At 38.6% G+C, this 51,241-nt stretch overlaps 2 protein-coding genes across 9 annotated transcripts; one reads left to right on the top strand and one right to left on the bottom strand.

Moving 5' to 3' along the window:
- Positions 1-11,329: 11,329 nt before the first annotated feature.
- NUCB2 (nucleobindin 2) lies at positions 11,330-37,438 on the bottom strand. Of its 2 annotated transcripts, XM_085548606.1 has the most exons (14): positions 37,321-37,438; positions 36,631-36,758; positions 30,192-30,335; positions 28,710-28,817; positions 27,323-27,449; positions 24,566-24,669; positions 22,745-22,930; positions 22,049-22,139; positions 20,468-20,526; positions 18,889-18,981; positions 17,792-17,881; positions 17,085-17,255; positions 16,676-16,757; positions 11,330-14,951 (listed from the first exon to the last, which is right to left on the bottom strand). In XM_085548606.1, exons 3-14 carry the CDS (start codon positions 30,333-30,335, stop codon positions 14,839-14,841), a joined length of 1,368 nt encoding a protein of 455 aa, XP_085404732.1. In that variant the 5' UTR covers positions 36,631-36,758; positions 37,321-37,438; the 3' UTR covers positions 11,330-14,838. The 2 variants fall into 2 exon arrangements, with proteins under 2 accessions (XP_085404732.1, XP_015719612.1); XM_015864126.3 differs by lacking the exon at positions 36,631-36,758.
- Positions 37,412-50,799, top strand: LOC146760701 (uncharacterized). Of its 7 annotated transcripts, none has more exons than XM_085548611.1 (4): positions 37,412-37,661; positions 41,925-42,006; positions 48,300-48,552; positions 48,830-50,799. In XM_085548611.1, exons 1-2 carry the CDS (start codon positions 37,412-37,414, stop codon positions 41,939-41,941), a joined length of 267 nt encoding a protein of 88 aa, XP_085404737.1. In that variant the 3' UTR covers positions 41,942-42,006; positions 48,300-48,552; positions 48,830-50,799. The 7 variants fall into 7 exon arrangements, with proteins under 7 accessions (XP_085404737.1, XP_085404733.1, XP_085404734.1 ...); XM_085548607.1 differs by having other exon boundaries at positions 37,412-37,753; XM_085548608.1 differs by having other exon boundaries at positions 37,412-37,850.
- The last annotated feature ends 442 nt before the right edge of the window (positions 50,800-51,241 follow it).

Raw genomic sequence — 51,241 nt, 5'->3', positions numbered from 1 at the left:
CCTCTGCACAGCCGGTGCCTGCCGAGGGTTCAGCTGAACTCAAGAGCAGCGGAGCCATGTTCACCCTGTCAGCCCCACCGTGACAGCAGGAGTGGTTCCTCTCTGCAGCTCCTTTGTGTGGGGATGGCAGCAATAGCAGCAGGTTTGTTCCTGCATTACTAGTGGATATCAGTAGCATTAACTGCAGTACGCTATTAACAGAACAAACTGCCACTCAATTAAAAAAAGATAATATTCTGTAAATAAAACCTAAATAAGCTTTATGGGACTGACCTGACGCCTGACGACAGAGTTGTTTTCACAGAGATGGCAGCAAATCCACTCTGACGGGCTTTAATTGAAGGAGTTCCCTGATCAGGTCCATGTGTGCTCAGTGATCCATCTATCTGAGCAATAACAGCCACGTTTTTGACAGCTGGTCAGTGGAACAGCAGGACAAATGTTCCAGAGAGTCACAGAACTTCCCTTCTGGCTATAGAACACCTTCAGGAATCTACAGTAAAATGAAATCACAGTTTGATTTAGAATGATAACATTGTATCTATGTTTTCAATACATTTCTATTTCAGAGCCATGAATGTCTGTATCAGTGTTATCAGACTGCGGTTAGGTGAATAAGTATCCATTCAATTTCCAAATGCCCAATACACCAACACTGTTCTGTTTCACAATGAAAAGGCAGCGAAACCAGCATTAACAAGTAGTTAGCAAAGAAAACAGGGAAAGGCATATTTTATATTTGTAGTAGTAAAACAATCCTTTTTTTTTTTTTTTTCATCAAATTGGCAATGATGCAGTGTTTTGTGTACTACATTTATTCTGAGTCCAATTGACATTTTGTTCCAGCTTTCCCTCTTTCTGCACCAGTTCCATCACTCATCAGAGAGGCACTTGCAGCAAAGCCAATTGCTTTTCCTCAGCACCTTTGTTCCTGTGAAAATTCACTGCTTTTATCCCTGTTCTGTTTTTACAATGCTCACAGATACAATTTTAGCATTAGCTTTCCATGGACTTAAACCATTGGATTCTCCACTGTTTCCAGAGTGCCTTGCATTAACATGTTAGATACATTCAATGTTGTCACATAAAACCTCTTCAGATGGAGAAGTATTTGACCTAAATGTGAAGCAATCTCCGCAGCACTACATGCAACTATTTTCAGGTCCTGATGCAAGACTTCTTTTCCCTCAGGGAGATCTCTGCTACAAAGAGGTAGAAAATTCTCTTTGTGAGATAGGGAGGGGAAGGGTGGAAGGAAAGAGCTTGCCTCTGTTGGGATACTTTCAGAACCAGCTCTTATGTCACTCCCTTTACAACAACCTGCTCTATTTTCTGAAGTTTGGACATAAAAAGGCAGTATAATATTAAGAGGAAGGCAGGATTTCTTCTATTAAAATCATCAGCTAATTGTTTCAGTCCATTTGTTGGTGACTTTGAATCTCAGAAATCTTGTGATTTAAAATTATTCTTTCCTCACTTCCAACACTCAGCAGTATTTCAGGGGCAGAGCAAGGGAGAAAAAGGGGTATTGCTGATTTTGGAGGACCATTTCGCTTTGCCATGTACTAAGTACTTGAGAACAGAAATTCCTGAGGATTTTCATGAAGTTGCACTTATGTTGACCACACACATCCTCTGTATGATGCGTTCTGAAGAACAGGTCAGTGCTGTCTTTTGCGGTAGAAAAGACCTCAATCTCAGCAATGAGCAAACACTGCATTTTTTGTAGCTGAGGTTCAACATGAGCATGCTTTTTAACTTGCTACTCTTTTCTGATAGGTGGCATCCTGGGGTCCTGCTGAGAGATCAGTTTGGGGCGGTGTGTTGCAGGTCCTACTGCTGCTCCCTGCACACTTCCTCTGCACTGAAACCAGTGGGAGTGAAACTGCAAATGACGTGCTCAGGGGTTGACCTGACTGGGAGAGAGAACATGGACAGAGACAATGGGAAGCTTTGAGTTTTGTAGCAACCCACTGCTACAACCCACTCAAGGGTGTGGTGGTGCCAGTTGTGTCCATGCAAATTGCATTTCATGTGCTGTGGAATCTAGAGTCCATTACCAGCTTATACACACAGTTCACATTGTTTAGTGCACTTAGATTAGAGGTCGATAAGACGGACAGAAGAATCATGGGGATTATTAATCAGAAAGAGAAGCTGAAGAACACTTAAGTTATTTGTCATCGTTCTAAAATACTTGCAGTGACAGCACAGCCATGGGGCATATCTGTTTTATGTTGCTTTTCCTAATGAAATCAAGAGGCATACGTGTAAGAAATTAGAGGACAACAAGGTTTGATTTGGTCTCTTTATTCCCCAAGGCATACAATAAATATAGCACCGTGGCAGTGTATTTCAGCAGGAAAACCTCCCTGTGAAACAGATCAAAACCAGAAGTGAACTCAGCAAGCTGAGTATTAGGGCAAAGGGGGGTCAGGGACACAAATTTTATATCCACCAGTGACATGATGGGAAGATGTCAAGAAGCAAAAAACTGTTTTCATTTGAAGCAATTCACACCAGCAAAGGTGCGAAGATGTTGAAATGAAAGAGCAGAGATGTTAAAGTAGATGTGAGAGCCTCACGAAAATGTGTTTAACCAGACCAGTGCTTACATATTAGGATAGATTAGCAGAAGGGTCAGTGCCCTGTAAGGTGAGTGCAGGCCAGCCATGATCTGCATTGCTCAATCTGGACGGTGGGTAAATACTGCTGTGTGCTGAGCAAGGTACCGGTCACAAGAGAGCCCTTCTAGAGGCAGCATTTGTGGTGACAGATTCTTGTGGCTAGTTACTTATTAATAGTTAATGATACAAAACGAATGAAAAATTAATAGTCCTCTGAAAGCTGAATTGGTTTCATCGTGTTTTCTTTCCTCTTCCACTCTTTCTCTTATGTCAGTTGCCCCCGCTAGATAATTAGTGCAGGCCAGATGGTATAGCTTACTTTCAATGTGGGATAAGGAAAGAGTGCTTAGAGAAATAAAATATAGAAATAAAGTAGATCTCAGAGAACAATCTGTGAAATTGCCAAGCTTGCAACTGACACAGTTATTTCTTGTACAAAGCATGGAAAAAAATCTACCACACATTATTTCCTGTTCATTATACAGGCTGCTGCAGAAGGAAAAGTGATTTAGTTCTTCAGGTACTGGTTGTGGGGGAAGGTCCAGAAATGCTGCATTTTAGGCTTCCTGGTTATTACTGGCACCCCTTTCTCTCTTCCTGTACACAAAGTCATGGAGGTGTTGCCACTACAAATGGGAAGGATCGATGTTCTTTGTAGCTCATGTTCCTGCACTGCTCTGCATTCATCCAAGGGCAGATGCCCCATCCCAAGGCAGATACCTCAAAACCAACAGATCTGACCCAGAAGGCAGTAAAAGAATTCCCACCTTTTTCAATGCATTTTTGTATCAAAGGATCTGCTGAAAGCCTGCACTGCAGCATTCAGATGGATTCAGTCAGCACAACAGATGTCATTCAAGCAAAGCTGCTGTTTTGAGGTGGGAAGACCCTTATGGGAAGGAGGCCCTGGGGAATGCAGACCTGGGACATGTGCTCAGTGTGGCTGGTGACTGTCTAGCTGCCTATAACAAATGACTCAGCATACTATTTTTGATTCAGCAACAGGAGAAAGATATGTGATACAAACCTTCACCTCCCCCTCTCCCCCACCCAAGTAGAACTATTAAAAGTGCAGAAGACATTCTTGAGAGGCTGTAGATACCACTGCCTCAGTCTTGCTTGTAGCACTGCTAAGAGCCTATGGAAGACAGCACAGCACACTGGGGTTTTTTTGCTTACACTGCTATTTTGATGCATAATGTGACATTAAAGAATCATGACAGGAAAATGACTCATTAAAAAAAAAATCTTTAAAAAAAAGAATTAAAACTGTGTAGCCCCTCTTTGCCACTTTCAGCTTTTGTACCTTGCTTACTGAGTTTAAATGCAGATGGCATATCCACAGGAGGCTACCTTAACTGGTAAAGCTGAGCAGCTCTAAGTCAGCAACCCTCTGTGACCTGCTGTGGAGTCAGAGATGTCATGGTGGTGGCCCCACAGAGGTATGTCCCCTCTTTGCTGGAGCATGCCCTGGCTGGAGGCATTGAGTATCCTGACCCATCCCAGTGCTAAGCAGAAGTGGGGGGTGAAGTCACTTTTTTCCTTCCCTGGATGTTCTTTGCATGCCTGCTATTTAAGCAGTATTTGTTTCCTCTATCCAGGACACAGTAGACAAAATGTATAAACAGTGTTATTGTTATTATTAGTTATAAAAGTTATTCCTGAACAGAGCTGAGGCACAGAGGAATGTCACTGCAGATCAGGAGCAGCAGTAGGAGTCCTTAACTTTAGCAAGTTTCAAATCAGGCCTGCATGTGAAATCCTAGGCCTTTAAATCCAAGAGAGTTTGCCAGGTTTGTTAGCACCAGGATTTTTCTCTTAGGGCTGACTCCTATTAAGATGATGGGAGTGGGCAGCTGACCCAAATAGTTCCTGATTGTGCCTTTGTCAATATATGTTGTTCCCTCTACTTTATGCTGAAAGTCTTAGTCTTCTCTGGTAGTCTATGGGAGCTTTCTGCTGTGTCTTGTAAGTAAAAGTTTTAACTTTTTTCTCTGATATGAGGAATTATGGCTATTGTGCATTTTGTATGTGCCTATTGATTGAGGAACTTGAATGTTCATGACTTGGTTGGAGGCCTGTTGTTTGAGCTCCTGCTGTTTCCCAGGATGTGTACCAGTATTCTCAATATCCAGCTTATTCCCCAGATGTGATTTTCCAGCGTTGGTAGTTGTACTTTTGCTTTAAGCTTCCAGGAAAAGTCCTGGTAAAATAACATGTATTTCACAGGGCTGGGGGAAATGAGGATTAGGGAAATGAGGACTGGGGAAATGAGTAGGATGATTAGTGTGTTCCTCTAGGAAAACATATGGGTTTTATGAAAGCAAGATGTGCCTAACAGCAGTTTCTTTATAGAACTTTGTAGTAAATTCAGATCTTGAAGAAGCTAAGGAAATAAAGAAGTTGCCTTCCATAGCCAGTTCTAATGATGATTTTGTAGGATGGCAGTATTCTGTAGGCATGCTGATTGCTGAAGTGCATAATGGTGATTTGATTTGGAGGGCCTAATGGTTGGCTTCACCAAGTGTGAGAACAGCTTACACTTGCTGAGTATTCATCTAGAACTACAGGCAGTAAGAAGATATTTTTCCAAAGACAGTTTGTACTTTTAGAAATGTCTCTGTAAGAAGTGGTCACTATCTTTTTACACATTCTCATCTATTGAAAGTTGTCTGAACATCCTAGGCTGAAGTATTTAGACTCAGAATCTGTGTGTAATGCATTCTTAAATGAATTATTTATATATCTCTACAAACTTGTGTAAATGTGATCGTTCTGTTGGTAATATCATTGTTTTTTATTCCTGCTAAGTTGTTAGTCCTGCACTTAATTTTTCTATTTGGTTCATTGCTATATAGAGTCAAAAAAGTTTTTGCTGTGTTCTTGGACAGTATCTGTTTAAGGAAAGATGTAAAATAACTGCTTTGTAATTGGCCTGTGATTTGCAGCCAGAACTCTTACAATGTCACCATTACAAGTATTTTCTGTGGTATTGGCTCTTTCTGCAGTTATGTGTGCATCTGCCTTCACTGAAGAGAGTCTGTTTCCTTTGTTAAATGGAAATCAATTAAGTTTTAAAACGTAGATTTCATCTCAAATTTGATCTTTGGTAGTAATGTCACATGTGATTCTATGGTTTTTTGCCTTGCTTTTCTACTGTTACATAGGAAATGACTATAAGGATGGTCTGATTTCTGTTTTTACTTTGTTGTATGTTATGAAATACTTCACTTTCTAAGGAGTAGCTTTTTCTTGGCTAGAAGAACCAGAGGTACTTTCTTTCTCTCTCTCTCTCTCTTTTTTTTTTTTTTTTTTTTTTTTTAGAGAATCTTAAATAAATAAATGCTATTCTGCTTTAAAACAAATACTTTTCAGAGGTTCTGTGTAGCTCTAATTTGCAGCCAGTGATTGGCTTATTAGCAGCTTGTCAAGAGCCCACTAGGTTCTCCCACCAAGTAGGAAGAATTACCATGATTTAAAATAGCAGTATCTTTTTACTGACTCATCATAAAGGGAATGAATGTATCTATAGGCAAATCCATAGTGCTGCATTAGGAAGTACTGCCAAATTAACATCAGTCCAAAGATACGTAATAGTATGTTCTCATTACCATATATTCAGTGATTGTTGGTTTTCACATTAATTCATAGAAAAACTACTCCAAAATGTTCTAAATTCAGCAGATGCTTTTTTACTCTCTCTAAAAATGTGGATGCAGTTCAGATCATGTCTGATTAAAATGGTCTGCTGGAACATATATTTAATTCATTTTCTGAAAGAATTTAAATAAAACTACCACTGATCAGCGTCAGTTGACAGGTTTGATTTGATCCTTCAGGAGTTATGAGGAAAAGTTGTGTTCATGTTTCAAGTTTAAGGAATGGCTATTCAGTGCCTAACTATGGGATGGGAAGTTCAGTGATTTCTATATGATTAGGATACATAGGAATACATAAAAGGTAATCTCTTTTAGATAAGGCTCCAATATCTTTAATAACTCTGCGGAATGTCTCATCCAACTGCTCTAAAATAAATTTGAGTACTTGCAAACCAGAATTCAGATTTAAACTTCCCTCTGAAAGATAAATGATAAAACATTTTACCTGCAAATTTGAGTTGAAAAGCTTTTTTCGCATACTGTTGTGCTGCTGGATTAATATCCTCTGATCCTAGTATATGCAAACTTCAAGACTGTCTTACTAGGTGTACTTTGTATAAGAATTTCTCCTTTGAGACAACAAGGGACTGCTGAAGTAAGAGAGAAAAGGCTCCATTAGAATGCTGCTGGAATAAGATACTCCTGAGATACCAAGCTAAGAGTGTTTTTTAGGATTCACCTGCTACTCTTGAGTCTTCAATAACTCTTCTCAATAAGGTCCTGTACATACCTACATGCATGCGTGGTCATTACTGCATATAGTTAAGAGAAATTTTGCTCTTTGTTAGAGGATGGTTGTTTCTCCTAAGGTATGTGTGTATCCCTCCATCATCTCAGCAGCAGGAATAAAACTGAGGGTAGGAATTATGTATAAACATAAGCTCTTACCTTGAGCAGGCTATTTCCAGCCTGTTCATCATTACTTCTACCAAATAAAATAGCCTGTTACTTTGCTAAAAACAAACAGTGAAGAGAAAGCACTGTAATTTGACATCAAACTAGTTAAGGCACCTTAACACTGTACCCTTGTCCTGGGCTTGCTTCTTAAGTAAAAAATCTAAAATCAATATCATTTTCTCCATATTAGAATATTATGGTATGAAATCAATCTTGGACTTGAGAGGGTCAAGTGAAATTGTTTCTGTCAGATGGGATATGTCTCAGAAAGCAAACTAGTGCTAGAGTGGCTGAATTAGAGATAATGGTGTTAAACTGGACTTCTTTATTAACCAACAACTTTACACAAATTCTGTAGTAGGGAGTAAAACATTTTTCTCTCATTTGAAATAAAACTAAGGTAAATCTGTTTCAAATTATGTTTATACTGGTTTGTTGGAACCGCTGCAAAGAGTCTGTGGCAAAGTGACGTGCCAGCTTGAGCACTCTGTGGACTAATTCAACAGCAAATTGGGGCTGAATCTTTCTTGCTCAGTGACTCCTAGGTTACACTTTCCTGTCCCAAATGGTTCTGTACATCTGAAACAAAATTATTTCCCTTCAAGTTAAATCCAATAGTGTCCTATAATTCCTTTACAGGGAAAGGGCCCAAAAATGTACTATGCATTCCTGGAAGTCATAAAAACATTGATTTTTTTGTGATGAGTTTCCCCAGGGCCTTCTGCATTACTTTGGAAGCAAATTCTCTTTTGTCAAACATGAAAGCTGTAGGAATTACCTGAATCACAGCTTTTACATGGAAACAATCATTTCAGTTGCCCAGAAACTCCTGGGTAATGTTATCCTTGATTGTGTCTTCCTTCAGAAACCACTGGGTTTGAATCACTTCAGAGACAGGCATGCTGTGTACTCTTGCTCACAGGCCAAGAACAGTATCTGTGGGTTTTAGCAAACTTATATAAACAAAAAGTCCAGATGATACAGTATTTTCTAATGCCAGATAAGCAGATAAGAATGCGAAATGGAGGTCAAAGACGCTCAATTATATAGAGCTCTTCCCAGCCTTGGTGTTTATATATTTGGATATTTATACAGAAAGCAAGAAGGTGCTGCCCAGTCTTACTCAGGAATGCAATAACCATGAGACACAGTGTTCTTTTGACAGCCTAAATACAACATACCTCCAGTTCTCTATATAAGAAAATGAACATATAACAGTGTAATAATTGTTCGGGTGCAGGGCTTCTGTAACAAAATATGTAACTACATGCTACATTTTCATTGGAAATTAATCTGACTCATGAAGTTCTTTCACTAATGCTTCTCACAGCCCACAGAACAGCTGCACCAGCACAATTTACAAGGTGGTGAGTTATGGAGTATAAGCACTTTCTGTGCTGCAGGAGGAACAATTTCTGTTTCTGGTAAAGCAGCAGTTTTCTAATAACTTTCAAGGTTCAAGCAGCAGTGTCATACTACTCACAGATATCTTCATATGTGTCTTTAAAAATATACTTCAAAAACTCAGATAACTGCGCATACGTTTGTTTAGTTTTGGAAACATTCTTAAAAACTCTAAACATTTCAAGTCTGCTCAAGGGACATGGTTCCCAGATTTCCAGAGGTAGGAACACAGATGTTGTGGACCCTGAAATTCTCGAAGTAATGTTGAAGCTTAACTTAGATTTCAAGTTAAATTTAAATTTGTATCTGGTATATTATTATATACCAGAGCAGAAGAAAATATGTTCTGCTCCCTCAAAGTGCACCTGCAGCATCTGTTCTCCGTTCTCTGGTCTGCCTGGAATTAATACCTTTAAGATCCAGGCCAACATATGACAGCACTTAAATTGTTCAGCTTCCTAACAGATGTGTTGGGTGTTGAAGGAGCATAAGTCGTGGATGGTAGCAATTGAGAGCCCACATATTTGTGACTTTTAAGGTAGCACTCAGAAGTATGTTATCTAAGTATGTTATATTCAGTTCTCACCTTCCTATCTTACTATGCCGCCGGGCTGCTTCTCGACATGCTTTAGAGAGTGCTCAGTAATCCTAATCTCAGGCTCCCTCTAGTGGAAAAAAATGGTACGTGACTATAAATGATTAGAAATCACTTGGTTTTATAACCGATGTTGCATCACTTCCCCGTGGTATTAAATGCACTGGCAAGGTCTGAATCATTTCTGGAAGAGATGCAGACTCAGGAATTTCACTCGTTGCTACTTAAGTATATGGAGTCTTTTTGTGAAATTTCCATGCAGACAAGTTTGCACAGAATACCCAAGTCATGGCTGAATAATACTTCCTCTCCTACTATGTAGGCTTTGAATTCATGAAGCAGGGTAGCTTGGTATGATATAGAAGATGGAGGGCTGCCTGTGCCTCCGTCCTGTTTTTTCCAGGGTCACCTGTTGTAGGGAACATAGAGACTGATGCCCTCTTTGTATGCTGTTGATAGTGATTATAGGCTAGTGGGAAAGTGTAAAATAATGTATTAGAAGGGAAACTGTACATTCTGTCCTTCTACAACATGGAAATGGCTCTATGTGACGTTGCCCAGAAGATAGCTCTTGTGAATTATTATGTATTAAAATAATGCAAATCTGAATGAACATAAGCTGTTCAAAATGGCAGCTGAACAGCAGTACAGCAGTCACAATGCAGTATTCAGACTGAAAGTCCCCTGATATCATGGAAAAGGTGCGGTGAGTGGAGAGATCAGCATTGGAATGCTGCTCTATCTCTGTATTTGTCAATGGTAACGTACCAGGTTTAGAAACTTTTTTTCTGGGGAAAAACAATTAAAAAAAGAAAACCTCTCTTTCGTATTTTGCTTTACTGTATAAGCAAGTATGCAGATTGTTGTTTAACACATATTTTAAGTGCAGCTTTTAAGGTATTAAAAACATGAATATTAGGGCATTAGTAAATTGTTTGGTACTTGCTATCTGCAGTTGTGTAAATTAGGGGACTCAAACTTAATCTCCTACTGTGTAGCCAAATTTTTTTTATTTTTATTTTTTTAAAAAAAAGCTACCTTTTAGGAATGTAACCTAGGTCTGATGAGTGACGCTGTGTTTCCAGATGGGACTCATACTCATCTTTAAATGCTGTGATATGACTACCTCTTAACTGTAGTAACAGATATTTGGAGATGCAAACAAGAAAGGACTTCTAGGGTAAACCATAATGACAGCTCCTGGCATTTGCTACCTACTTTGCTTACATTACAAAAGGACAGTCCATATACCTCAGAGCTTCATTTCCTTGAAGAATGTCACCATACGTTGTATTTTTTTCTTATTCAGCATGTGCTTATAAACACTATGCTTACATACTGTACACAGTGGAAGTTCCACGAGCCATCATGTCCCATGCATCTCCCTCAAAATACACACTGTCACAGCAATTCTGACATCCTGAAATGGCTGACACCTGGCTTTGAAGGCAAAATCTGTAAATAAAGAGAAAACAACCTATAGCAAAATCTGCTACTGAAACTCATGGGTATTTCAACTTTTCTGGGATTTCTCTTTTGAACTGAAACACATCAGGGAGATATGTGGTATTAATGTCTAGGGTTTCTCATGGTGGTGCAATTTCATTAGTGGGTGTTTTCGTTGTGTGTTGTTTTTTTGGTTTTTTTGTTTTTGGTTTTTTTTATGAATACAGAAAATTTAGCATTCAAATGCTGATTTAGTGAGTGAATAGCTATTGTGGTGATGCAGCCAGTGTCAGGAAGAATGAAAGATGTCTATTTGTTTATGAAATATTTTTACCTTTTTCCAGAAAACACACAACAAATAGGAAGGCAAAAATGAGCTTATGCACAAGACCTAAGCCATGAAAGACTTTATATGCTTGTGCACAGCCCAAATCCTGCCCAGCCATACCTGGCCATATATGCTCACCTCCCATGCAGGCCCCAAAACAGTGCAGTTTCAGCACTTTGAAATATCACCTGTTCTCCCTTAGGAGCAGACTTGGGGCTGTCCTGGGTCATGCCCTAGCACAGCCCCGCTCTGGCCCACAAGCCCTCTTATCCCAGAGGAAGCAGAAGTGAATGCTCCTTGGCTGTGGTGCTGCCTGCTGGCAGCAGCTGCCTCATTCTCAACCACTTAAAATAAAACACTGTAAGTCTGTGACTGCACTGAGATTCAGTTTAATCCAGTTAAAAACTAATCAATACAAACTATGGACTGGGCCTTTTTTTCTTACATATATTGCACTGGAAGATAAAAATTTATACACCACTGACCAAATCTTACCCCTTCATCCTCCTACTGAAATCCCAGCCAAGTACAAAACAAAACATCTGTATCTTTGTCTTGGAATTGATGCCTCTATGAGGTTACATTCAATTTTCCTGTAAATCACCTCCTAAAGGAAAAGCAGAGTACAGGTCAAAGTCCTGGTGCCCATGATATTCCAGTCCCTTGTTTAACTTCAATTATAGAGTTCTATTTCCTGACATAGCTGCAAGTTTTTTTTTAATCTTTTAAAAAGCTCCTGAGAAATCCATACCATAGAAGAAAACAGGCAGTGAGTGGATAATGTAATACTTTCAGTCTCTGTTGTGGAAGAGAGAACCTAATGAAAGATGTCATTATTGAAAAAAAGCTGTGTTAAAGAAGGGTTAAACCAGTTACATGTTCCATGTGTAGGTGTGACTTTAGCATGTTGCATAACATCTATGGCAGATATTCCTTACAGTGAATTACACGTTTATCTCAGAATTAATCCTCAAAAATAATTGGACTAGATTATGCTCAGATTGAGACCTCATTAGCTTGGGTCTGAAGAATAAAGTCCTTTCCATAAAGAATGACAAGATGGACAGCATCAGGTCAGGACTGTTTGCTGTTTGTTGAGACTGGACCTGACTGCCCATCTTCCAGGAAAATACCCATTTAGGCCTCTCTATGCAGACATGTGGAACAGATAATGACTCGTATGAGATTCTGAATTGGACAGATGAGTATGAATCTCTAATTTGTCTCAAAAACTTTTAGGCAGCAAAGTTAGGGTCTGCTCAGTAGGAGTTAAATAACTTAAATGTTACTGTGAACTAAGGCATTGACTTCCTCACAATTCAGCACAAACATCTGACAGCTGGACTACAACTTACATTACTGTTAAGAGAGAAATCTGATCAGTAATTCTAGAATTTAGAAAATTGCCTGTTTTTACCTCTAAGAAGTGAACCTAAGTATATTGTTAAAATGCAAACCTATCACTAAAATTAACACTGACAAGAACATTTCAGTATCAGACAGCAGTTGAGGAAAGATACGCGTTGTTTTATGCCGAATGTGGCTCAAGTTAGTTGAAATGTAAAATTGGGAACTCTTGTTAACTTTGCAATGAAAACAAAGCTTGAGCTGTGGCAAGTGCTTGAGAGCATATACTATACTACCTATAATAACATTTGTGATGAGGCAGATAGGAAGGAAGAATGATTTGTATGGTAGAAATGCATTCAGATTAAAGGTTTCAGTCCTTGATTCTCTGGAAACATCTCCAGCTGTATCATTCTTTCTTTGCAAAATTTCATGTGGTACAAGGAGAAGGAAAAATGTCCCCTCCTCTTTTTTGTGGTGTTAGAATAACTCACCTTTGTTTTCCTCTTTCCTCACTCTGCTCCTGATTATCATGCTTACAGCCCTAAAGCCAAGACTCTGCACTGGGAAATGATGTTACTCTGCTTGTAGCTGTAACTACGTCTAGTTCTCTTAGCAAAAAGTTGTAGAAATAAGCTTCAGCCTCCTGACAAAGACATAAACTGATGTTAGAATTACATGGAAGTAACAAACAGTGGCTTTTGAAACTAATTTTAGAAACATATTAAGATACTAACAACTTGGAGAGAGAACAACAACAAAGTAAATCTAATTGCTGGAGTGGTATAAATGAATGAAATGTGACATCACAATTAACAAGATGAAACAGATAAAGAAACCTAATCTATTCCAGCAATGAGTTTTGTTACATTGTGTGAAGAATGTGAATATGCTCAATTCATCTGAAAGAAGCATTAAGCATGTAAGGAATATGACCAGCCTCTATCAATCAGAATACTTTAGTGAGAGACTTAAATATCAAATATCAATACAAAACATTAGTAACTGCCAAAGGTCTTTGAGTTTGCCTAAAATATTTGAGTATTATCCTGTAAGAAACATCTTTTGGTAGGAGAGGCCTGCCTGTTTCTTTGCTCAAAACCCAAATGATCTCTTTGAATGAGAATGCAGTTAGCCACAGAAGTGGAAGAAAATACAAAGGATGCTTGCCAAGGTGCGTGTATATCAGTTCAGAGCCAATGTTATACAATCAGAGCAATCCATATTTCTTCTTAACAGCAACAAACAAACAAACACAAAGCTAGAAAGAGGGTTTACGCTCAGTCTGAAGTGGATGAGAAGCAAGGACAATCACACAGCTTTTTGACGTTATAGCAAAACCCACAGGAAAGACAACTTTTGCTGCTCAGTTTTTGTTTTGTTGTTTTTTTGTTTGGTTTTTAAAAATCTTGGCTTACAGTATGAGAGAGCTATCCTGGTTCTATTCCAAAATAATACAATCAAGTAGCACCCTTGTTTTAGATATTTCATATGCCTACATCAACTAACTGCTGAAAGACAAATGTGTATTAACAGTGAGACTCTTAACAAGTCAAAGATTCATGTCTGAGAAGAGCTTTCAGAATCACATGGTGCATTTTGAAAAAATCTGGTTTTACCGCAAGAGGTAGGAAAATCTGTACAGAAAAAGACAGTGAGCCTTGTTCTGTTTTGTACATTTCCATCAACATAAAAAGCTTATTTAACTGCATGCAAAATTTTGAGATCACTTGGCACCTGATGAAAGAAACAGGGACAAAAGTACTATCCCTGGAGCCAAATGAGTGAGCCAGCTGCTACACAGAATTAATCTTAACAAGGACGGTTCAGACCAATCCACTAGAAGTACAGTAGTCCTTCTGAAGGCTCATAGTGAAATTCTTAGGCTTCTGTAAACATGAAAAGTATTCACTATTCCATGCAATTGTTTGTGGTGGCTAAATTTTAGAAAGTGCAAATTTTCTAAAAGTTAAGCGTAAGAATTTTCATTTTTATTTGGTCTCAGAAGAAGAAAGTGTTTGGTAGTACTGGAAATGGTAGGCCTTTATCTATGGTCTATTTCCCTGTACTTTGCTTCTCAGCATTTCTGGAAAGAGTTTCTACATAAAACAAGATCTAACTTGATATTCAGGCCAGTTCATTGCTTCTTCTCTGAAAAGCTTGCAATTCGTGCCTAAACACGCAATGGCAGTCATCTCCCTCTTTTTATAGGAGAAGAGTCCAAGAGCTAAGTCCCTTGGCCATAAAAACCTTTAATAATAAGTTTCCTTAATATTTTTCCTCCGTTATAGCTGCTAAATGATCCTCCTGTTGCCTTTCTTACTGATGTATTGGAGAGAAAATTAATTTATGATTCAAGCCTGATTGATATTTAATCTCTAATGCTCCCAGTGATTTTTACAATCTGGGAAAGAAAGTGGAGAGTTCATTACCCTTTTTGTTGTTTGTTTTTTGTTTTTTTTGTCCCTCTCCCTTTTCTGCCTTTTACCCTCCCCCCAAAATAATAAAGATGCTATAAAGTTGAGGCACAAGTGGCTAAGGGTGAACTTGATCAGTTCCAGCAGCTGGTTCTTGGATGTGTCCTGGTGGTAGAGGCTGATCACCTCCTGCAGGTTGTTTTGGTGCTTCTTCAATTTTGTGCTCGCCAGCTGTAAAACAGGAATAAAACTGCTTAAAATTTCTCTATTAAATGAGCTCCACATGTGAAAAGTCCCTAAAGTAATGTTTCTAGTGTACAGACAATCAAACTGAACCACCTGTTTTTGTTTTGTAATTGGAAGCTGGAATTTACATGGCCAACAATGAAATCAGATTGAGTTTACCCAGGAGGCTGCAAAATGATAATATTCAGAATTTCTTCTTAGATTACTAGTTGCTTCTGTTTTCAGCAAAAAATGTTTTTATTTATATAGTCTCTTTCTGGATATTAATCTGTTCTTTCTAAAACATACTGCATGTTTATGAAACCTCTAATCCTAACACTACAACAATAGTGTATATTTCATATATATATGTATAATCAGTTATTGCCAGTGTTAAAAGATGTATCACTAAACCAAGCCCAAGGTATCTGTGATTACAAACGGTGTTTTTACTGAAGAGTAAGAGAGGCTATCATAACCAAGGTTTATAAATTGGTATTAGCCCCAAGCAGCTTTGAAGCAAATGAAAGATAAAATGAAACTCATGTTCAAATTCCATTTTTTCTTGCTTTGGTCATAAAACAGAATAGTTTGAGGATAGAACTCCAGAATACTCAAAGTGAGCTGTAATCACTGAAAATGGTATTTCAGGTTTGAAATCTCACTGTTGGCCCCACAAGTGCTGTTAAATCCTTCCAATATTCAAAAGTCTGACTGGATATAGCCCAAAGCTTTATATTAAAGTTGTTAAAAATTCCTGAGCTGTACTGACAATGTTAGCACATAAACATGGAAGCCAATAAAAGCCATATTAGTTCTAGATGGGGAGGAAAATGTTTGGATGTATGGAAGGGCAGAGGTAAGAAGTGTTAAAATACAGCTGACCACTTTGTTTTTACCAATAATCATATGGAATGATTTATTGTGATTTTATTGTCTGTTCGTGTTGAAGCCATTGGTTGCTCATGTTGTCTAAAGCTTGTCACATCATGTTGTGCTCAGATGCAGGTAAACTGACCAGAGAGGACAGACATGTCGAAAGCATTTCAATGTTTTGATTTGTTCCCCAGTCAGAGACTGAGACCACAATTTTGGATTACAATCTGGAATTCCAAGATACAGCTAAGAGAGTAACAAACAGCTTTCATCTAGCTGCATAACTAGTGATAACCATTGAATGATAGGTGAACCAACATTAGAGCTTGTGCAGACATCTTGGCATCAGGAGCATGGTTGTACAACAAGCAATGCTGCTTGAATTACTGTCATTTCACATTCTTGCTATTCAAATCAGGTATATTACAACATGTTTGCACAACACAAGCTACACTGAATGCACCTATCTCTGCACTGGTAATGCAGCCATAGGACATTAGACAGGTGTGGTCGTTTGTATGCCCCTACTCTTTTCTGAATACTCAGACTTATCCTAGATCTCACTATTTTTAGACTGACATACAAAACGCTCCAACAAACTGCAATATTTTCTCTGTCCATCTAGTGCTGTAAGTTAGAACTCTTTTTATTTTCCTACAGATATAAAATTGGTGAGATTTCATCGACATTTTAGAAATCTTCCATACTTCTGTCTTGAAGACAGTTTAGTGAGCCTCCCTACAGAGATCATTAAAACCACATTATATTTAAGAGTTTGAACAGAAAATGTATTTTTAATGACTGTCATGTTGGGAATCTTAAAGTTTGTGTTTTCTACATAGAAAGATACATACGGGGCTGGAATTTCAGTTCTCCAGCTGGTCCTGCAGGTGGATTTGCTTGTTGTAGTTTCTTTTGTTCCATCTGTTTTACAACCTGGTGAAAAATGAAGTAACGCAGTTGAAAAACTTCACTCTGTCAACTTTCTCTGACATGAGTGAATAAGCACAGGAAACGTATGCACATCATTATGCTGAGTCTTGGTTAGCAGGAAAACTACTGAGTTGAGATGCTTTCACTGTTTGCTGTAATCTGAAGTAATGGATTATGACGTGCTGCAGTACTGCTGTTGTTTAGAATTCAACTGAGATTCCTATCAGAAATTAAGATGAAAGATGTTCCAGAGCTGGGGACTGTCATAAGCCTTCACATGCATAAGAATACAGGAGAGAGAGAAAAAAAATCCTGTTGTCATAAGCGTACCTGCTGAAGCTCTTGTTTCTGAGCCTGAAGCTGGTCATGCTGCCTCTGTAGCTCTTCCTTCTGTTTCTGAAGTTCTTCTGCCTTCTTTCTGAGCTCATCTTCCTGCTGAGAAATATGACTTTCAAATTCCTTCAGTTCATCCTCAGTGAAGAGCTGCTGTTGATCTAGCGTCTGCAAGAAAGAACAAACATGAATACTTGAGTAGGAATGCGTATCTATTTTTCATTATGTTTCCACTGAAATAATTATATGAATTGCACAGTTTACTAGATGTGAATGATAATGTTATGAATTAGTATGTTCATTTAAACAGTAAAATAGCTATTTCTTAGCAAGATTCTATGACAAGTTTAGAGTTAGGAGGAAAAAAAAAATCCTCTTGTTTTCAACTGAGATTGTATCTCTGCTTTAAAGTGATTCATAAATGAAATGTCCACTTCATGTTTGAAAAACATGTGGATAAACATCTTCTAAATCCATGTGGTGGCAGTGCAAGACCATTTCTGTTTGTGTGCAGACCATAAAGATTACATCTGTACTGTATTAGTCTGTCACGTTTTGTATATTACATTTAGCTAGTGCGTTTAACCACACATATACCAAAACAAGACAGAAAAATGGCAAAGGTCAGACACATGCCATTTGGTTTCCTGGTTAGAGTGATGGTAATAGTACAGTATGTTGCACTTGGAACACATTTTCTTTACCTCCCAACTATCTGGCTCCAAAAATTCTTTTTTTTCTGTAGCTCGCAGGAACTCTTCCAAAGTTACTAGTCTGTCCTTGTTGATGTCAACCTGTTTGAAGCAAAAAAAAAAAATTAAACTCTGCCTAAAGGATGGGTTTTGGTAGAGAAAACATTAACTTTGTTACATAAGTATCTTCAAATACAACCATTTTATTTTTAAATTGTCCCATTTTTCAAATGAATGCCTGCAACATCCTCTAAAAACTTCTCATCCAAGCCATCATCTAGCTTAGTAAAAATGGAAATAAAAAGTAAATCCTCACATTTCACTTGGGAAGTAATTGCAAAAACGTGTGGCTGCAGGCCCAGTGCTTATAGGAGCATGCCTGATGTTTCCCAGGAAAAACAAATTGTAGCTTTTTGATAATAACATTGTAATTCTGAGTCAGAACAATCTCTACTGTTGGATAGGGAGATTTTAAAACAAAGCAAAGATGAACTGTGTCAGAAACCTTTAAAGGGAAGAGAGGAAATTCCTCCCTTCATGAGTAAAAGAAGTCCAGGCTTGCTCAGATCCTCAAGCTTAAGAAAAAAAGTTGAATAGAGAAAAAATATGTGAAAAAGAGTGATTCAAAATACCCTCTTCCCTTTCCTCTGTTTCCCGAACAGAAAAAAAAAACCACAAAACAGTGAGAACCAGTAATGGTAATCACTGTTGTAAGTAATGCCTTGAACTCACACATCTCTTCTGAATGGACAAAAACCAGAAGACAGTACTTTCCTTAATCTTTCCACAGAATCTCACCCTACTGTCAAGTGTAAGAGGACATTCATAGTCTTCCCTGTTTAACAAAATTCACTGGGCATTTGTATTAAATCCGAGTACCTGCAAATGACATGAGGCTATTGCCAAGTCCTCCTCTGGAATTTATTTAATAAGTTTAGTCTTCAGGCATTTACATCAACCTAAGATAGGGCCTGATAACTGTGGCTTTCTGAATCTCAGCACTAATAACATTGTGCCCTTCTATTGTATTTAGGCAATCCTTAGTATTAGAACTATTCTTTTTTTAATGTAGCAGGAAAACATCAGCTTTATTAAACATTAGTCCATACCTCATTCATTACATGTTCTCTCATTCTCAGCCTCTCTTCTTCCATTTCAACCATGTCATCCTCTTCATTTTTTGGATCATATACTTTTTCTAGCTGAAATTTAAATTTAGGAAATGTTATTTTGGAGAAAGGACTGCTCATTCAAGTGAAAGATTTGGAACAGTAGTTTCAGACAGCTAAAAACATGAGTTCATCATTTTTCCAAGCATGTGTATAGGTGTAAATCTCTTTTACCATAGTATTTACTCAACAAATGAGTATGTCATCATTGCTAAGGATAAAGTTCTCAGTTAATTCATGTGGTCTGTTGTAATTCAGTGCTTTAAACATTGATCTCAGCATGCTGTCTGCGTTCCTGTTTGATTTGAAGTAAGCTGAGTTTCCAAAGTTTCTTGAACAGGAAAGAGTAATTCTGAGCATGCTGTCCACAGTGTAAGCATTCAGGATATCACAAGAAAAACTGAGTGCTAAGCTTAATTGCCCACTTCTCTTCTTAAACAGTGCTTTCTAGTGAGTTCATGTTTATCTGCTTCTCCTTAGCTTTCTAAGCAACTTAGCTTTCTTTCTCATAGGTAATTTTACAGTCCCAGATTATTAATTTTTAAATTACAACACTGTAAAATACTGGGACTTACTTGTCAAAAAAGACTGTTGTACATTTTTGTAGGACATAAAGGGATTGCAACAATTATACTGTTAAATCTTCTACAGTTTATAGTAATTGAGAATTATAAGCTTACATATGTAGCATATCTCATACATTCTGAAGCTCATTAGTGCCAGCTATAATATTGGAACTTTGCATGGGAAGCTTGTTTTCTTTGTTACAAGACAGAACCTCCCAAAAAAAGAAGGCCAAGCCTTTTTGTTTACTCACTGTTTCTGTAGTATCGGTATCTTGCTGCAGCTCAGGGAGGCAAAGTAGTACTAATATTTCTGCTTTTTCTAATGAAGCTTAAAGAAACTAAGGGGTTGCCTGCTTTACCAAATGTACTTGTGCTCCAAACTAGCTAGATGCAAATAATGTGAAATCCCTGCTGCCGCTTCTACAGTGTTGTCCTTCATTGTAGAGCACTTAGATTTGATGAGGCAAATTAATCCATTGTGACTCTTTGTCAAGAAATGCAGCCTAAGTATTTTCAAATGAGTGTGACCTTTTTTCTTTCTGTAAGGTTTATAACTGGCACTGAATGTGTACAGCTGTTCAGATTCAAAACCTACACTAGACTGCACTGAGCCAAAGCAGATTTGCAGCTCTCCACTGCAAATTATACAGGTATACTGCTCAGAGGACTAATAATGAAATCTGAACTGAACATCTGGCAGAAAAGTACATAATAAATACATGTCTACTGTCTGAGTCCTAAGACTGAAATACTTTTTTTTCCTAGTTTTTGTATATGCTTACAGCTGTGCTTAAATATTAAGGGTGCATAAATAACAAAATAAATTATAAAATAATATATATAAAATAATAGTAGTCCAAAACCTACATTTGCTTTTGAAAAAAAAAACCAGACATTCCTGCAATTTTTTTTTTTTTTTGAGTAAGTGAACCTTTGGATTTTTTTTTTTTTACCTCTTTTGTAAATAGGGCTTCCAATTCTTGCTCATCCAGGAAATGATCATTATTGACATCTAAAATAGGAAGCATTGAAAATGTATGTTAATTATGGACAGAAAGTCTCCATGAATTAAGCAGCAGCGCATACACCCTATGTGGATTAAAAATATAATTTAAGGAGATGCTGGTTCCATAGGTCAGCTTTTCTGTTCTGTTTTTTATCAAGAATCAGCTGATCCATATCACCACCTTTCACTACCCAACTGTTAACAAGTGATTGAATAAGTCTGAAGTATTCCCCCTTCTTCTTAGCAAGCTGAAATAGGTCACAACAAGACTGTATTCAGTGCAACTGCCAAAAAACATAGCTGAGAACAACTTGTCCCAATTTAACAACTACATTTGTAAAGAGACTGAAGAATAACAGAATTGAATAGAAAAATATTGTTAGCCAACAGTACAACTCCAAAATAACAACAGAATTTTGTAAAAATCTATATAAACATACAATGCTTAAGAAAATAGCAGTACAAAACTAGTTTTGATGACCAGTGCAAACAAGAGAATACTATCTACTTTGCATGTTACATTCAATTCTGAAGAATGTTATAAAACTTCTGAAATAGAAAGGGGATGGCTACATCTAATGAGTACTATGATGCATTATCTTTGTTTAATTCAGAGTTTTTGATGCCCTAAGCTCTCAGGGAAAAGGTCATTTTAGCTACTGCTGTTTTGGTATGACATGCATAAAATAACTACTAAAAATTTCCAGATAATTGTTTTTTAAGATCTCTTTCTAGAAACAAGAAACATGGCTTTCTTTCTATATAATACATATTTATAAACCAAAACAAAAAGTTAGGATCAATCTATAACATATCAATTAAATTATCATCATTAGTTGAATTGTTTGTGCCACCTAACCCTTAATAGCCCACTGAGGGGAAGGTTCTGCTTAAGGGTACTTGATTATGAAGCATTTATCAACATCAGACAGTTATGAATTTAAATAACCTTATTCAAAGCAAAATGCCTACTGAGATGCATCTTTTTCCCAGCTACTATTGCACTGTTCCTGATTGCAGACTGCTCAGAAATGCGTTGAGAAGCGCTCTGGACTTTGTTTTTTTAAGGCAGTGTTAGAAGTGTCAAGCATTTTCAGAAGTTCCAAGACCACTTCAAACATAAGGGGTGCTTCTCTTATGGTACTTCTCTGCAAAGATGTGAAGAAAGCAGGTTTTCCTCAACACACCCTTAAGGACTTATCCTTGTCTTACAGTGCATGAGCAAAGTTGTGGTTGTGGACAGACCTGTAAATACTCTTACTTCCCTGAGCAACTACTTCTGGTTACTTGCTGTTTCATTTTTTGAGCATTTAAATTTCTGTTTTCAAATTTCGGCCCTATCTGGCTCCACAGTAGACATGCAAAAAACAATATAGATATTTTCTCCTATACCTTTTGGATTCACACAACTCACTTGAGTTCTAAGTCCTCTTCCTAGCATAATGCAAACTTGCTGAACATATGTTCTCAGCAAAAGATTAAAGAAAGTCATAGCATTTGCTAATTAATGTTAAACCAAACCTCTTACCATGTAATTTGAAGAATGTTTTGGGGTCAAACTCATTTGGATCTAGCCCATCTGCTTCTTCCCACACCTCTTTCAATTGATCTTTGCTTCCCTGTATATTGGTTACAAAGAAAAATATTCAAAAAGATGATTAAGTGTACTTTTACAACCTTCCTTTGCATTCCTGTATTACGGTTTCTCTGACAGGCTTTTTTTTAATTAGTAATGTTCAAAACATAATCATTATGATTTCCTTTAATTCAGGTCACATACTTTTTCTAGATAGAAAGGCCCAAGGAAAGAGAGAGTGGCAAAAAAATGTATATTCTCAGGAAAGGAATGTATATTCTCAGGAAAGTCATGGCCACACAGACTCACCTAGAAACAACAGATTAACTAAATTCAACCAGTTGCTGCTCCTGCAGCAAACTGTTCTGTGATGCAGTTCCCTGCAGGAATCCCTATGTTTTCAAATACCCATCTTTCCTCTTTTTGTGACTTTTAGCTAGTTCGTAAATAATAATTCTGCCAGCAAATAGAATACAGAAAAAAAGGAAAGTATATGTGGTGGGTTTTCTAAAGCTCTAAGCACTGCTCCTGCTCTCTGCTTCTATGTCAACAAGACAAATCATGAGAAGAAACATAATACTTCCTTCTCATTATCAACTGGAAAGGAAACCCTCCTTCTAAATGCCTAAGAATAGACTGTAGCCTTACAGGATGGTGAACTTTAGGGTGATCTCCATGTTTCTTTTTCATCTCTTCAAATTTGGATTCTTCACGCTGCCTCTTTTCTTCATCCAATGTTTTTAAATACTCTCTTCTCTCATGTTCTTTCATCATTTCGTATTTCTTAAATTCCTCATGGCGGGTTTTATCGTAATTCTCCAGGTCACTTGTAGCCTATAAGCACAGATAATATATATGCACAATTATGCCACATGATTATGTTAATGCATGTGATACATTATCATGTAAAATACCACTGTTCAGCTATGTGGGTGAGGCTGACTATATTGCCGTTCCCCTCTTAAACATGAAGTAAACTGGTTGGTGGTCCTCCTTCACTTGACAGCGATACAAAAGTATCTTACCTCCTTTCTCCTGTTACTTTCAATGAACTTAATTTGCAAAGGTTTGACTGCTTAGAAATCTTTTGCAGAAACAGTTCTATAAGAGAGCATTGAGGTATTTTTTCTCATTAATTAGCCCAAGAAGTATTTTATTATTAACTAAGCACAGCATCAAGTAGTATAGTAAATTCTTATTCATTTCAGTGTAAGAGCATTTCTAGTTTACCCTTCCATTAATAATGCAGTATTACAACACTACTATACAGCAGCTTCTTACAGATTAAATCAATGAAACTATTTAAGTGGAGAGAAAAGTGTGAGAATTTCTGACATGTACTTATATAAGATTTAAAGCTGTATCAATTTTCAGGTCAAGTTATTAAAGGATATAGTCTTCTAGTGCTTTTTGAAGTTCACATTCATACCTGATAAAGTCTTCCCATTATTTATAATTTTTTGATTAATCAGACCTCTTCATAAATGATTTTAACACGTCCCCTATCCCTCAATACCCATTAAAATAGGTCAATATCTCAGCTGAAAAGAGAAGAAAAATGATGTAATAAGAGAAAGAACTGCCCTGCTGAGGATATGCTTCTCCTAACCAACTAGAATTTTTTCAGCAGCGATGCTCTCAGAAACAGCAAGGAACTTTAATATATATGTAAGTATATAGAGAGAATAATTTTTCACAAAACTGATGTTAAAATTTCCAAAGGTAGATATACCTATGAGAAATGAACAAAGCTTAAAATAGATTTTATTTTTTAAAAAAGAGTCTTCCCATTTACTTTGACAATATGAAATGCCTTCTCAGACATGCAGTATTGTCACATCGTGAGACTTAAGTCCTCTTTTTTTTTCCCCTCAGGGAAATATATTATTTTAAAGCAGTTGAAAAACACAATTCTGTGCTTAGCTTAACTGCATTGTCTTAAACACTGACTGGAATGGGAAAAAAAAAAGTGTCCCTTATTGATGCTATTTAGACATCAAACTCCATGCTCAGTATATGCAGCTTCTGATACTGGTATCTTAATTCTGCTCTCCTTCAGATGTATATATAACAGATTCCCAAATTCAAATAGCTGGTTTAGGGATGATTATTTATGTCACTCTGTGAGACAATTATATCGCTTTGAAATAGGTTTGAGAAGGATGTGCTTCTCTCGATACTGTGCTTAATTCAAATGCTTTCAGAAAGTTGTGTTTTATTCCCAAAGTTGGCTGTACTGGCACATGAATGCAAATCCTGTTAAGATGCCATGCCAAAATGTATGGTCTCTTTGGCAACAAAGATTTCAAGTGTGCTATGCAGACAAGTGATTTTCTCTGAAACAGAGGACTTCAAGTCATTCCTTTAAAAAGGGAAAAAAAGTATATATAAGTGTTCATCTCTACCAGATGAAAAAATGTAATTAATACAAATAAAACATAACCCCAGTTCTCTGTATTTAGCACTCACCGCTTTGATCAACATATCTAAGTCCTTCGGCTCAAACGTGTCAGGATTCTGATGGTTCAGGTGCTCAAACTGTTTAAGGAGAGCCTGATGGTCTATGCCAGTATCTGAAAGAAGGAGGTACAGGTACAAACATAAAACATTAAAATAAGTTTGAAAGCAAGAAAGATCAGGAATTTCAGTGCTTTCACAAGGTGTTTGTGCCTTGAGTGTCTTAACTACCTTAACACTCATAAAGCAGATTTACCTGAAGGAGATCAAGCATACTTGATAGCAATTTGCACTGTACTCCTTCCAGTGTGTCAGGTGTTGCACTGCACACAATAATTTAATATACTGAAGTTTGCCTCTCAGCAAGGAAATGTACAATCAGTTGAGCTCTATAAACCAAAACATTTTATTCTTCTTTTCTTTATATAAATGAGATATAACTTCAGCTATTACAGCTAACAACTTGCATCAGAGAATTCTAACTCTTCTAACTTGCCCAGTATATTCTGTGAATGAACCATTAATTGTGCATATATATATAATGCAAGACATATGGTTGAAAATCATATCCAATAACCAGAATTTCTAATTTCATTTGTGCAAAACAAGAAGTGTAGGACAGTGGAGAGTCAAGTCCTTTATCTAAAAGTTGCAAACGTTTCTCCTTTTTTAAGACTTGGACTGTACCCAGTAATATAAATATACAATGCACTAACAACAAAATACATTTCTACAATTACAAGCTTTTCTATCTGTTCTGATTTCTCACTGTCAATGCTAAATAATAATGCTGTCTTAGCAGGATGTGCTTTGGTATGTTATAGGTAACAATTCTGAACAGCTTTTACTAGATTGGTTAGTAAAAATATTTCATTTGGCTAAAAAATAAATTAAGCAAAGGAAAACAATTCTGAACTTGTTATCCTATGGTAAACTGTTACTCTCACATTCAGTGTTGTATTCATATTATCACAAAGCAGCAAATGTTGCCTAGGGCACATTTATCCCTGATGAGATCATAATTTTTTCTGAAATATACATTCCTTAGTCTGTTTATGGAATGTTTTTTGGAAGGGTAGTATCAGAGTATTTAAAAAACAAACAAAACAATAAAATCCCCTCAAATCTATTTATGAAGAAACAGCTAATTCAATTTGACAGTATTTACTTGTCACATTATTGCATTGTCTGAGACTTGACCCTGGAGAAAGTCATCCAGCTCCTAACATTCTTGTCCTGTACTAGTCAGTCTAGCAGGATCTTGGTACAAATGTTCAATAATACATCTGCATCAGTACCGAATATATGAAGAACATATGTCCATGTCTGTTGGACCTGATCTATTTGAGTGCAAATAAAGCAGGACTTAATCAGATAAAGGACCAAGATATTAATTTGAACTATATGGAAAATATTAAAAGAACAAACACAAGGAAATCAAACTGCTCTACCTGCTGTTACTACAGAATGCATTTTTGCACATGCTCCAAGATGCTGCTTAAGTGTGCAGATGCAGCTGTGCTTCATAGATAATCTGATTGTACAAGTGATGTGAAATATTCAATGGCAGGACCCACTATAAACTTTACAAAATATTTTCTGAATCACACTGTTTCACATTAATTGTCGTCTGAATATTTTGAAAGGGTATAATCTGCTTTGATTGTTTCCAGATATAGCATCTCACACAGTGACAGAATGTGTATGCATGCTTGATCTGTTGTGGCTGTGGAGTGCTTGCTTGCAATACAAGCATGAGATTATAGGCTTTTGGCAGCTAAAAACCATGTAAGAAAAAAGAACCACAGGGTCTGACAGGTATGCGAGGCAATACACTAACTTCCTGTGGAGGTCTGGTATGCACCATCCAGATACTGGTGGTTTGTACTCACTGAACTAAAACTTTCAGAAAATGAAAGCAAAGGATAAAAAGGTTATATTGAAATTCTCAGAGAACTCTATGTTCTTCATTCGCTACGTGATGATACCATCTAAAGTGTTCATTGGGAACGTACTATACTAAAAATACCTCCTTGCCCAAATTAAACTGTTTTGTTTTTTTTTTTCCTGACTCCAGTAATATCCCCTAGGCATATTTGCATATACATGCTTCTTCGGCCTACTTGCTACCTCTAAATTTGGCTTAACGGGATTAGGATCCATCTTGGAGTATTTCAATTGATTTAATTAACAATTAGAAAATGTTATGGATAAGTTTTCGCACCCTAAATGTTCCTCTTTACTTAGGACCTTAGAATTACCTCAAAAATAAGAAAAATCATCTTCTGAACTGAAATGTTTAATATCTGATATAAATCTGTAAAACAGCCCCTTTCCACCAGAAAGAACTTAAAAAGAAAAAATGAAAACATAATGTTAAGTGACTATTAATTAAAAAAAACAAACCTACCCCAAATAAATGAGACATTGTTTTGTGTTCTAAAATAATCCAATACGTGGCTATTTCTCAGTGAGTTATTTGTAGACTGTTGAACTACAAAAATATCTCAAAAAGCTCAGAAAGGATTAGAAGCATCTGCAAAATCCACTGTCAAAATCAAATTTAGCTATTTACGAAATAAATGGCTTTTATTTTCTTCTCAGTTTCCTATAAAGATGTATGTTTGTTGCCAACAGACTAAATCAAAAAGGACGGTTACTTTCAGATTATAGTTTTTACTATTGACAACAAGGACAGTGCAACTTAGATTTTGTCTAGCTTGTATTGGACAGGTACCCAGTTCACCTTGTTAAATTTTGTATTCTTACCTTGAACAGAATCCATTTTGGCTTTAATTAACATTCTTAATCTTGCCACCTCTTGTCGTTTGAGTTCATCCAGCCGTGTTCTCACATGGTGGCTTACTAAGTCAAGCTCTCTGCTTAGCTTTCCACTCTGTCAAAAAACAAAACTGATCTATAAAAACATAAAAGAAAGTAGTCTTTACTATTCCCATTGCATATGAGCTGCAAGACAGCAGACCAGTTGTAGTCCTTCTCATAATGTAGCTCATACGTATAAGAATCTCAGAAGTCTTTCAATGAACGTTTTCAAAAATTTTAGGTTATAGAAACAGAGCAGAATACAGAAAGGTGTACAAATTCTCTTCAGAAATATTTGCTCCTTTAAAGAGCATAAGCTTGGCCTTGCAGCAGAAATACCTTGTGAGGTTTCAGAAGTGATAAATTTCTTGATCAAACATTCTCAAATTAATTTGAAATAGCTGCAAGATGAACACACAGTACTATTTTCTTCAGCCACTGTAATACTTGAGAGAAGATACAAGCACAGTAACAGCCATTAACATGGCAAGAATATTTATCAGGCTCTGGAAATTCATAGTAATCTTCAAGAGCAACCCGAGCTATAGTACAGAAGAAAGAGGAATCAAATCTGTCAATGACAACATGAAGGATTTTAAAAAATGCAAAAGGCAGGATCTCCTCTCTGTCACATTGGGCTGTTTCCTACCTGTGTCATGCAAAGTTTCTAACTCATAAAAGGAGAACATAGAACAGCTACCACATAGAGCCACTGGAGTACAAAAGACAGAAACACAATGAGACTTTGGGAGAGTGTTCTATTTGGAATGGTGCTCAAGAAAGGACAGCAGCGGAGAATGTCAAAATTCTCTGATGCCTCATTTAAGCACATTGACACTTCTTCCAGAACAGCTTGTGAATTTCCTCAGATTAGAAAACCTGACTTTCTTATAATTCTCTTCCATGTCTTCGTATCAATAAATGATACACCATCTTCACTTCTGTTTGAACACTGTTTGAAACAGTGTTCCAAACCACCCAGCAGGCAAAACTGAGTGAGAACTAGGCTTGTGGCTCTTCTGTGGAATACAAGGATGTATCTATCTGTGTTGAATCTAAAACAGCCTTTTAAATAGATGGGCAAAAGGCAGAAACCACGCATGAGTGCTTTTTTTTAATTTTTACTATTCTATGGGATATTCTTTAACAGAAAACTTGCTGTCCCTTAATTAAAGACAAAGCTCTAGCAAGAGTTAAATACCTAGGTAAACAAAAAACAAGTATCACAAAAAAATAAGAGGGGTACGAAGATTTTAAAATATATATGTAACATCCATCTTGCAGGGTTCATTATTATGGACGTAATTAGCTTCACTTAACATCTTGAACTTACCTTTATTTCTTCTATGTCTGCAGTCTGGAGTTTCTCCCTGAAATGCTTATCTGTTTCCAAGACATCAATTACTTGCCTGAGATATTCATCATAATAAAGCCCTGTATCCTTCAAAAAAGAACAATAACTTTAGAGAAGAATATACTGCCAAACAATATATTGCGTGTAATTATGTAACTATAATTGCGTGTTATTATATAACTGAAATCCAATTCTCAGCAATACAAGTATTGTAGCTCTTTTACATATCTTCTACTTTTGTGATTCTGCATTTTCATCTTGCAGGAACTTATGATTAATTTGTTTCAGCAACAGATGACAAAGAGGATAAAGGCATTTAGGAAACCACATTGTATGCAAGCATCTATCATGTTAACATAGTGGGCTTTCCAAACAGTGCAAATCATTAATTACAAGAATTTAAGAGTGGTTCAGAAACTGCCTGTTTCTCCCAGATGCAAAACAACATTGAAACTATTTGCTGCATTTCCTAGAAAACTTCCTTTAAAGGCAGCTACCTTCAGTCTGCCAGAAGCAACAGCCAGAAGTTTTACTTGGCTTTAATCAGCATATCTTTCAAAAAGCAGATAGTCTGCTTGGGAAACATTTAATGCAAATATGAGATTAGTGAAACTGCACTGGTTTATCTGCCCTCAGAGCAGATTATTCTGTCTAACACAGTTGTATTTGCTCTGGATTGGTCCCTCAGAGCATATGAACCAGAGCTACATCCAGGACTTAGCCTACTAGATCAGCTAAGGTTCCTGTGGTATATGCTATGCTCTTGTGGTAGTGTGGTACAAATGAAACACACTCCAGAAGACCAATCCAGAGCAAATACAACTGTGTTAGACAGAATAATTCCATTCTGGAAAGAAAAAAAACTCTGCTTCAACGAAAGAATTGATTTGGCTCTCCCAGAACAACATTATTGTTCAGCTATTAAAAGCTGATACTGCAGATTTGTTTCTTGGCAAAAACACTTGTCACTTCAGCGTATTTGAGATCTCAAACACATCTTTATTTGATGTGCATTCAGAAACATAGTGTGATAGTATGGCTGCAGCTGAAAAAACCCTACTATTTCTGATATGTAGTTGAATTCCCCTAATCAAACATTTTCCTGTTTGACTGGAAGCAATGAAATGGAAACACTGAATGGAATTTCCTAAGCCACCACTCAGTCAGTCACTTCAAAGAAGTCTCTGTGGAAAAATAAGCAGTTCTTTCCATTGTATACTGGGGAATTCAATTCAGTTTGCTATCTCACCTTTAACAGCTCGGGGAAAGTAACGAAGAAAAGAGAACATATGTAAATGGAACCCCACCTCAGCAGAAAGTAGTGTGTTTGATAATCCCATTTCTTCCCTGAATACTGCTCCAGTAAAAGACATCTAAATTTCATGACAGCAACTTGCTATAACTGGATTATTAATAATTAAAACAAACTATTTCATTGAAGATTTATTTCATTACACTTACCGGATTTTCTATCTTCTCTCCTTCTACGTGACCTTCTCCTTTGACTTTTGTCTTATCTATGTCTATAGGTACTGCTTCCAAAGCCATTAGGAGAAATGGTATCAGCAAAATACACTGCCGAGGCAAGAGAGATCGCCACTTCATCTGAAATGAGATCAAGTCACCAAAATTAACGTGAGTGATGTTATCATAGAGTTTGATTAGAATAATTTGATGTTCCTAAATAGACACCTGGAATAACCTACTTTCTGTGTGTTCCACTATTCTCAAGGAACACTACAACTCAAAGAATTAAATACAGTATTAATTTTTAAAGGCTTTTATGACACAAGCAGATTAGTTGACAGTTGTGCACACAACTATGTTGCACTGCAAATAGGAAGAGGATTTTAGTATCTTGTAGTATTGTTAATGACTCTGTTGGACAGGTAGGAACACTCAGTGTTCGTGTGCTTGTTTAGGATGGTCAAGCCTTAAATAATATCAGAGTTTGTACTCTGATTTGTCTCCTGCTTAGTGAAAGTTGTTGGTTAATGCTGCCTATGGTTAGCTCAGATACGTGAAAGATACAATATGCAGCCAAATCTAACGTATGCCTGTTGCAAGAATAATTCCTGTACAAATGCTTTAACTCGTCATGTAAGTAATTCCAGCAAAAAGTATCCAGATCCGATAGCAGAGATTTTATTTGAGGGGTGGTAAGGTGGGAGACAAATCAGTGCCAGTTTTCCTAACTACATGTGCTGGTAACCAACAGTGGAGCATTACCCTTGCTTGGATTAAGCGGCCCCCTCACTAAGGCAATAAATGTACATAATGACAGCTTCCTCATTTAAAATATTGTTAACATCCTTTATCCATATACGCATTATATAAAAGAATGCACTCTTACTAAGAACAAAAAGGGAAATGCAGAATTATTATTCTCTCTCTTGTTCAGGAACCAGGGAACAGCTGAAGGTAAAAATACAGCCATTTTTCTGTATTTTCTTTTATATATCAAAGACTTGAGAATTACGAGGACCCTCTGAAACTCCTTAGCAAAAAGGATGTAAGAAGATTCTGCTCAGTCATAGCAAATATCTCTTATTTTTAAAATTACTAACATCTGACCATTGCCAGATGGGACAGCAAGAGCTATTGCTGCTGTCACATTGAGAGCACTAGATTCAACATCAGCACTACTGTCAGTTCCCCATTAGAAACTCAGATTGACTTTGCCATTCATTTAAAACAAACAAAACCCAAACAACCAACAGTAAAAATAAAAAGCCCTCGAACTCTGTTCTGAATGGTGCCAGAGCTATCTGCTAGGCTTGTAACCATTAATGGCATACATATTAATGTATGTTATGCGGGAGATCAGTACCCTTAGCAGGCAGACAACCATTAACCTACCATCCCCTATTGTCACCTGTCTAGCACAGCTAAGGTCATCTCATCTCGTCCTCTTTTTCTCCACAAGTAGGTTGCCATGTCTGGTGTTAAAGCCACACTCTGAACACTGTTGCCTGTTTATTTATTTGTACGGTGGTTCATTTCCAAAGCAGACTGAGGTGCAGTTATGAGTAAGTCACATTTTGCATTTTATTGTCTTTTCAGATGAAAAAGTAAGGCAAACACTTAACTTGGTATCTGTCAAGTGGGTGTATATGAAAAATAAGTAGGAGAAACCTGAACCTTTGAAAGTTTCTGGACAAAAACCAGGACAATAACTTCTCTAAACAGAAAGTATTATAGTATTATACATTTCTGCTCACGGGTAATTTAGTTTCCTCTGAAAGTACCAGCCTCTGTAATTACGTGCTGCTATATGTAATGGAAAACAATGGAAGACAATATTGATCAAAACTATCTCTTATAAGAGCAGATGTCTAAGATGTGTCAGCCTTCAGACAGAGTGACAGCCCAAAGTGACAGTCACAACTGAGTCACACATTCTACTCTGATGTGTATTAGGAGAGACAGGTCACTCCCACTGTGAAGTCTGACATTAATCAGCTGCCAGAGACAACTCAGCATGAGTTGCAAATTCAGCAACTAGAGGGAAGTGAGGAGAGGCAGGATGAGAAGAAAAGAGGTGTTACGGTTTTTTGTTCCTCTTAACACTTCACTATTAAGAGTTCAACTCATCTTCAGCAGCTATCAGCTACTTTGAGCACTTCCTGACACTTGGGAAATCCATTTAGAGATGGATGGTCATCCATCCCAGGCATTTGACAAGGCTGACTAAAGGATCCTGTTTACTCTGTAAGGACTAGGAGTCACCAAACTAATAGGCAGCCTCGGTGCTGCAGAAGACGAGCAGTTCGGTCACTGCCTTGAGTGATACACAATGCACAGTACACATTCTCATGCCCTACCAGGGGTGCAGTGATTACTTTGTAACCAATATGTGAACTGAACTGAACTGATGTTACAGTTTCCAGCTGGAAACAATTCTAGAGAAAAACGTGCAGCTCACCCAGATGGAAAAGTAGTGCAGCTCTGCTCTGCTCTTACAAAAAATATGCAAATTCTAATTAGCTAAGCACCACGGCGGTAAGGAGAGAAATATTTATACTTTATAAAGAGAACCAATCATGCTCTAGGAGTGATACATACTGTACTTTACAAACTTTTTTTGGGCGGAAAACAAAAAATCAGAACTTCTCAAAGCAGAAAGTATTGAAAAACAAAGAAACCAAACCAACTCTTAGTGAGAGGTACAAGAATGAGGCAGCAGAAAACAGACCTACACGTGTACTTGCCTAGACAGAAAAATACAATCAGCAAAGAAAAGAGAAGTGGGCTGCCTGCCAGCAACCTTGAACCTGAGCCCATAAACATCATCAGAAATTCCAATCAGCTCCAATGACACTGTTATTACAAAAAGCTATGGCCCTTGAAAGATATGTATGAAATGCAGCTTCTAAAGCTTGCAGCATGAACACAAGCAGCTCAGTATGGCATTAGCATACCTATTTCACACAGCCATCAGACGTACTTCTCATTCACTTAATAACTACTGTCCAGAAAACAGCAGATTCAGCTCATGTCTCTATCACCTTCCCAGCAAAACATCATTATGTTTTAGATAAGCAGGGCTCCGTGTCAAAATTTGAAGATTTGAAAAGATTGAAAAGATATTGATTAGCTCACCAATTCATTAAGAAAAACAATACTTCAGATGTTTGAAATAGACATAAACAGATCATTATTTGGCCACATTTTGGGTTCAGAAACACTTGCCATATCAGCACCTTTTGTGTTCTTTCAGGGAGACTTGCTGCATGACTCCTGTAAGCTGTCAGACCTGAACCAAGGACAGAAGTTAATGAATCTAAAGGTAATGCACCTCCTTCACTGCGCCTGTCCATGAGTTAAATGGGTATTTGCACTGCTAAAATATGACCGCAGTTTTGAGAAACAAGCATACAAGTCCCTTCCAGCTCAGAAAAAGCCCTTATTTTAGGCCACCAGACCTGGTGATCTAGATTTCTTAAAGACATGTACAGAAAAAACAAGGGGAAAACTGAACTAGCTCAAATCTGCACTACTTTTTGCTTTACAAGTTACCTTCCAAATTACAAAAGCATCTGCACAGCTTTCTCCCTATATGAGATTTAATCATTTTCATAATACATAAGCACTGTTTTCCATCACTCCTCTTTCAGTCAATGTCCCTCCTGCACAAGACAGAGGAGTAATTTTCCTTTCATTATCTTTTCTCTGATTCAGAAGTTCAGATTTTTTCTCTCCATCACCAGCAATTCCCAGCAGGTTTCAATCTGCACTGCTTTCCTCATCTATTGTTACAGTACATCCCCCTTAGTTTGCTCTGCACAAGAACACGAGTAAACTCTTCGAAAGGGCTGACAATAGTAGGACATGGGGAAATGGTTTTAAGTTAAAAGAGGGAAGATTTAGGTTGGATGTTAGGGGGAAGTTCTTCACTAGGAGAGTGGTTAGGCCCTGGAACAGGCTGCCCAGGGAGGTTGTGGATGCCCCGTCCTTGGAGGTGTTCAAGACCAGGTTGGACGGGGCCCTGGGCAACCTGATCTAGTAAATGTGTATGTTTGGTGGCCCTGCCAGGCAGGGGGGTTGGAACTACATGATCCTTGAGGTCCCTTCCAACCCGGGTCATTCTGTGATTCTGTGTGAAGCTTTTACTTCATCAGACTGCACATAAATACAGCTTCACTTAACCGTACTGAAGTACATAGAGACAGCAGAATCCTTTCTTCTCACCAGTTCAGCTGTTTTATTGAATGAGTCAGCCAAATGACAGCAGATGCTACATAGGAATAAAGTGTGAATGTTCCAGTTTGAAAGAAGCAAATACTATTTACAATGCAACTACATCCACAGCCTGCTCTTACACATGCGTAGCTCTGCTGTAAGTAAAGCCTGACAAGACAACTGCTTCTTTCCTTTTTGTGGCAACATTAATAGTTCATTATTTTAAAACCCACGTGCACACAAACGCACGTGTTTATATGATACTGGCCTCCAAGGAATTATAAACGTTGTTTTAGAACTGCAGTATCAGTTTCTATGCAGCTATCTTGCAAACTGAAGAATGCTGAAATAATGGTTTTGTTTTCAGAAGGAACCTGCTTGATTTTATCACTTCTTACCAGGAAAGCTGGCTCACAAGAAAAGACGAAACTAATATGCAAACAAAAATGTACACTGAATTCAGTGATAAGATTCTTATACACTTCAAAAGCAAAGTAAAACAAAGTAAAACAAACCAAACCAAAACAAACCTGCTGTCAATACAGCTTCCTGTACTACAACAAAACACAAAATACACCAGCAAACCTGGAATCTCACAGATTCAAAGCCATTTTGTACAAACGAGAACAGCAATTTTGCTACTGCTAGTATAAAAACCAACCTAATTTCCAGTCTGCCACCACCTGCAACACAAGTATTGCTTGGACAAGGTTGCTTTTACTCTAACTGCAAATAAAAGAACCTTTTAAGAACCCTATGAGATCACCCACTAGTCCACATTTTGCTCTAGACAACAAGAAATGATCTTATTAAATTAAACACTGATTCCATCAGGACCTCAGTAACCTTTTTTCCCCATTGGAGAGCAAACAGTCTGTAGCTTACAGGAGTAAGTTTAGAACTAACACGGAGCCAGATGTAAAAATATTCAGCCAGTTAATGACAGCTGCCATCGTTTTCTAATTCACTTGGATTTCTACACGGTCAGGAATCCAAATGTGCCAAAAGAACTCGCTCTTGTTTTATAAAGAACACAAAGCAGCAGAAACGTAATAACAAAAACGGACTAAACATTTCCTGAATTACAAATGATGAAGCCATATTTACAACTGTAAAAGTGTTGTAACAATTTTCTTTCATTTTTCCAACTGTCAAACCACGTATGTAAGAATTTTCAGCAGAAGATGTTTTGATTAACATGAATTTTGCCCCTTAAGCACTCGGCAGCATTTGAAGCTACAGATAAGAATATCCCAGTCCAGAAGGCTCCTGTGTCTCCGTTAGGTATCTTACAGGAGCATCCCAGGATCTCTTCTGCTTGCTAAGCAAACAAATGGACTTTATTAAACAAACACCATTGTTGCGCAGGAGTTCACATCAAGGCAACACTGATGCAGGCTTTCAAGCTTTTAAAGGGTTTTATCTTTCTTTTGTAAAGCACACTTGTTTAGTCAGTGTATCGCTAGAAGTATGGGTCAATATTTTCATACATCCGACATGTGAGTCAGTACTACAATACGTTACATTTTTTATTATCACAAAGAACTACCACTCTTCCCCTTAATGAATCCGGTTTAAATCAGATGCGTATCACATGGGGGCAGCTTTAGACATCAGATAATACACATAGATTAATAATTTCAGCCCATGGCAGGTCTTGTGTCATGACTAAAAGATCACCGTGCAGCAACTGATGGCAAGAAATATAAGCGGATCTTAAGCATTCACACAAATGTGGATCTTTGTCAAAATCTTTTCTGAGCCTTACGCAGAGGTCTATAAAGTCATAATGAAAGGTGTTTTCAAATAAATCTTGAGTTTCTTCTCATAGAATCATAAAATGGCTGAGATTGGAAGGGATCTTAAAGATCAGTGAACTCCAACCCCCTGTTGCCAGCAGAGTTGCTACCCACCCATAGCTGGAGGTGCCGCATCCAGACTGGCCTTGAGTGCCTGCAGGGATGGGGCACCCACACTTTCTATGGGCAGCTGAGCCAGGGCCTCCCAGCTCTCTGAGTAAAGCACCTCCTACCCATACTCTGGACTAGGAAGCTTTCCCATGCTCACCAGTTTAGGTGAGAGAGACAGGCACTTCAGGATCTGGATAGAAGCGTTTCTATACTGAATCACCTATTGGATTTTTCTTCAGTGTGTGAGAAAACTAGATGCCAAACAACACACAGCAACTCTCCAGGCGAACCTCAGCGCCATGACGTACCACTGCTGTCCTAGTTTTGGTGCAGTGATGGTCTAATCTGAGAAAGGCCGGGCTTTATTTCTCTACAGCAAATACAACTCAGGCAACACAGGGTATTTCTCCTCCTTGCTGACCAAGCCATCGTCATGCTGTTTCCAGAAAATAAATAAATAAATAAATAAACACGTGTCCCTCTTTATGGCTACGATTCCACACTTTGTGAATTATTTTTGAGGTCCATGTGGCATTACAGCATCTTCCTTAGTTCCCCCGTGGTACTACAGCAGGCAGATGGTCAACAAGCATTTCTGGCCAGACCACCCTGGTCTGTGGGACAAAGCAGCCGAGGTTTTCCCGTGGCAGCGCAATGCCCGCCCATCAATACCGCCGCCAGGTATCGCCTCAGCTCCTCCCGCTGCTTTCAAGAGCCGCCACAGCGTTACTTCCTGAGGATCATCAGCTTCTTTAGCCGGAGGTGAGGGCTGCCCCCACACACAGCTCCCCGCGGGCCAAGGCTCCAAAGCCGCCGCTTCAGCCCCGGACGCTCCACAGACCCCCACAGACCCCCCTCCTCGGGGGCCGCTCCGCCGCGTTACCGTTATTAAACGCACAACGCGGCCCGGCCCAGCGCCACGGCCATCGCTCCTCCTGACAGGAGCTGCCCCGCGCCTCCCACCCGCCGCAGGCCTGACAGCGACACGGCGATGTTACCTTGCGTCCCGCCGCCTCTCAGAGGAAACAGAGGTGGTTGTGAGCGGGGGGAGCGGCTCTCGAGGGTCCCGCCGAGCAGCGGAGCGTCACGATGCGGCACCGGCGGCGTCACGGCGGCACGGCCTCTCGTTTCCATGGGGACAGATCCCGCCCCCAGCAGCGCGGCGATTGGCCGGCCAGCACCCCCTCCAGGGCGTCGCGGAGGGCTCTGATTGGGCAGCGCCGCGCGGGGCGACGTGATAGCCGAGTGAGCGCTGAGGGACGTGGCGGTTACGGCGGGGCCGTCATGGCGGCTGCGGGAGGCGGGGCGGGAACGCAACGCGCGGGACGAGGCGGCTGTGGTAGGTGGGCGCTCTCTGAGGGAGCGCCGCCCGCTTCCCGCCGTTGCGCTGCGCCTCCTAACAGTAACTTTGGAAAAAGTTATTTTTAGAGAGTAGGTATATAATGGCTGTAACTAATGGAATAAACCTTGATCCGAGGTGTAACCTCTGCCGCGTGTATTACTTCCCTAAGCTTGTTCCTGAGCTGAGGTATCGCCTTCAAATTCTTGGAGAAGTTGTATTACTTTGCGGTCTGTTCCGGCTCTGCTGCCTGGCAGTGTGTCTGAGAGTCACTTAGAAGTATCTGCTTTAATGCTTCGTGCAGATGAGTCTCCCCTGTGAGGAGAGACTTAGGGAACTGGGTCTGTTTAGCCTTGAAAAAAGAAGGCTGAGAGGGGACTTGTTCCAGGTTTATAAATACCTTAGGTGTGGGAGCCATAGTGGTGAGGCTGGTCTCTTTTCAGTAGTGTGTGGGGATAGGACTAGGGGTAATGGGATGAAAGTACAGCATAGGAAGTTCAGCATGAATGTGCGGAAGAACTTCTTTACAGTGAGGGTGATGGAGCACTGGAACAGGCTGCCCAGGGAGGTGGTGGAGTCTCCTTCTCTGGAGATATTCAAGACCTGCCTGGACGCCTACCTGTGTGACATGGTGTAGGGAGCCTGCTTTGGCAGGGGGGTTGGACTCGATGATCTCTAGAGGTCCCTTCCAACCCCTACAATTCTGTGATTCTGTGAGAGGAACGACAGAGGGATTTGTGCGGTCCCAGTGAGGTACTTGTGCTGCAGCCAGGCTCTGAGTGCTTGCTTACAGTGGGCATTGGAATTCCAGAGTGGTTTTGGAGATCACAGCTTCTGGTTTGAGCGTGTGGGAAAGTAAACTGTACTAATGACATCTGTGGTAGCAGGCAGCTGTTAAAGCAGTAAGGCTGATGCTACTCAGGCCTTCCCTCTTCCAAGGAAACACTGCTCATTACTGTACAGTGTTTTTTCCACAGCTTTTTTTCACTTCAGAAACAGATCTGTGGTCAGTCAGCATTCTTCTTGCTTATAGATTGCTTCTGAGTCGTGGAGGTGCTGGAATTCACTAAGTGAATTCACATGAGCACTCGGTGATCACAAGTGGCTTATTGCAAGAGCCTGAGTAGCCTTATTGATGGAACAGCTGAAGCAAGCATAACAGTGATATTTCTAGTTGAAAGCGTGCCAAAAACATGCACAGGAAGAACCTGCAAGCTTGCAGATCTGTGTTCTCTGTGGGTAAACCACAGCATTGCACAAGGAGAGCTGGTTGGGACCGCTCCTTTGGGCTTGTCACAGGCTCTTCAAATGTGACTGGTTCTTGGCAGGTGGACTTGCCCTGACTGCGTGGCCAGGACCCAGTGCCAGCACCTACACACTGTCAGGAGCGGTTCCTGCTGTATGATCATGAAGGAAAGGGCTGCTCTTCTGGCTCGTGTTTCAATACAAGTGTGTTTGGCCTGCTGGGAATGCAGTCATCCTTGCCTGTGCAGCCTGGTTTAATGTTAGAGCGCAGCTAGGTTTTCATGATGTGGCTATATGGGTGCAGTTTATTTCTTTTGCTAAGAACTTGGAGAGAAAGAAGCCCATGCATCTTTTTCCCAGTAAGTATGTCAGTTTAAGGAGTTCACACCAAGTCTCCCTCCAACCAACCTCACCATGCTCTGCCACGCTGTCTTGCCTTTGAATAGATACTTGCAAGACTGCAAGATAGATCAGTTTGTTGCTGAGTATTTAAAAGATATGCTGCTTTTTTTCTTCTGCCTCTATTGGGAGCAGTAAAGAAGAAAATTAAGGGAGAGAGATAGAACCAGTATTGACATCTGATCCGATGGTAGTAGAGGACATCCAATGCAGTTTTCTCTTGTGGTGCCCTGTGCTGAGCTGATCTGGAGTTCTTGAGATTAAAATATCTGTGGCAATTTACACAAACAGCTTCTTTAAACCATCAGGGTGTCCAGGCAGTGCTCCTATCTCTATTGACCTGAGCAGTGTGTGAGATGCCCTGGAGTGCAGGAAAATACATCTTGGTGTTTGCTGAGAGATTAAAATACACTCACTTTAATGCACTGTTCAAGTATGTTATGTTACGTGTTCCTGCTTTAGTTCTATTTCCTGCTTTCTTCTATTATGTTACAAGATGGTGATACACTTAAAATAGATTTTTCTTTTTCCAGCTATTGCTTCCCCCTCACCCCCACTTAATTCCTGTATTTCTGTGAGGGATTTTCGGGTCTCTTTAGCTCAGATCTCTACTGACTCTGTCCCCCTAGCTAAACCAAAAGCTGTTCGGTTTGGAATATGCTTTTCAGATTCTTAACTGTTATTTCAGTTTCAACATGCAGGAAGTTGCAACGTTTGAGAATGGCTTAGGATTTCAGTATTGCAAAGGAAGCAGTTAATTTAATCTGATATTGAGAAACATTTTCTTGGATCTAGCATGGCAGAGTAAGAAGGCTGTTGTAGGCTAACATTGCTGTGTTTATCCGTTATGTTAATGTAAATGGGTGGGATATGAGGAAGGGTCCTGGATACTAGTGTGCTTATTATTTTATTTAATAGAGGGCTATTGATACTTAAACTTGCATCAACAGAGCAGAGAATTAGGTAGTCAAATGTCTCTGATGCGGGAGCCCTAAATTCTCACTCCTAAGATTCCCTCTTCTGTGTCTCTGCTCTGTGAAATACAGAGACAGATGCTTCTTTTGCCATCAACAGTGGCAAATATTATGTCTTCCAAGTGGATAGAAAGGCCAACTCGTTAGTGTTAGCTTCTGTTTTAACCACAGGCAGCTGGTAATACCAAGGCTGTCTTGAGTAAGTGTTGATACTACTTTGTTTCACCACACAGTCTGTCCACTGGAAGCAACAGCACTGAAAGAAGCCATATTATAGCCATGTAATGATTTTTCATTTGAGTTAGGAAAACACAACTAGAAACGAAGGGGAGCAAATAAGCTTATTCTCTGTGCTTCTCTGAGCATGGTAATGATGTTACTGAAGAAGTCATGCTTAGCTAGCACAGCATGTGGATTCCTGGGATGTGTACAAGCACCTACTAGCCACTAAAGTGCTGCTGCTGGGGTAATTTTCTGTTTCTCAACAGCAATGAATTAATAGATATAACCACAAGCCTGAGATGGAAATGAAATAATAATGGTAAATTTAAGAAGGTAGTGGTTAAGTGCCTAATTTGTCCAGTGCAGGGAGGCTGTGGATTAATTGACTGCTGAGACTCTGCTGGGCCTCTTATTTGCTTGGGGAGGCACTGATTTCAGAAGAGTTGTGTGAGGTTTCTGTTCGCTTAGTGTATGCACCAAACGTTTTCTTTTTCTTTTGTACTTAGGCCTGGAATTTTTCCCCAGTTTGAACAGGTACATCTCACTTCCTCCCTGATAAATACTATGCGGGTTTATCTGTCTATGTAAATAGTTGGAAATGCTTTTTCTTTGCTAATTTGTCGGTTAGGGTCATATTCTGACTTCTTGGACACTGTTCTATATAAGAGTTATATCTTGTGGTGGGTGTTGGCTCCTGTTGTAACAACGGTTGACTTTCAACAAAATTACTTCCTTACGTTTAAGCCAGGCTACAAATTTCCTGAGTAAAATGGATGTAGAGGACTTATGCCTTACTTTAGCAGGATTCTTAAGTGAGAACTCAGAACTTCAGACTGTAACCAGTGCTTCACAAATCAAAATGTACTGTGTATATATATATATATATATATATATATATATATATATATATATAATTTCTTAGTCTGTCTTTCCTTTAGGCAGGGAGGAATATTTACTTCACAATGCATTAACTCGTATGTAGATGTTCTCACTCTAGAAGATACTATGTGGATCCGATTTATTATTTACTGTACAAATGAGTTGAATCTACAGACCAATCTTTCCATCCCAGAACTGCAGTAGCTTTGTGTATTAATTTTAGCTACTACAAGCCAAATAATATGTAAAACTTAAGTCTTTGGATAGGGCAACTCAAAAGCAGCAATTTAAAGTTGCTGTCACTTTTAAAGAGATCTAGCCTGAGTTGAAAGAGTATTTCTAACCTGTTGCCTGTTAAGAAAATGGTATGAATTCATAAGTTTCTGTGAATGAAGCCCCAGCATGCCCTTCTGCCATGGCAACTGTTCTGAAACACAGCTTAAGATCTCTGCTCTCAGTAGTAGAAAAAAAGCAAGCACCAAGGTCTTGTGGTTCTAGAAACATGACCAACAACTGAAGGTTGACTGTATCCATTTTCTCACAGGTCCTATGCTGTTGTAAGCCTTGCTGCTGCTTGGTATGGAGAAGACTTCCATCACGTTGTTTTCATGTTCACTGACAAGCTGGTAAGTATTCTAACTTAGTTTTCTGCACATGCTACACTACTTCATCTCTGACTGTTTTAACTGAAGGGTGTAGAATTTCTGGGTGGAGTGGATCCTTGGCTATCTGGGGCTGTGCCAATATGTTTCTCTGTAATCAATGGCACATCTGTTGGTGTGACTGCAGCCAGGGGATGGGATGTGTGCCTATCTGGTGACTGGGAGTGCCTGCAGTTTAGTCTTGGTGGATCTGCTTCTGGTCACGTCACGTGATTAATTGGAACAAATTACTGGGTGGGTTGTTCTGGTTAGTTGATAGAGGCCTCTCTGACCTGTTTTGGTGTTAGTTATCATTAAATTACATATAATGATAATGTATTTATTGCATCTCCTGAGGAGCATTTTGTTAGACTAGTTAATTTGGAGAGTTAGGGATGAAATCCATCCTCGAGCACTAAGGAAAGAAAAAAAAGATGCAATAAAGATGAGTTATCCTTATTACTGTAACTATTCGTGGCAGCAGGAACTCTAGGACCCCTTTATTTTAGGTGCTGAACAGCTCAGGCACAGAACTAGACATCTTTATAAAACTTTGTGAGTCTAAATCCATCCCACGTTATGTCATCTTCTGCCTGTCCGTTCTCAGGCTTGTACTGAGTTGTCCTGCTAAGGCTTTTGTTGTGCAGTATATTGACTTTTGGATTGGCTTTCTGAGTTGAAAATGAAAAAAGTAAGAATTTGTCTGCTTCTGTGTATTGTAAGTGAGAAGTTTGGTGAATGTAGAATTGGAAAGGGGGAGGATAAGTAAATGTTTTCATGATATAAAATTTTATTTACTGAATTTTAATATGGGGCTACACAAGAACAAAAATAATATTAGTCTGATCATGAGGATACTGTTGTAATTAGATGTGTTTTATAAAGGGAAGCATGCTTAATTACATGCATCTGTTTTAAATGTAGCAACTCTTGCACAGAAACTTATCGGTCAAATGACTTTATGTGGGAACAGACACATTCATGCCTTGGTACAGCAAAACTCTCAAGTTTAGGTTCGTGCCTACTTTTGAATCTCTTTGCATTTCTATGAAAATTATAGATGTATTTCTAAACAAGTGAGTGCCTTATAGGTTTAGCAGTAAGAGAAGAAGGGTTTCCTTCCCAATTTTACCATTATATTGACTAAAAAGAGACAGCTTTTATGCTGTAGAGGAAGATTATTCACATGCACATTAATTAAAACCTAGAAAAAATGTGTGGTACTTCAGAAGCAAAGGAGATGTGATAAGAGGAATGATTAGTCTCATCTCCAAAAGACTTGTGCTTAGGACTGAAACAAGGCCTACAATGTATCCTGAAGAAAAGAACAGAGTAAATTGAGGAAGGAAGCTTTATATCTACTTCTTTCCTGTCACAGAATCTGAAATAAGGCGTGCAGGTCTGATCCTTTATGAGTGCCATGCTGTAGTTACATAGACACATTTGCAGTTTCTCTAATTCTACAAGAAAAAAGGCCATCAAATAAGCAATTGGGTGCCAGATTCAATAGTTTGTGCCTTGTGCACTGTTACCTGTGTTTTGCTGGTTTCACATGTCTGCTCTGTGAAATTATCCTGCCTTATGGGCTGGGTTGTAAATCAGAGTTAAAGTATAAGCTTTTTAACTGCTTTGCTGAGAAAGATGTGGTAGAGTCTGATGTATCTGAGAGATTAAAGTTCAGCACACAATCTTCACTGTCCTATGTGTGTTGTGCAAAGTGCAGTTCTACTCTTACAGGTGAGAAGTGCTATTACATTGCATTCTGAATCATGCAAACCAAAGGTCTTCATTTTCTATTAATCTTTTAAATTAACGACATTTAGATTCTGATGTATTTAAGTACAGGCAAAATAAGAAGTGCCATTAGCAGAACTGAAGGTTGTTGTTAAGCATACAAAATGCTTAGCTGAAGAGTGACCAGTTGGTTAAGTAAGAAAATCTCAAGAGAGGGAAAATCAACTCTGGATGTAAGGAGGTGCAGTTGTGTTAGTAAGTACATGTGGACATGTGCATATGATGGCAGAACTGAGTGTGCGTCTGCAAATGGACGCATGGGAGCTGTGTGTGAATGTAAAGAGGCATCAGTGTGAGTGCATAGAAGCGTGTGCAAGTGTGAGCTAGCATGCAGATGAAAGTGTGTATTAGGAGTGTTCTTCAGGGAGTAAGGAGGCTGAGGAATTAAACCAGAATTTAGCACCTTTCATTTGTCTGTTCTGCAGCCCTGCTTGTACAGAAGTGGTTCCCACTCCCCAGTCCTTTGTGTGCCCACAGTTTTTACCTGCTATTATTCAATTGGGAATGTGCTGAAGACTCATCTTCCCTTGAAATCATAATAAGAGCATTTCTGGTCTCCTGGCTGCTTCCTTATTCTATCCAGACATTCTGTAGAATAAAGCAAACACCTTTTTTTTCTGGCTAACCTGGACTTTAACATGCGTGTTTGTCAGCACTGTTCAATGGTTTTGGAAGTTGCAAGAAATGCATTGGTATTCTCATCATAACAGTGAGTTAAACTGTAAGTGAATGCTTCCTCACACTGGAAAAAATGAACACGCTGTAGCAAAATGTATTGTTGGTGTCCTTGCTGGGCCTCTGTATTATCTTGTTCCTGAAAAACTTGCTGAGGAAATTTGAATGGGAAGATATGGTTTGCTCCATCCTGAATTGGTTCGGGTCCATCAGGAAACTTTTTCCTGCATTAGAAGAAATGAAATGTTTGCTCTTTAGTAGCAGTGTTATGGACAAGAGGTGGAAATAATCTGTGGCAGGAGTGACTTTGTTATAGAAAGGGAAATCAATCCAACTTCTTTCTCTGATTAAACTTTAAAAAGGGGTTGTTGCAGAAGATGTGGCAGGGTGTTCATCTTTGATGTGCATGAGCTCTAGCTAAGCACTCAAGTATTTTAAAGGTAGTTTCACACTTTGTCTGTCATAGGCTGTACATCATCAACTGTCAATCTTTATTCTCTGGCGATTCCATCATGTATAAGTCTGCACTAGAAATATTTTTTCTTGCCTTAAAAAGTACCCATAAAACTCAGACTGGGTGAGAATATTTGAAAAAGCATGGTATGTAATTCCTTTTTCTGCCAAGTGGAATGGCTAGAAAATAAAGATGCAGACTTGTACCTGCTGGAGAGGAATGAAAGTAAATCATAATGACCTTATTCAAGAAAAGCTCTATATCCTGGAGCAGGCAAATTGACAGATCAGAATAACGTTTCCTTGTACAGGCTGATCTTTATTTTAGAAGGCATTGTCTGTACAGACATTTCCTTTGACATCTAACTGGTCATTTTATTGAATGTAACAGATCTGGATTAAACGTTCTGTGACCTATGTGGGCGTTTGGGAGGAAAGGGTATGGAAAACCTTGGACACTATTTCTGCTTACAGTTTAAATACAAAATATTTCATAGCGGTTACTGTTTGTATTTATTGTGTGAGATAGGTGACAGTCAAGCCAAGAGTTTTGTAACTTGTGGAGCAAAGAAGTTATTCTACATTGTGAACCAAGCATCACATGGGGAACTGGAAGCTTTGATTCCAAGTTGGTGGATACATTTTAAGATTGAGAGAGCTGTGCTGTGACTCATTACCTGAGAGCTTCCTAGAAAGGTCAGTTAAGGGCTGCTTGTTTTACTGGTGTTGATGTTGGACTAAGGATAGCTAATACCGTCTGTCTTAATGGAAACTGTTGCAGCTACTGGAAATGTTTACAGTTGTGAAGGGTAGAACTGATAGGAATGTTTGTGAGACATGCTGACCTATGAAATGGAGTAGGATTCAGTGACAGTTCTCCTGGGGTTTACTTCCTTTGTTTATGTTACTTTTTTCTGGCCTATTTCTCTCAAAGCATTTTGCTGTGCCCTCCACCAACTAAAATGTAACGTGCAATTTAAAAGCTTTTGTCAGCAAGACAAACTGGTTTGCCTGTACAAGTGGGATGTTGTGTTATCCAAGTGTTTTGGCAATCTCATACTGTAGTTGTGTAACTTCATCTAGGAAATCGTTCGAGCTCAGTTGCCTTGTTACTGGAGGAGGACCAGCAGGTTTACTGAGCAACAAATCCTTTTCATCTCTCGTTCTCTAGTTTGTTTCAGCCTCTCCTCAAAACTTCTTGTGCAAAAGAACACACACAGCCTCTGCAAATACTTTGAAAGGGACATTCTTTCAAACTGCCTTTTTAATGACTGCAAACATAGGGTTCCTCTTGAGACTCAAGTTTTAAGCAAGAATTGATGTCTTCTGTGCATTAAAATGTTTTGACTTTCATATCACTAAACGTTATACTAACCTCCATCGTGTTATTTAATTGCTTGAGGATTTTCAAAGCCAGTACTAGATCTTTGTAAATCCTAATTTACAGCAGTAGCCCAGAGCTTTCATTCCCAGTGCTTAATGGTTACAGAGTGACATACAGCTTAAGCATGGGTTTAATGAGGGGAAAAAAAGAAGCTTTCAGTACAGGCTCCACCTCTGTCACCACATCTGTCTGCCTTTTGTCATTAGGCAAGCAGTGTCTGTCCTTCAAGTCCCTTACTTGCAGAGATTCTAGGCACACTCTATTAGTACAGTTTCGTTTCCACATGTTGTAGTCTATTCTGTGTGCACTCAGTTGACAGTGTAGTACAAAATTTATTCTTTTTTGATAATTAGTGGTTTGCAATGATTCACTGGATCTTTAGTAAATGCTTTTTGGTTCTAAATGTCTTGTCCTAGGTAACTGCCTGCAGTGCTAGGTGAAATAACTGTATGCTTATTTAGAAATCGGGGAGGGGGGGAATACGGCCATGGAGTAATGTTGTTATTGGTGGTTGTGCTTGTGAAGGATACTGACTTCTCAGAAGTAGGACATTTTAAATGAGACTCAAATATTATGAGGCTTTCTGAATCCATTTAGGCATAAAAGGGAGTTTCTGCTAGAGCTGATGTGGGGTTGGATGCCTATGTTCTGGTTTGAACCACATACTGCCACATTGTGTAGCTTTCAGAGGCTGGCTGGAAAATTCATATGTGTAGGGATCACATGTAATCTTAGCAAATTACTTGGACACATGTCATCACAGAAACAGTTTCAACTTTTTTGCTCTGGTACTTAATTTAATTTTTTCCTTTCCCTTCTCTAAAAGCAATATAATGATTTTTGAGATTGCACATAACTGATTCCAGACTTCCAGGGAGTCTTAGTTAGCAGTGAGATAAACCTGGAAATAGAAAAAGTCATTGGTGTAAATAGAAAATGAGTAAAGCTTATTTTCCATTAAAACCAGATTAAAGACAGAAGAAGGATTGTCAGATGTTTTCAGTGTAAGCCCTCTACAGCTGTCAGGCTATCTGTGTTTTTTCCTTAGACTATTGTTTGGTGACTGCAGAACTCATGGAACTGTGATATTAAGGAAAAATACAGAACCAAGAGCAGGATTTTAGCCTGACTACTCCAAAATGTGGGATCTGCAATAGTATTAACTTAAGGACAACAAAGCCCTTTTAAATGTATATCTTAGCTCTTCAGTGAAAGCTGTAGGAACATACTGTGTACCTAATCAAAGTCATCTCAGAATTCTAGAAGCCTAGGAAGATGATAGCTTCTGTGTTTCTTGTATTTTGGGGCTTGAAAAGAATTTCACTTCTATTTGACTTCAGAAGAAATTATAAAAGCTTTTCCTGACCAGAGAGAGATCGGTGCATATTTTCTGCTGCTTTAGAAAGTGTAGTAGCAGCAAATACATGTATAATACTTCACTGTGTGACATGGCCATTTTGTAATTATAGAATGACTTAGGTTGGGAGGGACCTTACAACCCATCCAGTTCCAACTCCACTGCCATGGGCTGGTTGCCACTCACTAGATCAGGCTGTCTTGGCACCTCCAGAGAGAGGGAACCTGCAGCTTCTCTGGGCATATTAGTCTTAACTTAGATTTCAAATCTAGAAAGGCTACTTGTTTATAGAAGGAAAAAATTACTTTTCTCCCTTAAACCTTGCGGATTTTGGAAGGCTTTTAATATCAGGTAGGAAATTAATAAAAAAGATTAATTTGAGGACTGTAGTTAGACTTGTTCTTAATTGTGTGAAACTAGGAGGAACTGGATGACTTCACATAGTATAGACAAATAGCTGGAAGACATGGCTGTTAATTAGGTTGGCATTTTAATAGTTTTCCACAGGTCAAAGATTCAGCCTGGTACCTTTAGGGGGTGCCAGAACGTTGCAGGTAGATTCACCAATTGATTCTAGAGGAATAAAGCAAAGGTAATTTATTTTATTCTTTTCAGGCTCTTCTTTAAATGAATCTAAAGAAAAAACATAAGCACGATCGTGAATTTGCATTAGTGTTGCTGTGATATCTCTCCTGGGATTTCTGCATTATGGAGCAGATACTCTAATGGAAATATTCTATTGGAAGTAGTATTTGTATTAATCAAAGCAGAAGAATTTTCAGTTTTAATGGAAAACCACTTGGACCGCTCCATACATTCACCAAACTCAAGCATTAACTTGAATTCTTGCTGCACTGCAGTGTAGAAGGTATTGTAGTCAGAACTGGTCTTTGCCACTACACTGAAATGCCGTACTCTGTGTGTTCTCATCTGTATCCTTTACCTACTCTTCAGTGTGTTTCTCAAGCAAAGGTCTGCTGCTATTTAAAACTTAGTATTACATATATATTTAGAAAATAAATAGTTTTCTTAAGGTTAATACTAGGTTTGCAAGCACTTCAATACTGCTCAAGTACTGCTCTTAATTAAGATGAACACTGTATTATTTATTTTTTTTTTTAATGACCTGGTGCCTCACATTGTAGAGGAATGAATATGGATCCTCAGATTTGTTGACAAGGTGGTTTCTCCAACTGACTTCTTGGAAGATGAATGATGTTCATGTGTTCTGCACACCCATGCTTGGGCACATAAATCTGGTCCTGATGAAATTACTGATAGATCTGTAAGGATTATCCTGATAGGTGAGGAACATCCATGAAGAAGGAGTTAATAATGAGACAGTGTATGGTGTGCTGATGGACTGGCCTTCTTGAAGTTCTCAGTGAGCAGGTGAATTCATAAACATGCTGTTTTTCTTCTCCCATACACATGCACACACATACTCTGTCTTAAGTTGTTCAGGTGAGTTGCAATGTATATTAATACTGTTTGCTTTTTTGGCTACTTTCTAACTGCTACTATCCTATCTAAAAAGTCTTCCACTGAACTCAGAGATCAGTTTCATTAAAATAACATTCAGTTTTGTACTTCAGATGTATGGATGTCTTTCTGTGTGTAAATGTAAACAAGCAATAATAATGTGCATGTACTGAATAATGTGTACTCTTGTAGGCAGTACCCTACTCTTACATAACCATCATTCCTAAGCATGAGATGCTTATTTACCAACTAAAGCATCTTGGCAATGATTTCAAGCAATTTGAATTACTTCCACTGCTTCCAGCATCCATTAGATAAAATCTTGAGTTTGAATCATTGAGCTTTAACCTCGTAACCAGTTTTACTAATGTCCTCCAGGAAACACATTGTGCACTTAACTTCCCCTGTGGAAACTACAAAAAATTGTACACCAAAATACAAGGATTAAGGGCCAAGCCCATACCAGAATCAGACTTGGACAGAAAAACTGAACTTATTGAATGCCTTTGATACGATATTTTCTTCTCAATATTATATACTGTGCGATTATGAACAAGTCTGTGACATAAGCAATTGTTCATTCTTCCTTAAGGGTGGAATATTTCCATTGACTTACAGGGCTTAAAGGACTGTGATGTCGTGTTCTTGATGAACGTGGGGTTGCTACAGGGAGCCTCGTGCAGTTAGCTTGTGTCAGGATTTGTGCAGATGGAGGGAGACAAGAGGAGCCTTTCTCAGGGCAAAGGATCTGACAAAGAGATCACTGTGGAAGTCTCATGCTGAAGGATTCCTACAGCTGTTGCTGATTTTGTTTTCTTATAATTCTTTGACACAGGGCAGTTCTAGTGAGTGGCTGGTATGAAGCTTTATCATCCTCTGTCTTTGGATATCTGATTAAGCGTGACTTGCTGTAATTGGGATTTTAAATACCTGATTTGCCACAAGTCTTCCCGATTACCTCTATTACCTTTACCCAAGGACTGATAGCTGTTCCCAGGTATGCATCCTGTTGTCCACAGTTTTGCCCTCAGGTTATTGTGGCATCATGCTTACATTAATTGTCCTTGCCATTGTATACTGAAAACTATCCCATGGCACCTGCAGAGCACATTGCAGCGCGTCACAGATTCTACATGTATTTTGTATCCTGCACTCTGTTTTAAGAATGTTCAGAAGGTTATTTTTATTTAAAGCTTTCAAACAATACCAGCTGTGCATATATTCAGTTCATCAGTTATTGCTATCCAAAACCATTTCATATAATTTCTTCTCTATGTAAAGTGTCTATAAAAGAAAGTCACATGAAAAACAAAATCACAGAATATTAGCAGTGAGGTTGCTAGTAAGGTTTAGGAATTTTTCTGTTCTTCAGTTCCCTGGTCCAGCAGCTCTTTATCCAGCAGTGGATATAATTTCCTTTAAGAATATATTAAATATAATTATAATTAATAAATAATATAAATATATACATATGTGTAAATATGAAATGTATGTAGCTGAAATAATTTTGTGGATTTTGGACCTTACACAGTGAAAACCTGGAACTGTTGCTTAACAATGAAACAATAAAAACATAACTATGGCCGAAGTTGTTCTTTCTTTCATTACCAACACTGATATCCTGTTTCTGCCTGAAAGAATCTCCACAGTGAAATATTAGTAACTTACATCTGCAGATGTTAATTCAGCAGTAAGCAATGGGTGTTTAAGCTTGAATAAACACTCAGAGCAAGCAAAATGAGGATTGATAAAGAAGTTCAAAATCCCCAAGAAAAAGCTTTGTGAGACTTATGTAGGAAGTCATGCTGAATGCTCAGAAGGTTTGTTTTCACAGAAAATGTGTTTTTCTTTCTTCAGGAGTAGAAAAGAACCTGTCTCCCTCTGCTGGTTTTAGAGAAGAGAAATACGTGTACAGGCAAAAAAACTGCAGCTGACATTTTGATTAAAACTTAGCAAAGATTGCACCATTAGTGGTTGAAATTTGTTGCCTGTAAGTGAGCTGTAATGACCTTGGTGATGTTAGAACTTGACCTGTCTTGATTACTGGAGACTGGTAGATTGCTGGAACAGCTCAA

This window comes from Coturnix japonica, chromosome 5 (genome assembly GCF_054131305.1).
Source record: "Coturnix japonica strain WE chromosome 5, WE-NBRP24, whole genome shotgun sequence".
In the NCBI taxonomy this organism is placed as follows: Eukaryota; Metazoa; Chordata; class Aves; order Galliformes; family Phasianidae; genus Coturnix; species Coturnix japonica.
This window is presented reverse-complemented; position numbering and strand designations above follow the sequence as displayed.

Coding starts and splice junctions, on each gene's coding strand:
- NUCB2 (XM_085548606.1), bottom strand. CDS start 30,335: ATGAAGTGGCGATCTCTCTTGCCTCGGCAGTGTATTTTGCTGATACCA. Junction 20,527..22,048: donor AACATTCTTCAAATTACATG/GTAAGAGGTTTG, acceptor TTCCTATTTTAG/ATGTCAATAATGATCATTTC. Junction 14,952..16,675: donor AGAACTGAAATTCCAGCCCC/GTATGTATCTTT, acceptor CCTGTTTTACAG/CTGGCGAGCACAAAATTGAA.
- LOC146760701 (XM_085548609.1), top strand. CDS start 37,412: ATGCGGCACCGGCGGCGTCACGGCGGCACGGCCTCTCGTTTCCATGGG.